Source organism: Nanorana parkeri, unplaced genomic scaffold (assembly GCF_000935625.1).
Source record: "Nanorana parkeri isolate BGI_ZX_2015 unplaced genomic scaffold, ASM93562v1 scaffold80, whole genome shotgun sequence".
Classification (NCBI taxonomy): domain Eukaryota; kingdom Metazoa; phylum Chordata; class Amphibia; order Anura; family Dicroglossidae; genus Nanorana; species Nanorana parkeri.
This window is the reverse complement of record NW_017306348.1, coordinates 2,107,385-2,179,473: the sequence shown is the minus strand read 5'-3', so window position 1 is coordinate 2,179,473 and position 72,089 is coordinate 2,107,385. Positions and strand designations below refer to the sequence as shown.

At 43.5% G+C, this 72,089-nt stretch overlaps 2 protein-coding genes across 7 annotated transcripts in view; both read right to left on the bottom strand.

Annotated features, from left to right (window-relative positions):
* Positions 1 to 11,120, bottom strand: part of ACTN4 (actinin alpha 4) — a 71,073-nt gene extending 59,953 nt beyond the window's left edge. For 4 of the 6 annotated variants that reach the window (XM_018576928.1, XM_018576929.1, XM_018576931.1 and 1 more), the window contains exon 1: positions 10,808 to 11,119. In XM_018576928.1, the coding sequence (XP_018432430.1) occupies positions 10,808 to 10,936 (129 nt within the window). In that variant the 5' untranslated portion in view covers positions 10,937 to 11,119. Of the gene's footprint in view, positions 1 to 10,807 lie in introns of all 6 variants that reach the window. The other 2 variants (XM_018576933.1, XM_018576932.1) reach the window with 1 other exon arrangement.
* Positions 11,121 to 21,528: 10,408 nt separating this feature from the next.
* On the bottom strand, positions 21,529 to 58,305 carry LOC108804964 (calpain-9-like). Its single transcript, XM_018576900.1, has 21 exons — positions 58,243 to 58,305; positions 56,006 to 56,215; positions 55,862 to 55,931; positions 53,955 to 54,073; positions 52,967 to 53,124; positions 51,634 to 51,805; positions 50,650 to 50,721; positions 49,505 to 49,590; positions 49,352 to 49,423; positions 48,061 to 48,224; positions 45,760 to 45,902; positions 44,673 to 44,878; positions 43,906 to 43,942; positions 42,896 to 42,958; positions 41,479 to 41,539; positions 38,626 to 38,684; positions 37,362 to 37,430; positions 34,264 to 34,342; positions 30,993 to 31,109; positions 29,650 to 29,708; positions 21,529 to 21,584 (listed from the first exon to the last, which is right to left on the bottom strand). The coding sequence occupies exons 2-21, from the start codon at positions 56,171 to 56,173 to the stop codon at positions 21,558 to 21,560; spliced, it is 2,001 nt and encodes a 666-aa protein (XP_018432402.1). The 5' UTR covers positions 56,174 to 56,215; positions 58,243 to 58,305; the 3' UTR covers positions 21,529 to 21,557.
* Between the last annotated feature and the right edge of the window lie 13,784 nt (positions 58,306 to 72,089).

The following is a 72,089-nucleotide window of genomic DNA, read 5'->3' as shown; positions in this document are numbered from 1 at the left end:
TCCCCTCGCTTTGGAGGGATCTCCTCTTACTTCCTGCTGTGTCCCAGGTGCAGGAAATTAAAATGCCCCTGACTGGAGTCACACACATACAAAGCAACCTGATAGGGGCTTTAACCATTCCCTACTCTAGTCAAAACTAAGCACCTTGAAGGAAATATATTCCAGGGGAAAAACAGGGGGCTGCCACTGTGGCTCTGAAAAAGCTAGATCCCTGGCTCTAATGGTGACACTTTGGTTTCTGTATTTTCTGAGGCATGCAGATTGGAAGTTCCAATTTATTATTATGATACAGGATTTATAGAGCACCAACAGTTAGCACTTTACAATACAAGGAAGACATTACAGTTAAACAATTGAAGACAAGATGGCTAGGAGGGCCCTGCCCGTGAGAGCTTACAATCTAAAAGTGCCGAGTTCACCTATTGCTTGTTGGGGGTTTGCCATTCCACCAGTATTAAAGCCAGAGAGGACGGGTTACTAACATTTTCAAAAGGGAAGTCCGCATTGATATTCTACATAGAGCTCTCATAACAGGTTACATTTAAGGCAGTTTCTTGCGTCTTCTAGGAATATCTGTAAAGATCTCTGTACTCGATTTCCTAGGCCTTTCCACCTGCTGCCAGCAACCTAAGCTGGTCCCACTTCTCTCTTGCTGGACTAGAGAACACCTCCCCGTCTCCTCATCTCTGTAACATTGGAGGGAGGTGTCTTGCTGTGATTGGGATTTCAGTGCAAGAAAGGAGTAGAGCCTTGGTTCTCATATGGTGGGATAGTGACCTTGTGTTCAGTAGGTCGCCGCGTGACTTCCCCTTTTCTAGGCGAGAGACTTCTCAGCCTCCCCCTAGTGCAACACTGTCGGTTCTTGCGCCAAGCAGCCATTCAAAATATTCTGGTGGGGTGGCTGGGTATATGGCTGCGAGGGAGCACCATCTATATGTACATTGCTTACAGCTTTAGCATATGGCCAATAGAGGTGCCTGGACCAAAGTGACGTCACATTCTGGCTCCCGGCACCTCTAAAGGGCGCGCAAGGGAGCTGTACAAGCAATGCACATGTAGAAGGAGCTCCGTCACAGCACAGCAGTCCACACCGGACCCCAGGCTGAGGATCCACTTCAGTTCTTGTAAGGTAGGGAGACTGGATGGATCTTAAAAAAAATTGTGTGTGAGACTGAGTGTGTGGGAATGTGTCTGTGGTTGTGTGTTTTTGTCAGTGTTTTTGAAGGTCCGTTCACACTAGTACAGTGTTATAATTGAACAGTCCAGTGCGATTTAACGCACTGTACCATACAATCGCACCTACTATACGTTCTGGTGTGGGAGGTGCATTGCGCTGCCATTCAATTGAATGGCACCCCAAACGTACCTCCCACCCACAGTTCAATCGCCCGCACTGGAACACGTGGTAACGCAATGCCATGCATTCCATTGAAGTGCGACTTAAATGACCAAGGACAAATGTTGGTCCTGAGGTTACACAGGTTGAGAACCACTGGCATAGGTAGCCATGAGCCCAATCAATGGGTATTTTACTGTTCTTGCACTTTTTTAAAGCTGAAGCTTTATCTGCTTAGTTTGCCCCTCCCCCCCGATGTACATGCTAGATTCTTAAAATCGTTTTTTTCATTATATACCTATTTTTAAACCCAGTTGGGTCTCTGTGTTTCCCTATGCAATGCAGGCAGATTATTGCTGGTGGGAGGGGCCGGCAGGAATTATGCCAGTGTTGAATTGCCTTGAGGAGTGAATGTCAGTCTGAAGGACTTGGCATTCCAATGCAGGCTGTAGGTAATGCCCACATGACATGACATGACCATAAGTCCTCATGATTGAAAGACCTGAAAACCAATGTATGAAAAATGCAGGCAAGAGACAGTTGAGCTGTGGAGGAAAGAGCTAAATAATGCTGGACACCTTCACCCAGGAAATGAAGTGGGCTTTATTGGACTGCAGCTTCTAATGCACATTGTGAGAAGCTCATAGTGTGCAGTGAAATCAGAGTAGGCCATTTCAATACAGGAAAGGAGCCGGAACAACTGTGCAAGACTGAAGATGAGGCCGGAGTTCAATTGAATCATTTCGTTTTGCCCAGACATACTCTTTAAATTAGTTGAAGACAACAGTCTTAACTTTAAATGGAGAACAAATCCCTATACAATAAACATCTAGTATGATGTCTGAAATATTTGGGATTTATCCCTTATGTTCTAATTACCAACGGGCGGTCAACCCTTATATGTACAATAAATAACGTGTACAGAACAGAATTGTACCTTGCATTAAGCTTTAAAATCCCCCCTCAAGGTGACCATGCCAGAAATGATAAAAGCAATAACATATACCAATGCTACATCCTAACAGAACTGAAGTCAGTATAAATATGGGTTAGTTTGTAGGAAGCCACAAAGTAACAAATCACGCCTCATTGATTTCTGATAGGATCAGACAAGATGCCCATTAAGAATTCCTAGACAGTAGGTCATGTGACCCATTTCACACAGACAACGGCCTGTATTTTGACAAAGCCCCACGTGGTACCCTGGGAGGAAGTCTCCCCCCTAAAGCAGCAAATGCCCCGAGCTATTTCATGGATAGGCTGGCTGAGCAGGAGTTAAACCATTTCTGCTTGCACAACTTGGCAAATATACACTCATTAACCTTTTCCCGCCTGACTAGGCCTTGCTGAAACCACGTTAATGATTAAAAGGGCTGGAAGGTTAAAAGTACAAGCCCAAGTTTATACTTACTAAAAAAAAAAAAAAATAATGATCTGGTTTAATTTTACCCAAAACGTGGGTTCAATTTATTATAACAACGCCATATCGGGCAAACCTTCCTCTCTACAAATGGCGATCAGTAACTTAGCACATGTTCCCGAAAGTGAAGTGTAAATGTTCGGCTGACACCAGTGCTGCGATTTCTTCTTGAAATTCGTACATTTTTCTAAAACACGGTCCTGAAAATAGGTTGTGAACACTACACAACTTACCGCTGACCTCTCCTGAAAATGTTAGTTACCCGACTATTATCCTGACACTTGAGAGTCTCTGACCTGGAACAAGCTTACAGATAAGGAATCCTTTCCTCTGACTTGATATTTGTTCTGGGTCAAGGACTGGGAAAATACTAAAGTCAGTCGATGATAAAAAGATTAAGGCTTGTAATTGCATATTGTCTCTATAAATCTCATGACCACCAACACAAGTGATGATTTCCATACTGCCTATGGTATGCCCATACAAAGCTGCCTACCCACACCTTGGTCAATTCTATTACCTACCTTCTCCTGGATTCGGAGAGCTCAAAACCACTGTGGCTGCAAATTCTGACTTTGGCTTCAGCATGGAGCCCCCAACTCATAATTCAAAGTGTCTATCAGTCATGTAGGTGCAATCACAGCATTGTGGGAGGTGGGCAAAGGGCATCCATACCTTTTGCATACAATGAAAAGTAATGGGTGGGCATTTATTTTCTTGTTACACAGTTGTATCAGCTCATTAAAGCGGACCTTTACCTCCTGTGACTAAAATTCCCATGGGCACGCAGCTCTGCATGCAGATATGAAATCTTACATTCATCAGTTAAATATTTTCATTTTACTTACAATTTCTTGTTTTCTACTTCCTGGTTCTCTTTGGCAAAAGTGATGTAATGTGCCCAAGCTTTGCATCCTGAGAAGGTTACATCAGCAGAGCATTGCTGGGAAATCTCATCTGTAATCTCACGAGATCTCAGGGAAAGGCATTTTCCTCCCCTGAGATAATGTGCATGGTCACATGTACTAGAGTTCCAGGAAGTAAAAGGAGATAGATTCATCTGCCCTTAGTAAAAATGTCAACTGTGAGAAGAATGTAAAGGAAGAGAAAAACAAAAAGGTATGCAAAGAATACAAAGCCGGCAATTTTCTACAAGTACGTGTTTGTAGATTGTCATTACTAAGCATTCCTTAAGGTGTCTTTGTTGTTAATTTGAAGATATGGGTAAGTATGTATAACTACGAGTAGTAATGAAGTTCAGTGTGGTCAGGACCCATCTATACAGCCCCATATTGGGGCTCATTTGGCATACTGGAACGTGTAGCTGTCAAACGCATTGGTTAAAGTTTGCACAAGCTCTCTCTACATATAATAACATTGGTCCTTTTTACAAGGAGCACAAAGCGGCTGTTAGGTTTTTTCTCTTTTTTTTTTTTTTTTACCACATTGCTCAGAACTACAGTCCCAAACAAGCGTGCACGTTGCAGGCCCATGTGGACATGAGCCTTGAATCTGATACAGCAGGTCTGGTCAGCATTTGAACACAGCGTACCCTTATCTGTGGTTATTGTCTGCCACAAAAAGGCAACTGTGCTGCACTTGGAGAGTCCCCATAAAGAGGCCTTTCACATCGGAGGGAGCCTGTGCCCAGCCAGGGGGATTTAAAGCACAAACATGAAAGATTTCCAGGCTCTCAGTTAATAGGTCACTGGTTTTCGCTTACAACTGGCAAACCAGGTTTGGACACATTAAACTGTTCACTGCTAAGAAGAAAGCAGATACAGAAGAAAAGGGACACAATTGTGTGCATTACACAGCGAGTTCACAGACTTTAAACCGCAGAATTCAGAGTCTAAAAGACGTTATTCACAAGAATCTGAAAGAAGGAAAAAGGCAGAATACACAGCGGTGGGTGTATTTATTCAGCTGAAGAAAAAAAAGGATCACCACATATTTTTTTCCCCCTGTCCTAACAAGAGGACAATTGTCACCTGTACAAACGATGGCTCCTACACACTAGCCAAACCAAGATGGCTTTTTTTAGTTCAGTGGTCTTGTGTACACATCACATGTGGGTTAGGCTGGAGCCTCAGATGATGTCAACCTTGTGTCTATGGAGAAACTGTAAAGAAGGAGTTAAAAGTCTTATGAAGAACTCATTTAGATGTCACAAGAAGCTTCAGCCTTTTGACTACCCACAGACACAAGATGTAATCTTTCCCCATTCCTGATTTGTGACCATTACAAAGTCACACATCATCTGCAGGCGGGTGAAGTCACATCGAAGGCATTCTCTACACCTAGATGAATTACCTTAATATCTGGTACTGCTGATCTTGTTATGCAAATGTACAGAGAGAGAGTCATTGAGGCCTTAGATGAACTTAGGTTGTGCCCGTGCAAGGCAAAGCAACAGGTTAATCTTAAAAGGCAGAGTTTAACTTTCAGGACACAATCACATAGACCTGAACCTCCCCCTTTACCTGAATCAAGGGGTCATTATCCCTGCAGGCTGCTGTTGATTTTTGAAAATGGCGCAGCTGTGCGTGGCTCCGCCCACACAGCCGCATCATGCATTCATAAATCCTTTGACAGGATCTGTGAATGGAGAGACTATAAGCCCCACAGCAGAAGGACTTGTGGTACTCAAGGGAATACAAGTGCAGGGATGTCACCGTACTTGTAGTCCATTCCTTCTTCCTTCCTCCCATGTTATTGAATGTCCGTACTGAGGCAGAGACGGGAGGGAAAATCTGCAGGAGCCAGAGCATCGCGCCCGCAGTCCTCTGATCACGGTTGCAATGCTTTACTGGTTCCTATGCAAACATAAATAAAATGCACATTTTTTATTTTATGAAGAAGTGCACATTTATTATCATTTTAAAAAGATGGATTTAGTTTTTAATGACCTGCCTATGATATATATATATATATATATATACACTCCTTTCCTTTGATACCCCGCTGCTCTGCTCACTGCCAGGAGCATAGAGAAGTACCTGGTACTTTCAAGTATGAGGATTCATGTGACAGAGCCACTGGTTTGTGACTAGCCCAATGCTATCACAGAGGGATAGAAAGAGTCCTTAAACCGACGTAAGCTCCAGCTGGAACTTACAAGACGCATCTTCCAGCATTGAACATAGTGGAAAGAGAGAGAAGGAAAGGCAAGTATTACATACTGCAGGGGATAGCTTTATGCTTTGCCCAGCATAGAGAAAGTTCACTTTACAACACAAACTGTCACATAAAACACTCGGTGACCTAGCAAACTGGCCAAATGTGGCAAGTGCCGACTTATGTCTATGGCAAGCATTGACAGTAAAACCATTATAAAAAATGGCTGGCAAAAAACTTTCCTGTACAAAATGCCAGATTCGTAGTTGGTATGCCGACTTCAATACTTGAGTCACTCACCTAGGACAAGTCCGAGTATCAGGATGATGAGTCAAGTTGGCCTTCAATGTATGCGACAAAGACAAAATCCGGGGAAATAAAATCTCAAACCTTGCAGTGGGGCTATCCCAGGACTACAAAGGTGAAGTGCTTGTTACCCTAGAGAGCTAAAATAACAGATATACTCACCCGAACCGCAATCCTGGCTGGCTGCTAGACCGGCCCCTTCAGCCTGTCTCCTTCTCCACTCCAGCGATGGAAAGCTCTTGGCATCCTCACGTCCTATACACTGCATTGGAGGTGATGACTACTTGGACCTTAGACCTCTGGAACCAAGGAGGAGCGAGGCTGAATGGACCGGTCTAGGAGCCAGCCGGGATTGTAATTTGGCTATGTGTCTCTATTAGGGTATAGCTCCCTATGCAAAACAAGCACCTAACTAATGTAGTACGGGGGCTGTAGAGCTCTTCTTTAATGCAGGGCTGGACAAATCTTAGAAGAAGTCAATCCCCCTTAAAAAAACAATTTGCCATTTCTGGCCATTCTAAATTAGACTGAAGTCTATGGAGCGAACACACACAAACAGTGTTGGCAAAGATCTCCATAGCAACAAACATGACGCTTGGTAGAGCCAAGCAGTCACATCTGTGCAGCCGAGCCCAAGGGCGGACAAATCACACATGCACGTCCAACCACCATTCTCAGAGGCCTATAGGCACCCTTAAGCAGAGCACAACAAGGCATGGGAAATCTAACAGCCATCTGCAGCCAAGGACCAACGCGACCAAGCAGCATTTATCACCAGCTTGGCTGACATTTAGATACAGCACACACATGGAGGAAAGGAGTGATCACAGCTCAATCACAGAAGATTGCAAGCATGCTGAACATTTATTCAGGTGAGGACTCATACAAGCAACTCATGCAGTCACTGACCGTCACAAGGTTTGCCAATCTCTGGCCATAAAAGGCTATCCTTACATACAAACAGGATATAACGGATCCCAGAACAGAAAAGGCTCCGGTGTATTCATATTTTAAGGCCTTGTTCACACTGAAAGCGCGTGCATTCCAGAGCGGTAGCTGCTGTGAAACGCCCCCCATTTTTTGCATTTGCAGTGGAATGCAACGCTGGCAAAGTTTTGCCACGCGTTCGATCGCACTGCGGACGGGGGGGAGAGGGGGCGTGGAAGCGGTGCCATTGAATACAATGCATCGCCACGCCCCCTCCCACGGGGGGAAGTTTCACAGCGATCGCGTTGTGTTCCAGCAGCTACCGCTCTGGAACGCACGCGCTTTCAGTGTGAACAAGCCCTAAGTGACATCATCAACCTAGCTTTTGGGATGTGTGAAGTACTGACAGGCATAACAAGGAGCAAAATCCATTCCCTGTATACAAACAAAATGTATTATGCTTTATGTAGTTTCCCCCCCCAAAAATGCAGTGTAAATCATTGGCCAGAAAAGATGAAGTAGAACTCTAGTGACAACAATCACTTTTCGGGTGTTGGGCAACATGTGCCACCAAAGAAGGCTCAACAGTTCTATAGAAACACTAGTTTTCATGCGCACACTGGCTGCCAGGTATTGTCCACAATTTAAAGTGACACTAAACTCAGGAGCTAAATCTTAAAAATTAATTCATGTACCTAAAGTATTATTTAAAAAAAAATGTATCTTATTTGTGTATCACTCGGCTGTAGATCCTCAAATCATCTCTGAATTCATGCTGACACTGTCCTTCCTTCTGGAGGGGGGTTACCTTTGTTCCCCATGGTCCCTGTGTGTGTTGTAAAGTAGCCACCGCTCCAAGCTCACTCCCATGATGGACTACAATCTCAGTACAAATTAGTCGACTAAACATGAGATTGTAGTCCATCACAGGAGTGAGCTTGGAGCGGTGGCTACTTTACAACACACACAGGGACCATGGGGAATAAAAGTAGCCCCCCTCCAGAAGGAAGGACAGTGTCAGCACCAATTCAGAGGTGATTTGAGGATCTCCAGCCAAGTGAAACACTAATAAGGTCCAGTAGTGTTAATAGGTACTTGAATGCATTTTTAAGATTTAACTGCTGAGATTAGTGTCACTTTAAATATGATGGAGTCCTGCAGCGGGCCACTTCAATTTACACAGACACTACTCCCTTTTGGGTCATTAACGCCCTGCCAGTTGTAAAAATAACAAACCTCTAAGCAGCCCATCCCAGATTGCAAAGTAATGAGAAGGCTGCTCAAAGGCCATTCAAAAAAGGGCACGATTGTAATAGTGTACACTCATCTTTACAGGCCAGTGCAATGACTGACAGCTTGGCAACACAGACCAACTCCCACCCTGGGATTAAATGCCACCCCTGACAGCCCTGCTAAACACGTAACTTGAATTTTATATGCGTGACTCTTCAATCATATCTCCCTGATCTCCTGCCACACCCTCCCCTACTCTATGACACCCTCAGAAGAGTCACCTAGCATTTGCATCCAGCTTAACATCAATACACCCCCCCTAGCATGTCCCGATCTCTTCAAGGCCACAATAAGCATTTTACAGGTGCATAGATAAGTGAAGCTCGTAGAATCTCCTCCACACACACTCCAAAGACAAGGCGGGGGCATGATCTGGCATGCAGTCACACCACCAGCAGGGCATAAGGGAATAATAATACCAGCACGATAATCTTGTTGTGTTGCACGATACAGAAAATACTTCTTGAGTGTTGAGAAACGGACACATTCCGAAAAAAAACAACAAGATTGTGCAATGAATTACAGGTGCCTCACCTTGTCCATGGGTGGCTGTGCAATGCGGAGCACACCCAGCTCATGCCCCATGAATAGGTATTTGCTGTTATTTAAAATGGGCAAAACAAACTAATACAGCAAAGGTAATATGGAAATGTAAGGCTTTCCAAGGTGTCAGTGGTGCCTGTGACATTTGTACATAAAATGTATTCATTTGTATTTATTGATCTCAATCGTGTGCCCATAGCGCTTCTCTCGTGTGCCCATAGCGCTTCTCTCGTGTGCCCATAGCGCTTCTCTCGCGTGCCCATAGCGCTTCAATAAATAATGATTTCCAGATCTTTCTTCATAATTAGAATTAATTTCTCAGTACATTCTACATGTGATACAACCCGGCTACTGGTAGCATTTGCATGTCATGCCATGTTTGTCCAACGTCAAATAAAGACGGGACGATAAGGTGGACCTATGGTGGCTTATTCTTCTATACAACCAGGCTGCCAACACCCACCGACTTTATGTTATAACCTGGAAACGATTCTATGTGTCAGGTGGCCACATGGCTACATTGGCAGTATCAAGTATTAGCTACTTATACACAAAAGTTACAAAGTCATCAGAATCGCTTAAAGATTTTGCTACTGAACTCATGTAACAAGAAAACCCCAAACACTCGCCCTGCCCAGTATTGTATCGCAATACCACGCTGATGGCTTGTTTAGAATGGCCGCTTTGCTCTGGCTTCTTTTATATTAAGAAGCAATGCTGGAGTACAGAAGTGAGAAGCATTGGGGATGATGTCAGATGGGAGATTCTCCCGCTAGAGGCAGATCACCAGTGGCAGGATCCCTACTGCTCGTCTGTCCCTATGGAATCGCTCCCTCTGTAGACAGGTGTAGCGAGAGGTCTCTGATCACAAGTGCAAGCAATGGGAGCGACAAAACCCTGGCTCAGCTACAGAGGGAGCGATGTCATAGGGGCAAACAGGCACCTCTTAGAGATCCTGCCACTGGCAATTTTGACAAATCGCCAACGACATAGTTGCCTGTCTGATATCAGCCTTAAATATAACCTGTCTTGCAGCACTGGGGTCTTCAGTTTAAATCCCCATCTGACATCAGCCTGAAGTATAACCTGTCTTGCAGCACTGGGGTCTTCAGTTTGAATCCCCATCTGACATCAGCCTGAAGTATAACCTGTCTTGCAGCACTGGGGTCTTCAGTTTGAATCCCCATCTGACATCAGCCTTAAATATATCCTGTCTTGCAGCACTGGGGTCCTCGGTTTATACCTCACCAGGACCCTGTCTGCATGTTCTGCCCGTGCTTGCATGGCTTTCCTTCCACACCCCAAAGAAGAAAATGGCCCTGGTATGAGTACATGGGGACCGTAGATTGTAAGCTTTTGGGGGCAGGGTCTGATGTGAGCAAGCATTATGAGAATTAATAAATGTAGGGCAAATAAATGGGGTTTCCACCGGTGAGGAAGTGGTGAATTTCCAGGGACAGGCTTCATGGGTAGGGAGTGTCCCTGGAAATGTGAACAGCGATTCATTCTGCAGGAGTCAGGCTGCAAGCTGTCAGGAGGGGAGGACACTGCACAGGGAGGAAAGTTCAGGCAGATTGGTGGGACATGGACTCGTACTGGGGAGGGGGGGTCGTTGTATAGGAAAGGTGAATGTGGCAGCTATGGGTAGTAAGCTGTGATCCTGATATACACATAACTAGTGAAGCGGACAGAGAAGCTGATTCCCAGCAACTGCAGCCAAAGTCCACAGACTGAGATGTGCCCCCCAACAACCAATCAGGTTTCAGAATTCAAATGAAGCCAGGTGTGAGGTTGCCCTAGACAACGGCTCCAGTTCCCATTAACCAGCCCGCACAGTCCGGGTCCGTGTGACAGGGGGTGCTCACCTTGCGCTGCTGCTTCTCCCAGGCCGGGTCGAGTAGCAGGTCCCGGTCCCAGTCGTCCTCCTGCGCCATGTACTTCCCCTCCGGAGTCATAACGTAGCGCGTACCGCCGCTCATGTGATAGTCCACCATGGCGGCCCGGAGAGTTTAGCTATCGGGGGAGTTGCAGGCGGATAGTAACAGCAGGGGGTTCTGTCTCTCCCGTGTGGAAGCAGCGGGTTCCTCTCCTCTCCTGGGATCGGCGCCGAGTGCGCATGCGCGCTTCACGTCCTCCGCCACCACAGCGTCTACTCGCTCACCTCAACCGCGCCAGCCAATAGGGAGCCACTAGGCAGCCAGGGGCCCCACCCCAGCTAGGGAGCTGTCCAATAGGAGAGAGGAAGGCAGTTTGCCGCTCCTAAACTGCCTTTGCTCCATCGGTCTTGAGCGGCAATTCACAGAATCCGAGGGGCGGAGCGGGAGACGCCCTCTGATGTCACTGTCACACCCGTGTCATCCGCCCTGAGAGCAGGCTGTTCCCGCCCTTTACTCTTGGCTGCTAGGTGTACCGGTGCACTGCACCGCCGACTCCAGAAGACACCCCCCAAATACTTTTCCATTCCAATGGGACCCCAGAGCAGTATTTCTGTCACCCCAACAGAGACCCAAGCACAGTGCTTCCAACTCCCCACGAAACTCCAGAACAGTGCTCCCAAAACATTGCCACTTTCCCACCATAAGACACCAGAACATCGGTCAGATGTTCCCCACTATCCACCCTCCATTGCACCAAGTACCCAGAACAGCCAACAGGACAGCGCTCTTGTACCCCCTCTGAGACCCTAAAACAGAGCAGTCTGACACCCCAAAACAGAGCTCCCATCCCCCACACCGAGACCTCAAAACTGAATCTCTTTCCTCCAACCAAGGCCTCGGAACAGCACCCCCATACAGACGTCAGACGTCGCAACATCATCATATCCTCCTCACTTCAGAGCAGTGCTCTTATCTCCACCACCAAGACCCTAAAACAGAGCCTCCTATACCTCCACTAATACCTCCACAGAACAGCACCCCCCTTCCCAGAGACATCCCAAAACAGCATTCCTACCCTCCAACCACCACTGCTAATACCCCAAAACAGAGCCTACTATGCCCCCACTGAGATCCCAGAACAGCATCCGGTCCCCCCTTCCCAGAGTCATCCCAAAACAGCATTCCTACCCCCCAACCTTCACCGCTAAGACCCCAAAACAGAGCATCCTATACCCCCACTGAGATCCCCAAAACAGCATTCCTACCGAACCCCACCATCACCACCGCTAAGACCCCAAAACAGCCTTCTATACCCCCACTGAGATCCCAGAACAGCATTCCCCCACCACCAGCACTAAGACCCAAAAACAGAGCCTCCTATACCTCCACTGAGATCCCAGAACAGCATTCCTATCACCACCGCTAATGTCCCAAAACAGAGACCCTATGCCCCCACCATGAAACCCAGAGCAGTGCTTTTATCCCATTGAAACCTCAGAAATATGCCCCTGTTACCCCTACTGAGATCCCAAATCAGGATCCCTATCCCTCCATCACTTCCAAGAACCCATAACAGAGTTATATCTCCCCAATGAGATCTCAAAAAGGACTCCGTTCCCCCAACCCGAGACCTCCGACCAGTGCTCCTATCCCATCAAGACCTCCGACCAGTGCTCCTGTCCCATCAAGATCTCAGACCAGTGCTCCTGTCCCATCAAGACCTCAGACCAGTGCTCCTGTCCCATTCAGTGCTCCTATCCCATCAAGACCTCCGACCAGTGCTCCTGTCCCATCAAGATCTCAGACCAGTGCTCCTGTCCCATCAAGACCTCCGACCAGTGCTCCTGTCCCATCAAGACCTCCGACCAGTGCTCCTGTCCCATCAAGATCTCAGACCAGTGCTCCTGTCCCATCAAGATCTCAGAGCAGTGCTCCTGTCCCATCAAGATCTCAGACCAGTGCTCCTGTCCAATCAAGATCTCAGACCAGTGCTTCTATCCCATCAAGATCTCAGGCCAGTGCTTCTATCCCATCAAGATCTCAGGCCAGTGCTTCTATCCCATCAAGATCTCAGACCAGTGCTTCTATCCCATCAAGATCTCAGGCCAGTGCTTCTATCCCATCAAGATCTCAGACCAGTGCTTCTATCCCATCAAGATCTCAGGCCAGTGCTTCTATCCCATCAAAATCTAGATATAAATCATAAAGATCATCAAAAATAAATTGATTGGTGTGTTTGTCATGTGTTTCACTTGCTGGTGAAGCTTTACATCGCGCTTCCAATCACTAAGGTGTGAAAGGGACCTTATTCTACTTCACTGAGTGTACAGGATACTGCTGCACTGACACCAAGAACCTAAAATACTGAATACATTCTTATTCCTTTGTTACCTCAAAATACCATTCTTCATACTATTCCATTCCACGAAGACCCCAGAATATCACTCCTGTTACTATCCTCCTTCGCCGAGACCCCAGAGCACCATTCTTAATAACATTCCACTCCTCGAAGACCCCAGAATATCACTCGTGTTACTATCCTCCTTCGCCGAGACCCCAGAGCACCATTCTTAATAACATTCCATTCCACGAAGACCCCAGAATATCACTTCTGTTACTATCCTCCTTTGCCGAGACCCCAGAGCACCATTCTTAATAACATTCCACTCCTCGAAGACCCCAGAATATCACTCGTGTTACTATCCTCCTTCGCCGAGACCCCAGAGCACCATTCTTAATAACATTCCATTGCTCGAAGACCCCAGAATATCACTCCTGTTACTATCCACCTTCTCTGAGACTCCAGAATACCTTTCTTTAAGGAGAACTAATAAGATTTCTTTATGCTTCCCTGAGATCCAATAATATCACTACCATATTTTCCGCTTCACTATGATCCCACAATATCACTTCTGTTACTCTTCTACGCTACTGAGACTCCGGGATATTGCTCTATAACATCATGGGAAGCCCAGAGAGATGTCATATGACACTTTTCCTCCTGTATGGCTTTACCAGGGTTGCCAGTTGTGAACAGACTATAAAAGTTGTGACTAAGGGCTTGTTCACACAGGGCGTTGCCATACAGTTCCCTGCATTTTCAAATGCAACAATAGACAAAGAGAAGATATGTTGTTTTTAACAGAACCTCTTTATACCAAAGCGTTGTGTGGCCTGTATGCTGCATGTTGGTTTAACCTGCATTTTGCCATTTAGCTAAGTTGAATGTAACCCCTAAAGCCCAGTCCCCCTCAACTGGTCTCTAGTCCCCCTTTTGTGCTGGATACAGGGCTAAATGACATTGGGCATCATTCAGACTGGTAGAGAACTGGCACTAGATAGCAACTCACACATTTCTAGTGTAAACCCAACTCACTATGTGTTTGTTGGTTTACGTCAAGTAGATGACAGCACTTTGCATGGACGTCAATGCTAAGCCTGTTGAAGGGACCCTGCGCAGCCCCAAAAGCGCCTGTTTATATGACAAGGAACTTCAAATAAATGAAAATTTTGCTATCCTAAAATGATTTTGGTGTGCTGGTGACATTTCTACATATTCCTGATTTATGCGGCGCCACCCTCGGGGGCACCCGCTGTGGGAATTTCAGCCTGTGAATCAAGAATCATCCGAAATCCACACAGTGTAGGGCCAGCGCAACCATTTTACTCCAGAGGAATCTTTGAAATAATTTTCAGGTTTCGGGGAACCCCTACTAGAGCGAAGGCAGTCAGTGGGACAAATGTCCCTTGCGTTGGTGACCGGTGAAAAGAATGCCCCTTTCCAGTGGTGATCAGAATGCCACCCTTACAGACAGCTAGGAAGATCATTGGTATCCTGCAGCTTGCTCTGCCAAGTGGTGTTGACCCTGGGACTATGCAAGCACCATCAAATGAAAGGTCAATCAGCCACAACTCAAGGAACCCCTAACAACCTCTAGAGCCGTGGTTCTCAACTGGTGGGCCGTGACCCAAAGGTGGGTTGCGACTCCATGTTCAGTGGGTTGCAGCATGCCTTACATTGCACTAGGTGAGCGCAGCACTGTCAGTTCTTGTGCCTGGCGCCGAGTGTCAGCTTGCGGTGGGGTTGGCTTGGGTATGACTGCAAGGGAGCTCCATCCACAGGTACATGTCTTACAGCTCCCTCATGTGACCTGGGTGATATCACATTCTGGCTTCCACCATCTCTACAGGAAGTGCAAGGGAGCTGTACAAGCAATGAAAGTATGGATGGAGCTTCGTCACAGCACAACAGCCCACACTGAACCCCTACATTTTTTTTGGAGTGTGTATATGTGTGAGAATGTCTGTGTGTGAGATTGTGTCTGTTGTTGTGTGTGTCTGTCAGTGTTTTAATCGCAAACTACCACGCAATCACACCTACTGTTCATTTTGGTGTGGGAGGTGCATTGCGTTGCCATTATTTTGAATGGCACCCCAAACACACCTCCCACCCAGAATTTGATCGCTTCCACTGGAATATGCGGTACCGCAATGCCGTTCGTTCCAGTGTGGTGCGACTTGGGTCGCGACTTAATGACCAAGGTCAAATGTGGGTCCTGTGGTTATACACTGCTCTAGAGGAACCCTACAATGGCTGGGTTAGACCCTCTTTTTCCCCCCAATTCCTGTCATTTCACTAGGTCAGAAAGGGTAGATCTCTCAAACATGAACACAAACAGCAAAGATCAACTTTCCCTGCTTGATCCAAAAAGGGTCTATTGACCTTTCTCGGATCGAGACCTTTGCTTGAGGTCTATTTTAAAGGAATAACAATGTCATTGAGGATTGATGACACGCAGAAATGATATGATGTCCATACACTATAAACTGCATTTGGTAGATCTGATTACTCTCAGGTACCCCGGTTTGCCATGGGGCTTCCAAACTTAAACGTAAAAGTGCACCTGATCCTGAGCACAGGGATAGGTGACACTCCACACTGCAGACTCCTCCATCACCAGCTTATGAAGAGGCAATAAAATAGTAAATACACAAGGTTTTAGAACATGTCTGACTTTAATTTGAGTGACCTTAGTCGGATCTGTAGATAGCAGTCTATAGGGTATACCAGAGAGCCACTGAATCGTGTTGAACATTCCTGTTTTTTCCTGTGTCACAGTTTCACAATGCTCTGCAAAACATGATCCTTGGACTTACGGAGCCTCCAGACAAGGAATGTTTATTCATTCAGGTCTTTTATGACCAGTCTGGGGAATATTTGTAGTTATGTCTATAAGCATTACCCAACCAAGGTAGAAGTGTCCTGGCAATGCATTCAAGCATGCCAGACATACCAACATATGAAAGTTAAAATGGCTTTTTGTTAGTTTACTTGGCAAAGGGACCTTAGAGCTTCAAAAGTGTGCTGTAAAATAGTCTTCAAGTAAGCTATTAATAGATATACAACGTTGAGCATATTCAGTAGCACGGAATTTTTATGCCATGCATTTTCTGGATTTCAAAAGCACCATCTAGTGTCCACTTAGGGGTACTGCAGCATATCTGTTAAAATGTATTGTAAGAACTAAGGTTATACTCGATTTACCTGCAGTATGTAGACACAGATATATTGGCTTGGGCTCTATGGCAGCATTTTAAGGTTTTTGGGGGACACATTAATAATAACATATTACTTTTTACTTTGCTTTTTGAAATATTAGGTGGAGCATGCCAACATATAATCTAATCAAAAATCTGCTGCAATAGATCAGAAATTGTCCAGTTAATCATTACCAATCACATTCTATACACTAATCCATATGTAAATACATATACATTCCAGGCCAGAGTCCTTTGGCTATCCTAGTTGTGTACCTGTTTATGGGCAGCACTTTATATCACAAAGCAAAAAAAAAAAATTATAGTATATAAAATGCGATTGATCCTTTTTTTCATATTACATCCATGATAAAATATCATCGTCCATAAAGATTCATACCCAGGGTTCAAACAGCTTTGTGCTTGTATGGGTTCTGGACAATGGAATTCCAATCCCTGAGGATACCGCAACAGATCTTTTATCAAAATATTGTAGAACTGATAGCAATCAATTAGAACATAGTATATGCCAGACCAAGATCTGACTGTCAGAGAACAATGAAAACCAGACAAGCAAAAGGTGCTAGTTAAAATATTTATTAAGAACAGTGTACACAGGAACAAGCAGAATCATAAACCGGAACAAGCCAAAGTCAGGAGCCGGAGTGGGTAGTCGTCCAAGCCAGGTCAGGAACACGGAGATCAGCGTTGTCAGGAACAAGCCAGGAGCAGAAGCCACAAAATCAGCGTTGTCAGGAGCCAGAGGAGAATGTCAGCCAGGATCGGGTCATACACAGAATCAGGATACTCAGCAGCAGGAACGCACTAGCAGGAAGACCACGCAAGGGCAAGGTCAGACTGGACTGAGTGGTTTATATATAGTGAGTGGGGTGACATCATCACTCAGAGACAGGAAACTCACATCTGACTCTCTCAGATGATGCTCAGAGTCTGCTCAGGCAAAGAAGGAAACACAGGCGAGTAAAATGGCAGCCAAGCCAGAATGTGGCAAACCACTAAAGTCAGGGTGGAACCCTGACACTGACTCATGTAAAGAAATTCTAATTGTTTGAGATTGTATATTGAAATTCAGTCCTTTGCCCTGTTTAATGGATAACATTATAAGGATATAAGGTTATAAGGATATAAACATTATAAGGTATATAGTAGGGATGCACCAATACTGATACTAGTATCGATATCGGTGCCGATACCGAGTATTTGGGCGAGTACTCGTACTCGCCCAAATACTCAGATGCCTAGCCCGATACTTCCTGTATCAGGAAGCCGGGCAGCGCGTCATTACGCGCTGCCCTGTTTCCTGATTGGCCGGGAAACGGCTCCATGCTCTCTCGTCACTTGTGATGAGAGAGCATGGAGCCGACTTCCCGGCCAATCTGGATCTGGCTTCCTGATTGGTAGGGAAGCTAGCCAATCAGGAAGCCGGGCGCCGTGTAATGACGCAGAGCCCGGCATTCTGATTGGCCTGGAAGCCGGCTTCATGCTTCCTCGTCATCTCATGACGAGGGAGCATGGAGCCAGCCTCCCAGTCAATCAGAAAGCAGGGAGCCGCGTCATTAAACGGCGCCCGGCTTCCATGATTGGCTAGCACGATGGCTCCGCTGCTGGGTACTGGAGGAAGGCCGCTCCTGGCTGGAGAGGCCCTGGGGGTGACAGGCTGGACATGCCGAGGTGAGAGGGGAGAGAGATCCACACTGCAGACACATGCTGGATCTTATTATTATTATGGGGAGTCGTATGGGCCGCCTTACTTTTTAATCGGGAAGCCGCGTGGCGAGTCATTACACGCTGCCCGGCTTCCCGGCTAATCAGGAAGCCAGGTGGCAAGTCATTACACTCCACCTGGCTTCCTGGATCCTGGACACTCAGGGACATCAGAAGAGGGAACCACGGCCTCCTGGGCCAATAAGGAACGATGGCAATGACCGTCACCCTCTCTTGCTCCACTCTCTGGAGCACTGACATCATCGGAAACGGGGGAAAAACATACCATGGGTGCGATAGGACGTCCTGGGCCTCCGTTCTCGCGTCGAACCTTCTCGATAAGAACCTATTGACCTGACAATTTTTGTAAGAGGCCATTAGGTCCACTTGTGGCCTGCCATACTTCCGAGCTAGACAGTCGAAGATCCGTTTAGAAAGAGACCACTCGGTAGGGTCCACGTGATTCCTGCTAAGATAGTCTGGACGGTTTTCTTGTTAATCGGGAAGCCGTGTGGCGAGTCATTACACGCTGCCCGGCTTCCCGGCTAATCAGGAAGTCATGTGGCAAGTCATTACATGCCACCTGGCTTCCTGAATGGGACTTTGGGAACTCGGTAATTGGTATCGGCGAGTACCGGGAAAAAAGTATCGGTACTCGTTAGGGATGCACCGATACCACTTTTTTAAGCCCGAGTACGAGTACCGATACTTTTGCTCAAGTACTCGCCGATACCAATTACCGATACTTTCTCTTAAAGGGACAGGTCACATTTTTTCTAAAGCAATACAAACTAATGCTTTAAGGTCACTTTCTTAATATTATGATTCATGAGATGACGAGGGAGCATGACGCCGGCTTCGCGGCCAATCAGAATGCCGGGCGCTGCGTCATTACACAGCGCCCGGCTTCTGGATTTGCTAGCTTCCTGGCCAATCAAGAAACCGGGCAGCGTATAATGACACGCTGTCCAGCTTCCTGATACAGGAAGTACTCGTGCTAGGTATCGGAGCATTTGGGCGAGTACGAGTACTCACCCAAATACTTGGTATCTGCACCGATACCGATACTAGTATCGGTATCGGTGCATCCCTAGTACTCGTACTCGGTACCAAAATACCGGTATCGGTGCATCCCCAGTATATAGTGTAATAATAATTATTATGCTATATACTACTTACAGTTTTAGATACTCAGGTAATTTCACTTTATGCATGATTATTATTATTAATAAACTGTATGCCATTGTTTGCAGTTTTACATACTCAGCTCATATCATTTTATGTTACCTTATTTCTTAGCCCTGATGAAGGGGGATTCATGAACCCCCGAAATGCATTGGATTTCATTTTATGTGTCTTAATAAATAAAAGTCTTGCTGGACTTGTTGAAACTGTGTGGGTCTCTTATGCTCCCAATTTTCTACAGGTCATTCAAGGGGTTCTTTGAGATTCCCTGGTTAACAGAGAGCTGCCTCTAAAAGGCTATCTTTTTTTTTCACATCCACTCTAGTGTCTAGAGTTCCACAAAAACTTACCTGTTTACTGAATAAGCATTTCAAAAAGTTTGGTTGAATTTTTTTTATACACTTAAAGGAAACCTGTACTGAAGGACGTCACTGATCTCTCCTGTTGCATGCCAATCTGATGACATCAATAATATGTAAGTCACTGAGTGTAAAAGTATGTAGAAAGGAATTCTAGGGCCTGGCTCTGAGTTCAGCTACCACATGCCTGTCAGTGACATGTCAAAGCTAGAGACACACAGGAAATGAGCAAATGTCATAAGAAGTTTTGCAATGACAACCCGCTTATTGCTCTCAGTAACCTCCTTTGATGATTTTTTCCTTTAAAATGTTCAATCAACTGCATTTCTGTTTTCCTTAAAGTGACATTAAACCCTCAGATTTTTTAACATAAAACAATACTGTAATGTGTGCCTTACTGTAATCCATGGTTGTTTCCCTTCTCTTTGCTGCTCTTCCTTTTAAATCTGTATATCTTCTCATGCTGGGCAGAACTTCTGTTTTGCAGCAGACTTGAACCCCCGAAATGCATTGGATTTCATTTTATGTGTCTTAATAAATAAAAGTCTTGCTGGACTTGTTGAAACTGTGTGGGTCTCTTATGCTCCCAATTTTCTACAGGTCATTCAAGGGGTTCTTTGAGATTCCCTGGTTAACAGAGAGCTGCCTCTAAAAGGCTATCTTTTTTTTTCACATCCACTCTAGTGTCTAGAGTTCCACAAAAACTTACCTGTTTACTGAATAAGCATTTCAAAAAGTTTGGTTGAATTTTTTTTATACACTTAAAGGAAACCTGTACTGAAGGACGTCACTGATCTCTCCTGTTGCATGCCAATCTGATGACATCAATAATATGTAAGTCACTGAGTGTAAAAGTATGTAGAAAGGAATTCTAGGGCCTGGCTCTGAGTTCAGCTACCACATGCCTGTCAGTGACATGTCAAAGCTAGAGACACACAGGAAATGAGCAAATGTCATAAGAAGTTTTGCAATGACAACCCGCTTATTGCTCTCAGTAACCTCCTTTGATGATTTTTTCCTTTAAAATGTTCAATCAACTGCATTTCTGTTTTCCTTAAAGTGACATTAAACCCTCAGATTTTTTAACATAAAACAATACTGTAATGTGTGCCTTACTGTAATCCATGGTTGTTTCCCTTCTCTTTGCTGCTCTTCCTTTTAAATCTGTATATCTTCTCATGCTGGGCAGAACTTCTGTTTTGCAGCAGACTGCCTTGTCTCTGGAATGGATGCATGGTGTCTGTGTGCAGGTTCACAACCTGAGCCAGCACTACAGTAAGAGGCCCTCAGCTGCAAAGGGAAGTTCTGCCCCAGCATGAGAAGAGATACAGATTTAAAAGGAAGAGCAGCAAAGAGAAGGGAAACAACCATGGATTACAGTAAGGCACACATTACAGTATTGGTTTATGTTGAACAATCTGAGGGTTTAATGTCACTTTAAGGGTCCCTCCACACTTTCTCCAGTGCGTTACCATGCGCGGGTTAAAATTTTTGTAGCACAGCCCTCCACGGTTCTCTACATATATACTGTACCTGTATGTCTGTACTGAGATGAGGAATTGCTTCAGTCTTGCTTTTTTATTATGATCATATTTATGACATTGTTGGCTTATTAGAGTCCACAGATAACAATACATTACACACAAAGTAACAAGATGGTTGTGAAATAGAGTTTTTGAGGTAGGATGTTTTATCCCATCTTGACAGAATGCCCTTTCAGGAAAACAATTCTGTGGGGTAATACCGCTGGGCAGATGCAGCCCATTTTCCATGCAATGCTCTCTTGATGGCAGATGTTGAAATGCTGTTTCAGACATTTTTCGGTCCTTCTTTCCATCTTCTACACAGTAAACCAAAATTCCCATATTCTTGTATGTGTCTAATTCATGCTGCACACAGTCAACGTGGTCCTAGTTCTCTAGGAGATTGTTTCAGCTGTACACAGCCAGTAGTAGCCACTGCAGATAAAACAGATTATATTGTCTTTTGCTTGTATAAAGGTATGTTAAACGGCATGTAAAATGAAGTTTTTTTTAGTTATGAGTAGAGCGCAGAAGGGTTAGACCCTTTGTCACCCCTCTATTTGCCCTGGTGACCATTGTCACCGGGACATGAAATGATAGGAAATCCAAACTTTTTGAATTGTCTAGAACAGGGGTAGCCAAACTCCGGCCCTCCAGCTGTGGTGAAACTACAAATCCCATGATGCATCTCTCTCCGGGAGTCATGGCTGTGAGAATCTTGCAATGCCTTATGGGATGTGTAGTTCCACCACAGCTGGAGGGCCTGGAGTTTGGCTACCCCTGGTATAGAACAAAAGGTGAAGGAAAATCCTCAAAGAGAGACACCTTTTCCTGTGCAAACTATATAAGATGGGAGTTCACATTGGAGAAATTTATTTTCATATTTTGTGATTGGAGGCATTCTGTGAAGGAGGGGCGGGGATGTGACATCATCTCTCCTCCTCCAATCAAAGAGTGCCTTGTATTCTTTAGAGATAAATAAATTTTGTGACTGGGCAGGGACAGGTGATGCGACCAGAGGGCCGTAAAGTTCGAGTTGCACCCTTCACCCCCGCAGCACCTGGAAGCTCAGCATTATGTGCAGAACACAGCATGCTGCAAAATAAGATTTTTATACTTAGCAGCAGCCCTCCACGCATGATCATTTACACACTCAGTACATTGTGTAAATTATCTTGTTTTCCCAGCGTGCATGCTTCTGCCAGTAAACACGAAAATGTTTGCATTTTTGAATTTGTGTTCATGCGTAATTTTACTCCTACTTCCCAGTATATCAGTTGAACTAAACCAGTTAAAAGCCCACTGAACCTTCAGGCCAGGTTCACACCATTTTCCTGATCAGATCTGTAACGTGGTGCATTGCATTTAGACACATTTTTGACACGTTCCAGTGCGTTTTTTTAGCTTAAAATGGCCTTTCAGGTGCAGTCCAGTGTGTTCCAGTGCCCACCGGAATGGACTGCACTGGTGTGAACAGAGCCTAGAAATGCATGGAATGCATTTCAGGTGCAGACAAAAACTGTTCTGGTTTTGACATGATCTGGACATGGTGTGAACAAGCCCTCAGTTCAAGTCATTTAAATAAATTTCAGGTGCATCAAAACAAATGGTATGCAAAGTCTTAATGTTTGTTTCCTTTAGAAAGCAGCCACGGCCTCAGTAGAAAAGCATGTCCCCTGCCAGCACTCTGCAATGAGGGACCCTTGCTATAGTTTTGACATACCCCCTGCTGAGTTTTTGGCTTAAAATGGTCTTACAGGTGCGTTCCATGCGTTTTTAATGCATTTATATGTTTTCCAGTGCCTTCCAGACCAGACAAAATGAGACATGCAGTATTTTCCTGGTCTGGTCTGGAACGGACTGCGCTGGTGGGTACAGAGGCCAGGAAAAGCATAGGGATACATTGGGATGCATTTTGGGTCCGGAAACAGTCTGATCTGGTCTGGAGGTGACCTAAATGTGGTGTGAATGGGCCCTCAAAGCTAAAACGCTCCAGTTAAAAGGAAGCGTGAGATTTGCTTATTGGAGAGCTCTAACTCTGGCTTAGCACTGGGTATGTCAGACCTATACAGACTGTTTCCAAATACCATTTGCACTCCTACAGTATTATCTGTGGTGCTCAAGGTGACCGCACGTGACCGATGGCGCCGTGCATACACTAGCAGTAATCACAGGAGTTTAACGAGCACACACTTTAGAATATCAAATGCCAATATTCCATTGATATATTTATTTTGTGAAAATGTCACATCATGTCATCGTCGTGCTAACGTTTCGGGACCCCGCAGGGACCCATCATCAGAGCGACACAGTGACAGAATACATTGGTGAACACACAACTGTATACACATCAGTCTGGGTGCAAAAAAGAACAAAAGATGACGCCATAGTGACGTAATTCCCGCCAAAATGCAAAAAATGCAAATTGCGAAGCAGAATAAAACTAAATTTGTCAGAAGAATTGCAAAATAAAAATCATACCTAAACCATACAGCTACTCATGCTGTATGTATGTGGAGAGTATCCTGCAGTAATCGCTTGTTATGTTGAGCAAGCCGCGTCCCCGGTTGCCATGACAACAGTCGTAGCGTGGAGAGCAAGGGAGTCTGTGCGATCCCCGCCGGGATTGCAATGCAGACTGCGCACGCACTGGAGACTATAGATCTGCCCCCGGCGTCCTGCGGTTGCTAAGTAGCGGTCGGAGCTGCGAGACTGTCAACCGTAGCCGCTCGTGTTAATATGACGTGAAGCAAGGGGCAGGCTGGACGCAGAGGAAAACCAGATTTAGTTGAAGAAACATACAGTATATGAATAGGAAGATATGAGAGCAAAAAGTGTATTGGTGGGGAGGGGAGCAGAATACAGTGCAGCCTAGCTCTGTGAAGGTTCTCATTCATCCAGGTCATGGTATATATGTAAAAACTAAGTCAAGGCAACTGGACTTGCTGTATTTTTCTTGAAGACGTTTCACTGGTCATCCAACCAGCTTTCTCAATTCAGAATGACTTGTACAAAAAATTATCTGGGAATAAATATGGTGAATGTAGCTCCAATCCATATAATCTGTTAGTCACAACCAGGTGTTGATCGCATTTGCGTCTAATGCAGCCTACATTATGGATGAACTCATAGTAACACCTAATGAGGGATCAAGTAATTGTAAACCATCCATGTAACATTAATGACGGATAGGCTATCAAACAGGAAATGTCATATCAGGCCATGAGAAAGCAGGTGAAAGATATGGTACTATTGAGACCTCTGGCATGCCTCATCTCCAAAGTGTGTATCAAGAATATTTCCCTGCGCAACAATATATTTACACATCAGTCTGGGTGCAAAAAAGAACAAAAGATGACGCCATAGTGACGTAATTCCCGCCAAAATGCAAAAAATGCAAATTGCGAAGCAGAATAAAACTAAATTTGTCAGAAGAATTGCAAAATAAAAATCATACCTAAACCATACAGCTACTCATGCTGTATGTATGTGGAGAGTATCCTGCAGTAATCGCTTGTTATGTTGAGCAAGCCGCGTCCCCGGTTGCCATGACAACAGTCGTAGCGTGGAGAGCAAGGGAGTCTGTGCGATCCCCGCCGGGATTGCAATGCAGACTGCGCACGCACTGGAGACTATAGATCTGCCCCCGGCGTCCTGCGGTTGCTAAGTAGCGGTCGGAGCTGCGAGACTGTCAACCGTAGCCGCTCGTGTTAATATGACGTGAAGCAAGGGGCAGGCTGGACGCAGAGGAAAACCAGATTTAGTTGAAGAAACATACAGTATATGAATAGGAAGATATGAGAGCAAAAAGTGTATTGGTGGGGAGGGGAGCAGAATACAGTGCAGCCTAGCTCTGTGAAGGTTCTCATTCATCCAGGTCATGGTATATATGTAAAAACTAAGTCAAGGCAACTGGACTTGCTGTATTTTTCTTGAAGACGTTTCACTGGTCATCCAACCAGCTTTCTCAATTCAGAATGACTTGTACAAAAAATTATCTGGGAATAAATATGGTGAATGTAGCTCCAATCCATATAATCTGTTAGTCACAACCAGGTGTTGATCGCATTTGCGTCTAATGCAGCCTACATTATGGATGAACTCATAGTAACACCTAATGAGGGATCAAGTAATTGTAAACCATCCATGTAACATTAATGACGGATAGGCTATCAAACAGGAAATGTCATATCAGGCCATGAGAAAGCAGGTGAAAGATATGGTACTATTGAGACCTCTGGCATGCCTCATCTCCAAAGTGTGTATCAAGAATATTTCCCTGCGCAACAATATATGATTGTGATTGCCACTCCGGGGAGGTTTGGGTACTTGTTCTATTACCATCGCCCGTAGTTCGTGTACCTGGTGATTATATTTGGCGCAGTGGATGGCGACTGGCTGATCGGGGTCCATCTCCCCCCCATCTTTATGCTGCTCTATGGCCAACTCAATGACGCTTCTGTGTTTTTGATATCTCTTTTTGAAAGCATTGATCGTCTTTCCAACATATACAAGCGAACAGGGACATTTTCAAGATGTATACGCAGTGGTCAGTGTTGCGATTGTAATACCCGGGGATCATGTATTTCTGGCCCATATGGGGATGTGTAAAAGAATCTCTGACTATAATGGAGTTGTAAACATTGCAATTGAAACATTTGAAACACCCCTTCCTGGACGAAAAAGCTAAAAGCAGGGGTCGTGTATTTGTCAGTGGGGTCTGCTTTGACCAAACGGTCTCTAATAGATTTGTTTTTCGAGTAACTGACCCATGGTGTCTGTTTTACAACAGGTGTGAGTGCCTTATCGGCCTGAAGGAGGCGGTTGTTTTGGCCCAATATTTTCCTGATGTCACGTGTTTCAGGGTTGTATGTAGTGATGAATGTGTTTTTTTCGGTTTCATTAGTAGTTGACTTTGGTGTATGTAGTCTATTTCTTGCGCAGTCCAATGTGCATTGTAGAACATCCTCCAGGTATCCCCTTTCAAGAAATTTACAATACATGGCCCGTAGCTGGGTTATACAGTCATCACTGTCTGAGCAAATACGCATGACTCTTAGGAATTGTGATATTGGGAGTGTATCCTTTAGCCTTCCAGGGTGTGTACTATGGTAACTGAGAATGTGTCACGGTCGGTGGGTTTACTGTAGAGAGGAGTGGTCAGACAGTCATTCTTGGCTGTTATTCATATGTCAAGGAAAGAAATCAAAGTGTGTGACATCTCGGGGTTAAATTCTATCCCAATTGCAATAGAGTTCAAAAACAGTACAAAAGCATTTGCAGCATCATGCATGCCCGTCCATACCACAAAGATGTCGTCGATATAGCAAACCCACATTTTTACACATTTAAGGTGATCAGATGGAAAGATATGTTACGCCTCCATCAAGCCCACAAACAGGTTTGCATAGGGGGGGGGGGCAGCAGAGCTTCCCATGGCAGTGCCTTTTGTCTGCAAGTAAAAACATTTTTCAAAGCAAAAATAGTTGTTATACAATATTAGACGCAAGCATTCCACCAGAAAATCAGTGGGTGGTTCAACCACAGTCCTTTTGTGATGAAAGTGTCCTACTGCTCTTAGCCCCATTCCTGTGGGGATACATGTGTATAAGGACGAAATGTCCATTGTAAGGAGCATCCAGTCCTTTGGAAAATCTTCAATTTTTTTGTAGTTTTTCCAGAAAATCACCAGTGTCTCTCACATATGATGGTAGTGACTTAACCAGAGGTTGTAGGGCAAAATTAATGATTCTGATGAAGTGGTATGCCCCTGAAATGCGTCAATCCTAGCTGACTGTGGACGGTGATGTGACCGGAGACCAGAGGCAGCCGTGGTACAGTCGGGGCAAAACTATCCTGGTTAACCTAGTTGACCTAGTTGATTCTTTACCTCCTCTATCACCAAGAGCAAATAATTAAGGGACTGATGTGTATATATAGTTGTGTGTTCACCAATGTATTCTGTCACTGTATTGCTCTGATGATGGGTCCCTGCGAGGTCCCGAAACGTTAGCATGATGATGACCAAATGATGTGAAATTTTCACAAAATAAATATATCAATGGAATATTGGTATTTGAAATTCTAAAGTGTGTGCTGGGGAAATTCCTGTGATTAGACCTATACAGAGAACATACAGAGAGACTGCTGCTTCCACATCTATGATGGATCCAGGGATAATAATCTTTTTCTAACCGCATGTAATCGTATTACATGCCTAATGCCGCTTACAGATGCGGCCACTGTCATCATTAGCTTGAACAGGTGACAGTGGCCGATTCTAAAAGGCCGCAAAAATGTATAGGTTTCTGATACAGGAATCCCAAACCCATATTCACACTTAGGGGTCTATTCACAAAGCTGCCGAAGGATCTGGCCGTAGCTTCGGCCGATCCTTCGGCTGGCTTCGGCCCCAGGACCCCTTCGGTTCAGGAGAACCGAGGGGGTGCTGTACGGGCTATTCACAATAGCCCGTACAGCTCCCGATCACGGCCGAGCAGCTCAGTCGAGCGCTGAGCCGTGCTGAAAGACGAAGCTGGCCGAGCGGCCGGCCATTGGCCGGCCGACAGCCTGCTTCTGACAGCTGGGCGGAGCCAGCCGTGATCTTACGGCTGGCTCCGGCCACTTTCAGAGAGATCAGCGTCCCTGGTTGCTAACCAGGGACACTGATCTCCAAACATCTAACTCTCCCTGGCGCCCCGGGAGTCTCCTGCTCCCGGCCGCCAAGGAGAAAAACCCCGCTGTGTCTTTTTTCTTTATTCTGACACGAGCATGTCAGAATAGAGAAAAAAAAAAAGAAAAAATCCCATTCAAAAGCATTGGGACATTACTATTGGCTATTTCAATTTCAATAGCCAATAGTAAACTAGCATTGTACCCGCCCTCTTTTTCAGTTCCCCATCAGGTCCATCAGCAGAGGGCGGGTACAATGCTAGTTTACTATTGGCTATTGCAAATTGAAATAGCCAATAGTAAACTCCCAATGCTTTTGAATGGGAATTCGTCTTTTTTTTTTTTTGTCTTTTGACATGCTCGTGTCAGAATAAAGGAAAAAAAAGACACAGCGGGTTTCTCTTCTTGGCGGCCGGGAGCGGGGGGCTCCCAGAGCGCCCGGGGGATTTTTTTTATTTTTATTTTTTTACAGCAGCAGAGCCGCCGGACAATAGGAAACTATTGGGCGGAGCTAGCTGTCACTGCTAGCTCTGCACAATCGTTTTCTATTAACTTTTTTCTACTTTTTTCACTCTTTTTCTGTTCTGCTCGGTGCCTCTGAGGGACCGAGCAGAACAGCCGAGCCAAATGCCGCTCGGCGGCATTCGGCTATTCTTTCACTGCTGTTCGGGATCTTTCAGAATAGCCCGAACAGCAGTGTGAAGCCTGCCGGAGGTTCGGCTCAGCCGATCCAGATGTTGGATCGGCTGAGTCGAACTCCTTCTGCACTTCAGGTCAGCCGAACATGCTAAGCATGTTCGGCTGATCCGAAGCCACACGAAGCAAGCCGATGTACGGCTGAAATCAGCCGTACCAGCCTGAAGTGAATAGCCGAACAGTGTTCGGCTCACTTCACTTCTGATCGGTCATTCACTCGGCTGCCCTCGGCAGCTTTGTGAATAGACCCCATAGTGTGAATGAACCCTAAGACTTGTTAAAGGAGAATTATGGGGAGAGTGAAATACACTCATGCCTATAATTATAGCCAACGTGTGACACTGCAACTGTCACACTTCGGCTCTATTGATTGAAAACTGAGCGACCACATACCGCTGATCACTCACTTCCCGACCATCTACCCCCCGCATGGATCCCCCCCCCTCTCTGATCCTCCAGCACTGATTGGAACGACAGACAGGAGAGGGGGCGGGCATAGCCAGCTGTCAATCAAACAGTGGGATGGATCCGGACAATATTGTCGGGATCCGTTCCAGCTGCAGCACGGCTCTGCGCTGTCAGCATATAGTGGGCAATAGCCTCCTGAATTTTGGGTCGCAGGAGGACATTGGTATTTGTCCTCCTGTGACCCTAAAGAAAACCAGTTTAAGCCTTAGTTCTCTTTTATTTCCCTCATGTTGTTTTACATTGTGTTAGCCCAATGGGCACAGGAAATATGTGCATGTTTTACAGAGTTCTGCCCACTTCTTTTTGTTTTACACATTAAAACATGTTAAGGTGAGAATGTCAAACATGCTGCAGATTAAAAAAAAAGAAAACTTCTTCCATATACAGTACATGTGCCTAAGGTATAATATGGAAATGTCAGATATGTTACATGCTTGTGTTGTCAAATTCTCCATAATAACAATGCCAGTTTGCTTCAGCTAGATCACATACCTGCTGTCTTATGGTAGGGAGTGCAATAAGTATCCTATGTGAGTGAATGTTGTAAGGCAGGGAATGCTTTATATGTTGATATAGATTGATTGGAGACAACATGTGCAAAGTGCCCAGAAGGCTGCACAATATGTCTAGTGGTATTAAGAATTATGTTCAACTGCATACCTACCTGACGGTAGCTTAGAGTTACTGTGCCAGAGCCTGCGGGATCTGCAGCCTGGAACTTCTCTGTGGAATATACATAACATTGGTAAAGATTTGCACAACTTTCATGAAATACATGCAGTAATACCACTGTGTGTTCAAAGGGTCTGTCCACCCAATATTGAGTTCTCATATTTTACCACATACTGGAGAATTAAACCATCTGACAATTTCTCAGAAATACTGTTGGTCTGACATCTGCACTTGAGGTCCTCAGTCTGCATGTCCGCTGTGGCCCTTAAGATAGAGTGCTGCTCTCCATAATTGATTTTGTTGTTCTTTTTTTGTATTATGAGATTGCAACAGAAGGAGCTGGCACATGCAAAGGGTGGTAGATAAAGTGTATGTAAGGCCAAAACATTTTGCTTTAGTTTTGATTAGAGCAAGGAAAGGTTAAAACCTGTCAGTTACATTTTTTTTTGTAGTCATTGTCCCATTGGGGAGATTTATCATCCCTTCCTGTCCTGAAAAACACAACAGGAAGTGAGAGTAAATCTCTACAAATTGAGGGGAATTTCCCTCTTAGACAGTTGTCAGTAAAACAGTTGTCTCCTTTGCAAGACAACTATAACATCTTGAATTTTTCAAAATGTTCTCTCTTCGTGGCAAGGGCAAAAATGAGGGTAAAGCTTGCTAAACGCTTGTCCTGTTGACTCAAAATGTGATCAGTGTGTTGACCAGTCTGGGGATTTTTCGAATAAACTTTTGTTGAAGAAGCCAGCCTGAAAACCTGGCCAAACAGTGGCTGCAGTCCATGACTCTTCCCACGTGGATGGGATTCAATCCCATCCACGCTGTTAGCTATTAGGGGGAGATAGTTTTTTTCCTGAAAGAATTAGGCTGAATAGGAAAATATTCAGAGGCTGATTTATAACTATCACTCAGCTTATAGTTGGGTGAATGGCATTCGCATGGCACTACTGCCAGTAGATGGTGCTGAGGAGCATAGGAAGCTCCTATGCTCCTCTCACCATTTAGCGGCAGCAGTGCCGTGCAACCATAGAGTTATAAATCACCCCCATAGTGTATGGCCAGGCTAAATCTCCATATTAGGGACAAAAACAGCAATATAAAAATGACAGTGGCACCATAACTCTTCCCTTCTCTACCCAAAACTAATTAAACAGGAACAGAGTTGGAAAATATATACCAAAAAGATCTTGCTGTTGGAATATCCCAGACATATAAGAAGCCGGGGCAGGCTCAGTCCATCAGCTTAAAACCATAACCTGACAATTACTTTTAGGTAGACAATCCATTTAGGCTACAGTTCTGTTTTAGTCTTGTGACCAAGCTTCTGAGACTCACCGGTCAGACTTTGAAATTTTAAGAGACAGCAGATGAAATGATGATAGCTGAGAAAGCCAGCTTGGTCCCCGTATCTTAACTGGACAAGTCTTACCAAGAAATCATCTACTGGGAGGCCTGCATGATAAAAGAAAAGAAAAAAAAACTACATTTACTGCATGCTGTTACTTTATCCTTTCATAGATATTAAAGTGACACTAAACTCAGGAGTTACAACTTTAAAATGTATTCAAGCTCCTGTGACACGCTACAATCTCATGTTTAGTTTACTAATTTGTATTGAGACTGTAGTCCATCACAGGAGCGAGCTTGGAGCGGTGGATACTTTACAACACACTGAGGGACCATAGGGAACAAAAGTAGCCCCCCTCCAGAAGGAAGGACAGTGTCAGCACCAATTCAGAGATGATTTGAGGATCTACAGCCGAGTGATACACAAATAAGATACATTTTTGTTAATAGTTAAGGTTATGGATGCACCGATACTGATGCTAGTACTCGGACTCGCTCAAATACTCTGATACAGGAACTTCCAGTCAGAGGGAAATTTCCTGACTGGCAGTGCCGCGAGGTAACATAGACCCGCCTCCCGGCTTCCTGATTGGCCGGGAAGCCACCGCAATGCTGTTTGGCCGGCTCGATGATGATTGGCTGGGATGCTGGCTTCCCGGCCCAATCAGCACTAAGTCGGCCAAACAGCATGGAGGTGGCTTGCCGGCCAGTTAGCATCGAGCCGGCCAAACAGCATGAAGCCGGCTTCACGGGCAATCAAGAAGCCGGGCGGCATGTCATTACCTGCCACCCGGCTTTTTAAATGCCTGGGAAGCTGGATCCATGCTAACGGAAGTACCAGTATCGGTAATAGGTATCGGTGAGTACCAAAATATAAATATCGGTACTCATACTCGATACTGAAAAAACGTTATCGGTGCATCCCTACTTGAATGCATTTTTAACTCGGAAGTTTAATGTCACTTTAAATAATGTTCTTTGTTCTATAAATCGTTAAACACTGAGGCATACTTATATATAAAACAGAGAACAAAAACTGATTCCTTCCTAACTTAAAGAAAGAAAAAAAATATGTGTATATTACAAGTGAAATATGATATATTGTAGAGGACTATTTTTGACTTTTGGATGTGTATTATGTAAGTCTGCACTCTCCCATAATAAGCATATTCTCTGACTCATGCTGTATGCTAATATATCTTCGAAGTCAAATTACTGAGGCTGGCACTGATGAGTGGGTAGGATGCAATACCGCAATCAGTTTAAAAAAAGCAGCATATTTTTGAATAGACATATTTATATACCGACGGATGCTTTTAAAAGATCGGCTTGTCAGCTGTCTCCCGTTACCAGGGATGTAGCTGGCTATACACGGCTCAAATCGAGATTTCCCGCTCACTCAGCTGAAATTGAATCTCACTCTGTTCAATGAAAGATTATTAAGGGCTTGTTCACACCTGCAACTGCGCTCAACCACACGGTTGCTGGTGTGCGTTTGCCCGGACAGTGCAGATGTGCTCGATCAAGCCGCATCACACCACTTTTTCACTTCTTTGTTTTTTTTTGTTAGAACTTTGTTGAAATGTCACAAGTGACATTTCATTAAGTTTTATGCGCTCACCGTGGTGCGATGCAGTTGTACCGCGTCTAGCTGCGGTGCATTAAAAAAAAGTACCGCAGCTGTATTTTTTTTAAAAAGCACACCATCGGAACGCAGTGGTATGAACGGTTACTTCCCCTGACAAGTTGCCTTGTCTTGCATTCAGGCTGTGCTGGAAAAAAATGTCCAGCACAGCTTGGTGTGAATTAGCCCTGAAAAATCGACCTTTGTCCTAAAATTATTGGCCGAACGGTGATGGCCAAGGATATTCTGACTGTCAGAGTACAATAACCCAGTGGGAGTGGGGATTCCCCCGCTAAACAGCAAGACTGAACGAGAAACAAACTTCGCTCAGCGGCATTCGGCTATTCACTCACTGCTGTTCGGCATTTTTAAGAATAGGCCGAACAGCAGTGAGTAGCCTGCCGGAGGTTCGGCTCAGCCGATCCAGCATGCTGATAGGCAGCTCAAGCAGATCACCTTGATTTGTTTTTCTATGCCATAGAGCAGGGGAAGGCAACCTCTGCATTCCAGCTATGGTGAAACAACAAATCCCATCATACCTCTGCCTCTGGGAGTCATACCCGTGGCTGTCAGAGTCTTGCAATGCCTCATGGGACTTGTAGTTCTACAACAGCTGGTGTGCCATGATTGCTTAACCCTGTCATGGAATGTGGCAGCAACAATCATTGGAGCAAATAACTAATGGATCACTGGGGTGTGCATTCTTTAAATAAGGTCTCCAGTTTCTTTTGCTTCATAAAAATTGCTGTCTTTTTGTATTGTTTACAAATAAGCTGAAATTCCACTTTAACAAAAGTTTACAAATACCATCGTTCTTCCAGAATGGACTCTGATTTTGGGATAGCAATATTAGTAAACCCATCAAAAAAGCATTGCCATCAATGTAAACATGTATATTGATAGCTGTCAGCAAATGATTATGTAGACATGTGCACCAGCAAATCATTTGTTTAGTTTAGTTTCATTTTGATTTGGATTTCGCATTATTTCGTTTTTCGGATTCGGGTCCGAAATTAAATTAGTTTCGGAATTCGGATTCGGATGAAATTCGTTAGTGGTAGTCCGGTCGAAATTTCTTTTTTGGGCAAAATTTCGTTCCAGCAAAATGACATTAGGGAAAAAAAATGTTGTTTTTGTTTTTTTTTAGTTTGCAGAAGATGAAAAAAAAGCGTGAGGTTCCCCCCAATTCATACCAGACCCTTTAGGTCTAGTAGGAATGTTAGGAGGCACCCCATGTTTGGGGGGGAACTCCACGCACTTTTTTTTCTGTTTCAACTTGGGGCGGGGTCCCTCCTAACATTCCTAGCAGACCTAAAGAGTCTGGTATGAATTGGGGGGGGAACCTCATGCTTTTTTTTTTTTATCTTCTGCAAACTAAAAACATTTTTTTAATTAAAAACAATTTTTTTTCCTAATGTCATTTTGCTGCAAAATTTCGACCGGACTACCGCTAACGAATTTTGGGAAATCGGGAATTCGGATTCGTTTGCATTCGTTTTAGCTGTAATTGGGAATTCGGATACATCCGAATCTCCGAATTTCCGAAATTTTGTCCAAATTTCGTTTCAGAATCGCACATGTCTATTATCTAGGACAGAAAAGTCACCAATGACGTTGTACATACAAATGTCTTACCTGCTGCCTTTAGAGCCGGGACAAGTTGATCGATGGAAATTCTGTCATCCTTGTCCTTCTGTGCATTGCAGAATATTTGCTGTAGATAAGATGATTGCTATTACAGTATATCCTATGCAGTGTACGCAGGGCCAGATTTCTGCATAGCCAACACAGGCCATGGTATAAAGTGATAGGAATGAGGCAGCCTAAGGCTGTTGTCTCAGGTGGCAGCTGTTTGGGTCACGTGAGGGAGGGGGGTAGCAGGCAGAGCGACATCGCCACTCTGCTGCACAATGTATGCCCCCTTTCTGGGGCCAGAGCCCAGGGTGCTAAGAGCCAGGCAAACTGGGACACTCTGGCCGGTGTCCTGCTCAGCTCCTGGCAACGAGTGATGTCATTGGTTGCCCGGAGCTGAGCGAAACGCACCATTCCTCTCCAGGTTAGCCCACATCACCGGCACACCTACACCCCCCCTCCTAGTGCCACTGCCTCAAAAAAAAGTCAACAAAAATAGACTACCGTATATACTCGAGTATAAGCCGTCCCGAATATAAGCCGAGGTACCTAATTTTACCAAAAAAACTGGGAAAAAGTATTGACCCGAATATAAGCCGAGGTACCTAATTTTACCAAAAAAACTGGGAAAAAGTATTGACCCGAATATAAGCCGAGGTACCTAATTTTACCAAAAAAACTGGGAAAAAGTATTGACCCGAATATAAGCCGAGGTACCTAATTTTACCAAAAAAACTGGGAAAAAGTATTGACCCGAATATAAGCCGAGGTACCTAATTTTACCAAAAAAACTGGGAAAAAGTATTGACCCGAATATAAGCCGAGGTACCTAATTTTACCAAAAAAACTGGGAAAAAGTATTGACCCGAATATAAGCCGAGGTACCTAATTTTACCAAAAAAACTGGGAAAAAGTATTGACCCGAATATAAGCCGAGGTACCTAATTTTACCAAAAAAACTGGGAAAAAGTATTGACCCGAATATAAGCCGAGGGTGGGAAATGAGGCAGCTACTGGTAGATAGATACCAATAAAATTACATTAATATTTATTTAAAAGAAAAATAACCTAGCTCTGTAAGTGGAAAAGGGGGTGCAGGGCTACATATCATGTACTACGGATCATTTAACCCATTCATGTTAGCAGAGGATCATTGTAAATGTATTGTTGCAGGCACTCTATATGTACATGTCATATATAATACATATAGAGTGCACTGAACAATAGATTTACAATTATCCTCTGCTAATATGAATGGGTTAAATGATCCGTAGTACATGATATGTAGCCCTGCACCCCCTTTTCCACTTACAGAGCTAGGTTATTTTTCTTTTAAATAAATATTAATGTAATTTTATTGGTATCTATCTACCAGTAGCTGCCTCATTTCCCACCCTCGGCTTATATTCGGGACGGCTTATACTCGAGTATATACGGTATTTAAAGCTGAACTCCAGGAATTATTATTTTTGGAAACTTACATTGGTCCAGCTTGGCTAGATCTAGATATCTGGGGGACTGCTGCGGACGCTGAAAAATCACTGTAGTATTCTGCACTACATACAGTGATAGTGCAGAATACTATCCTCCAGCGGCTTCCCCACCCTATACTGAACACAGGGAGTCACTTGCTCAGCACCGCCGCCATTCAGAGGACGTCTTGTATTGTTTCCAATAAATACAAGACATACTCTGATTGGGCACGGTGATGATGGTGATGTCATCTGCCCCTCTTCTCCACCTCTTCCAGTCAGAGAATGCTTTCTATTCATTTAAAAAATATAAGGTGCCCCCTGAATGGCGGTGGTACCAAACAAACAACACACTGAGTTCTGTGTACAGAGGGGGAGCCAGTGCAGCCACAGCCAAAAGATCACGGCTATCACTGTATATAGTGTGGACTACCACAGCGATTGTCAGCATCCCCAGCGGCCCTCCCAATATCAGATATGGATACTTACATGGAGCCAAGCTGGACTCCCGGGGTTCCGCTTTAACTAACCAAAGAATTATACTTCACTAAACCTTTCATTCAGCCTCTAAATTATTAAATGTGTTAATCCTGAAAAACCAATATAAAGGAAAAGTATGTGCACACATACTTTGTGTGATAATTTGTCCCTTCTCTTTCTTCTCAGAAAGTTGGGAAGTATGCAGTAGGGTTGCTGATTGTCAGCAATATATTTTTGTATCATGAGTGAATGGACTCCTTTTAGGTGCTCATAGACATTGGAGGGAGGTCTGCTATGCATGCTGTGTGACTGGCGCAGTGACCGAGCAAAGACTTTTACTCAGTGACACAGAGTCTGCACTTTTAACAGGCTCGGTGTCACTGAGCTGATCTCCTGTGAGTAGTAGCACGCGCAGGAAGCACTACTGCTGCCCAAGGCAACCATCATTGCCCTCATTAGGACAATGGCTGCTCCGGGCAGTATGGTCCTGGTTGTCAGCCCACAATAGGGTTTAAGAGCCGATTGCATTTCTGGCAGATGGACAGTTACTGTATTTTTCTGTACTTAAAGGAGAATTATGAGGTGAGTGCTTTTCACTCAGCCTCATAATCTGAGCCGACCTGTGACAATGAAACTGTCACAGGTCGGCTCAGCAGATCGGGAAGTGGGCGAACACATACCAGCGCTCGCTCACTTCTTGATCCTCTCACTGCAGAGAGCCGTGACAGGGGAGTGACTGGATTCTCCCCTGTCCGATCCTCCAGCGCTGACTGGCGGAACAGACGGGGGAGGGGCGGGTACAGCTGGCTCTGCCTCTAAATAGGCAGAGCCAGCTGTCACTCATGCAGCTGGGCGGATCCAGACATAATTGTCGGGATCCGTTTCTGCTGCGGCGTCTCAGTATACCGCGAGCTGCAGCTATACTAAGCTTTGGGTAACGGGAGGACGCTTGTTTGTGTCCTCCCTTTACCCTTCGGAGAACTATGGGGAAAAGCCCTAACCCCATAGTTTTACTTTAAGGGAAAAAAATACAAGGAACATTGTATTGCGGAGATTTACTGCATATGTAGTTTTGCTTATTTTGCATTGACATATGCTTTATGAAACACAAAAGGAAACTTCTATCAAATCAAGAAGGGAAGTACAAACCATTCCAGCTATGATTTTCTTCCAGAGTGTGTAAAACTGCTCCCAGTCCAGGGAACCCACAGCTGATATCTGTCTTGAGTCAAATACTCACAACAACACAAACATAAAACTATGAGGAGAGGCAAAGGAAACAACACAGGAAGGTACAATGTGTCCATGTAGTCCCTGAACATATGTTTGTTATATATAGCAGGAGATTAGGAAATTCTTCTTCCGTAGCTGGAAACAGCAGTTGAAGAATTTAAAGTGCAACTTCAACTTTGGAAAAAAACACAATAAAGTATCATTTGCTGAAATTCTCTGTATACCCTATCCTTACATATTTGACATGTCAATACTTAGGAAGGTAAATGGTTTTCTTTAGTTTGTATGTACTGTAGGTAGGTAGGATCAAAACTAATGTTGAACTCCAGGATATCCAAATATTGTCTAAATACAAGAGTTATGTGTATTATTACTTGAATCTTGGTGAGCTTTGTGTGTATGTTCCAGATCTGTGCAGTGATCCAGTGCGAGACTTTGCCTTTGTGAAGGAGCTGAGCTTAGCCTGGCAGCAGGGATTCCTCCATCCACACTGTTTAGCACGGACTTGGAGAACCCTAGGAATCCATGGGCTGAATGGGAGAAATTCATAGAGTGTATGGCCAGCCTAAGGAAACTCTCTATGTACTATGGTTACTTTCACCCTCTGACCCATAATTCGCTGCCAAGTCTTACAGTGATGTAAGGGTTAGAGAATGGAACCACAGTGGGGGACACAAGCATCTGATACTCCTGGAAGTGTCAAATGCTGAAGAGACCAACATAGGCTGCCACACTGGAACAAAGGAAAGCTAGGAGACACAAGCTACCAAAGAGGTGACTATGCCTCTTCTCTTGCAGAGACCTTTCATCATATTTTGTGTCCATCATATTTCTTTTTTTTTTTTTTTACACAAAAGGGCTTCTTTAAAATATGTCTAAAGCTAAAGTTTTGGAAAGAGTGGAGGAAGGATTAGAACTTCTATCAGGTTTTTATTGCTGTCTGTATCTACATGAGGAAAAATTGTTTTTACGGGGATTGGTGGTCACTAGGACACAATGAGAAGGAATTCTTCCTTCGGGAACACAGAGAAGAGAACTGATTGGGGTTTTAAACCTTCCTCAATCTACTCAAAACTAAAAAGAACATTTTGTGGATGGATTAAATGAAAAAAATAAAAGATGTTGAGAAAAAACACAAGCAGAAAACAAACATTTGTTAAAAGAGACTGGAGTAGGATACATCCTGAGAGGCTAGCAAGCATCGGCAGGTCTCTGGAGGGAAACTTGGCACAAGAGGAACTGTAGAGATATAATACATTGTTACCATTCAAGTGTCCTTCATATATGACAAAGTGTACTCTGCAGACACATCTGCATCACTGTATTAGAATACAGACACACACATATAAAACCTTACTGGCTGTAAATGCCTATTGTTTGGTATTTCTCAGAGGAAGGAATTATATTTTAGGAGGGCAGCTTTATACAAGGTGAAATCTTGCAGAGATCTAGTTTTTCGCCACAGTCGTTCAAGAGCGCGACTATGTCTTTTTAGATGCCTGGTTTCTTTTGTTTGCCACGGTTGTAATGGACGTGGTCTAAGTCTGCGTGCAGTGAGGGGAGCCAAATTGTCTAGGGAGGATGAAAGTGAGCTGCTACATTACCTAATTGGTACGTATCAAAGTATCTAAAGCCAAATGTTTTTTTTTTTAATTTGAAAAGTATATTGAAGTATTTAAATCAGGGGTAGCAAACCTCCGGCCCTCCAGCTGTGGTGGAACTACAAATCACATGAGGCATTGCAAGATTCTCACAGCCACAGACATGACTCCCAAAGAGAGATGCATCATGGGATTTGTAGTTTCACCACAGCTGGAGGACCGCAGGTTTGCTACTCCTGATTTAAATCCTTGTCAGTTAAGAGGGAGATTGTCCCCCTTCCTGTGCTATAGACTCAATAGGAAGTCAGAGTAAATCTCTTCAATGTCCCTGGAGTGTCTCCATTGGAAGATTTCCCCTCAATTTCCCTTTCCCTGGGATTACCCTCACTTTTACTTCCAGTGACAGTGGTCACCAGGACAAATAGAGAGAGTGAATCTGCCTCTGCATCTTTTTAAAGTTTTAAGTGATCCTGTGCACAGACCACATACACCTAATGTACTTACATATTGTAGACAAGCAATAACGGAAGTTCAAAACAAGCCTCACAATTGCATAAAAAAGCAGCTGGAGAGAACAGTGATTGCCTGTGTTAAAGCTCTTTTTCTGCTATGTAAATAAATGAATGTCCATAGTCTGGTCACAGGGGCACTTTAAACTGATTTGTGCAAACAGAAAGTCACATTAATTTAAAATGTCACACTAGAAGGGCAGACACTACATGTAAAGTCTCTGCTGTTGCATCAGGACCATCATCATAGTATGCTTGTTTGTGTGGATGGCAAGGGAATCAAACAATCTCTTTGTACTTGGGAACTCTACATCTTTGGTCTGCCAATGTACAGACTTATCCCCAAGAAATAATATTTACTAAAAATGGGATGGGATATATTTGAATAACAGATCATTAGATCCTTAAATCATTTCTGAATCCTTGATGACACTGTCCTTCCTTCTAGAGGGTGGCTACATTTGTTCCCCATGGTCCCTGTGTGTGTTGTAAAGTAGCCACCGCTCCAAGCTCACTCCCGTGATAGACTACAATATCAATACAAATTAGTAAAGGAAACATGAGATTGAAGTCCATCACGGGAGCGAGCTTGGAGTGGTGAGTACTTTACAACACACAGGGACCATGGGGAACAAAAGTAGCCACCCTTCAGAAGGAAGGAAAGTGTTATCATGGATTCAGAGATAATATAAGGATCTACAGCCGAGTCAGTAATGAGGGAAAGATCAGCTGCAGGGGGACTGTCTGCGTGTAATGGTAATGGGGTTTTGAGTCTGATAATATTAAATATAACATTCTCTTGTCCCCCAGTTCAGAGCACATGCAGGCCTTCATTTAGTCATTTGCAGGTCACTTCACATTCCACAGAACAGAGATCTGTTTATCTGGCCTGTGATCTTTATTGCCCAGCACTAGTGAAAGTCCCAAATCACCTCTAACCTAGCTGTCCCTAATTAAAGGCATGTCACCAGGCACTCATCTATTACCAGTGGACAAGTTGATAAACACCAGCAGGTCTGGTAGAGGTAATGACCCAGGTGACCACGCATTCACCCGAAAGTCATAAACCTGAGTACAATATCAGCTCCATTTCATCATTTGGAATTGGACAGTGATAGTCTAAATGAAAGGCACATCGTTCCTGCTCTCCCTCCCCAGACATTCCCTAGGGGCCGGCTCCGTGATACCCGCTAGAGGGTTAACAAAAAGATGCTGCCAAGGCAGCTAGGGAGGCAAATGTTTGTGGGTAAAGGGTTAACTACGGAGTTAACCAACCCTGGTGATGGTGGTTCTCAGTCTGCTGGCCTGAGATTGTGTCCCGCGAGCTGGGAAATCTCTGTGCAGGGTGGGGCTGAGAGTGGTATCGCCACGTCCTTGTGATGCCACGCTCGGTTCAGAACTGTGTATAGTCACGTGTGATTGACGTACAGCGGGTCGGTTCAGAACTGTGTATAGTCACGTGTGATTGACGTACAGCGGGTTTGGGCACAGCACTTGCTGGGCACGGTCTGTGTTTCCGTTAAAAAACACATGGTGGCAGCGAACGTTTGGTGGGTAAAGGGTTAACTGCAGAGTTAACCAACCCTGGTGAGCCTTTAACAAACATGACTGCTCAATATATTTATTACAACCAACATAGCTAAACAATACGCAGGCAGGGCTGAACTGCACAGAGGTAAATCAGAAAGTTGTTTTCTAACTAGAATAGTTGATCACCTAAGTACATTGTACATTGCGGTTTGTGTGACGATTCACCTTTGGTTTTTGGCATTTAATCTTTACAAAAACAATGATCTGCTTTTGTGCAAACCCTGTACTTCATCATTTAGAGTTGTAGTAGCACGTTTGGAATTCCACAATGATGGGTGTTGTTTTGACTGTTGTTATGACTGCGTTGGTGTTTTGGTGCTCCAAGTTACTTACCAAACTCACTCAGCAGAGATGCCAAGAGTCTGTGAAGCTGTACAGGGTTGATTCTGCAATCCTGTGATTGAGCAAGACAAGAGGATGATTTAAATCAGTTTTGTTTCTTGATCTGCTATTTTCCACACTTTATTATTTTTCTGATCCGGGTTTATTTACAAGATTGTGAAAGGCTAAGACCACCAAAATCAAAATTTGGAGTCTGTTTTTAATTAAACGATAATTCACTATCTTATTGGCAACAATCCCTGTATGAATATGAATGGGTTTTGCCTCCTGCAGCACCCCTGTAAACAATAGCAGGCTCAACTTGGTGTCTGTCAAATTAATCTTACCATTAAAATATCACAGTTCTTTGGAAGACCCATTGTATTTTTAATTTCTCTTCAATCACAATTTTGTCAGTAGGTCGCCTCCCTATAATTACAGCCCAAGCTTTGTTTTACTTCATGAAGGGAGCAAAGACAATCAGTTTCCTTCATTCATGGAAATTTCCTTCACAGCACATCTGCTGCTCATTCAAAAACCTTGTTTCCGCAGTAAGTTCTGACGTATGCCTGCAGCATAATATTTAGTCTTTATTTCTGCTTTTTACTAAAGAATATACACGTGAAGAACAAAGGTTTTGTATTCTGCAGTCTTTATAAAATATCAGGAAATCTCTATACGCTCCCCTGTTCCACACCCCTACTGCCCCTCTACTCCCTGCTGCCCCAAGGCCGGGCCTTGGTTGGCCTTGTAGGAAATCCGGCCCTGCCTGAGGGTCCTAAATGGCCAAGTACTATCAGATGTATTATCACATTTGCTCTCACTATGAGTCGTTGAGTGTAGGTTCTAGAGGCCTACCCCTGAAGTCTACATGGCTACCCTGGTCATTGCCCCCCAGACTTGTAGGTCCCCCTTCCTGGAATCCTTACCTACTAATCACGGAGTATGCTTTGGCTTATCCAGAGGATCTTCCCTGCTACAGCTAGGTAAGTCTGGGGCTACCTTGAGTAATACACCTTGGTGGGTGACCCATTTACACTCTATGCACTTTTTTTGCCTTGGTTCACCAGAGCACTTTTTTGTTTTTGCTTTTAAAACACACACAACACACAACAGAGGGCAGATAGGCTTGTTTATGGCCTCCTCCAGTTTCCATTTTGTTTAAAGAAGATACAGAATAGACGAGCGATAGAGAAAAGATACCAGACTGACAATAGGCTTATTCTGATGCAATAAATATACACATAAACACATACTACAATAGGGTACTCAGCTTTGTGCAAACTACCCTTTATGTTTTAATAGGAGGCCAAATTCATATACCAAGACACTTATCCCACATGTTGCACAATGGAGGGGGTATGGAGGACATGACTTGTGCTCCAGATAGTAAAACACTTGGTCTAGATGATCTTATGTGATTACTTACCTGGTTTGCAAACTTAAGGAACCTGCTCTGAATCTCAGCTTCAGTTGGACACATAGACAGAGTCTGTAACAGACAAGAACAGTAAGTCTTAAAGATAATCTTTACACTAAAATGTATCCCCTTTCATGTGGTCATTGGTTTATTCTTATCCGGGTCTCCCTTCATGGGATGCTTACCTACTTAAGGTAGGCTTTATTTATAAGGTGTAATGGGGTGGTGTTGAACAGAAATAATATGTTTCTAAATAGATGTTTGGTCATTTTGTTTTCACTACAGGGTAAATTACAAAATAATGTAAGGTACTTTCTAGACTGTCACTGCACATTTATATTGGAGCACTGAATGAAGAGCATCCAAGCTTGAACTTCCAGATTGAGACACGCATCATGGAAGTATACTGGGGTGAATTTATCTAAACTGGAGCAGACAGAATCTGGAGCAATTGTGCATGGCAACCAATCAGCTTCTCTCTTCTGTTTGTTCAGTTAAGATTTGAAAATGAAAGAGAGAAGCGGATTGGTTGCCATGCACAGCTGCTGCAGATTTCCTCTGCTCCAGTTTTGATAAATTCCCTTCATTGTATTTCTACTACTGCTATATCAACAACAGTCCACAGCAGAGTTTTACAACCTGTTGTCCTGTCTAAGGACAAATGCTTTTAACCAAATAGCTTAAAGCTGTTTCATCCATGGAGGACATAGCAGTTTATTTGGTTTGGGAAAATGATGTCAGTCGGTTTTCATAAGACACTATCAATGGGATGGGGGTTGAATTTAATGTACAGAAGTTTTTGTGACTGTTTGCTCTATACCTGTTCTGGAACCACAAAGCCCTACATGCTAGTTAGTAAATTTGCTCTTTATCCTGGGAAATGATATCTGATACAGAACATTTGGAGGTAAAGTGATACCCTTTATTACAGTGTGGTTGGCAAGATACAATATTCTCCTAATTTTATATATTGAAAATGTATACACTCTACACACGTCATAAAAACCTATTGCACTTACCAAAATTTCTTTGCCCTCCTTGCTGGTTTCCAATGCCCTATAAAAGTTTAAAAACAAAGTAAATTTACAGTAAATCTTCACAAGTTATTTTAAATCATGCATCTTGATCAATAAAATACTGGATTTGAAATGTTCTACTTCTCAACTTCGGGATACTTTTAGAATATATGTTCTGTTTCAGTCCTGCCAAAACACCCGCACTGTTCTTTTTGTCTGGTTTTGCTCCTATCGCTGTATACAGCTTTTTAAGGTATAGTGTAGTGTAGTGTAGTTTCAGGGCGGTCTGGGTGTTACTGTGGGCCATAACAGTGGAGTGACCCCCTTTCTAAAAATGCACTATACTTTCCATTTAAAGCAGGGTGATGGAAGGGAGGTGACATAGGAAGCTGAAGAGTTTACAGTCTCCAAATGCCCTTGATGGGGACTTTTTCCCATACTTTTTGGGTGGTCTCCATGACAGTAAGAGAAAATCTTTCCAATACACCATAGCATGCTATTTCAAATATAGTGGAAAAGGTGAGAGTTTTTGCCTGTTTTTTTACTATTCACATTCCAGTTAGTGGGATCCCCCTCACCTTCTGTGTCAGTGGTCTTCAAAGAAAAAGCAAGGAGAAACTGGGACATGGGCATCAATTAAGAAATGACAGGTTTTGGTTAGGGAGCCATCATCTTTAGTTTTCAAGATGTTGAAGAGGTGGTTGTATAAATCTACAGGTAAAGTACCTTTAGACAAATGTTTGTGAACTAACTGGCATTGTCATAGTTACCTAGAAGGGTTTCCCTTTTCAGTCAGGAGTCTGACTAAAAACTCTCCCTCGTTGCACTCTTCCAGAGATGGGATGATGATATAACGTCCTGGAGGCAGGCTGGTGCAGATGACCACTTCTCTGTGATTAATACATGGCCCAGCACTGAGAAGCGGCTCCAAGGAACGTAACTTGTCTTGAAAAAGATATGCATGTGCGTCATCCCCCTGATGAAACAAAGAATGACTCTAAAGTCTCATGGGGACTCCACAAGGTATAGAAAAAACTACTTCTGTTTAAATTTGTCCATGAACTGGTCCAAATTTTTTTTCTATGGTTTAGTTTAGTCTATAAAAAATATTTTTAATTTTTATATTATGCTCCCACAGCTTATATTTCTCAAGGGCAACTATGATGATATACCTAAAAAAAAGTCCTCAGCTTGGGTCTAAGAGTTTTTAATCTGGCCATTTACAATTTATAAATGTATTTTATATTACAAAGAGTGACTAAGGCCATTTGAGACCACATTGGTTGGTTATGTAAGGGGTTGTGTAGATGAGCAAATGCAACATAGAATTACCAATAACCAGGACAGGAAGTGATGGGAAACCTCCCCATGAGGAAAAAAAAAAGACAGAAAAAAAACATCTTCAACAACTCAGGCCCTTCATATTGCCTCTTATTATCACCCTGATGGGCCCTTTCACCCTTCTGGGCACCAGTTGTATAACAGCCCCCCATTAGGACAGACACATTTCTCTGTGCTGAATTTACTACAAGTTCCTCCAAATGTTATTATATAAATTACTTCATATACATATGTACAGGAGATTAGCCATGAAAATGGAGACAGAATTGGCAGTTTCCAATTCAGAAAACATAAACATAACTGGTATTATAGAAAACACCATCACTTTTCCTTTCCTCTCTAGTTTTCAAAACACCACCCCTAGCCAAGTCAGGTTCGTTTAGCCAACTTTAAGAGAGTTTTGCATTTTATATACTGCATACTGTTTCATAGTTTGTATATAATGCATTTTATATGTTTGTCATCATAGGAAAATTTAATGTGTGTTTGTCTTATGTATTATGCAGCATAAGTTACCTGAAATATATGACAAGCTACACGCTGTGTGATTCTTCTTAACCTTTGGTGTTTCTGCATGACGGATACAATAAAGCTGCACAAAGTGTTATTATCATTTCCTGAGAGTGTCAGTGAAAACTGTGGGTTCATCCAATAATAATCTGTAAGGTAAAGAAGAACAAAGATCAAAAAAAAAAAGAACAAAGATCAGAATTGTCTGCACTATGGTATTTTCTCTCGCTCTCTATGGATGTGAAAGCTGGATAATGAGGAAGCAAGAAAGGAAAATATTGATGCCTTTGAACTTTGGTGGTGGCAAAGAATTCCAAGAATATAATGGAGAGCAAGAAAAACAAACAGATAGATCCTTTAACAAATCAAGCCCAACTTTGCATTAGAAACTCTAATGAGTACACTGAAGCTATCCTATTTTAGACTCACTGGAAAAGACAATAATGCTTGGAAAAGCTGAGGTAAAAAGAAGAGGACGGCCAGCAATAAGATACAGTAAAAGAAGGCATGAGCATGCCCAGGGCCGGATTTACTCTCTCTGCTGCCCCAAGGCCAGGTTCTCAATGCGCCCCCCCTACCCGCCAAAACTCCCCCCCATGGAGAATGGCAGACCTGCAGACTGCATACAAGTGATGTTGGCGACATCGCCGGCTTCCCTGCTGTACATTTAGTTCTGCTTGCCCAAAAAAGAGGTGAATGTAAAAAACAACTACCCGCCCGACACCCGGAGCATTTACTAATTAATTTATGAATTAATGGTAGGAAGGATTTAAGTGTGCAGATAGGGACCAGGTTGTAATTTCCCTTCCATTCCCTTCCTTAGGCTGGTACAAATATCTGTAGGGAAAACCTTTCAACTTGGATGTGCATATTTTTGTCAATTCCCTAGAACTCAGTCACCTACATTCCAAAGTTATACAAGGGAGCTCCAAGGCTATTAGGTCTAAGGAATAAGTCAGCAAAAATGAGGATGATTTGTAATGTATGGGAACCCACAGCAAGCAATCAGGTAGCCTCTTTGCGACCTTTCACCAGATGGCAACGATCACAGCAGTAAATTTGATATGTTGCACTTCTGCAATGCTCTTGGTAAAGGAAGCCTATACTGAAAGAGGTATACAAAGTTAATCATTGCTGACCTCTTTCTGAAAATGCTAACTGCCTAGCTGTCTCTGGCTTCAGTATATGTTCTAAGCAAGTATGAAAGAGCACGGACACCAAAAGATTAATACAACCAGGCAACTATAAGAAGGAAAAGTCAGCAATGGCTGGCGCTTTAATTTGTAACTTTTAAAAAGTTTGGGGTATGAGTCCTAAAAGGTATGTAGATTGCTGCCATGTTACACTTGAGGGTCAGAAAGACAAAAATAATAATTTAAAGTGAACCTATACTTTGGCCACACTGTCAAAGTTACAGGTTAATTTTACTGTATGGAGCATAAGGTACATGTACCACCATGGGCTGCCAGCCCAATTAGGATTCTTATGTTTCAGCTTGCTCAGCTACGTACCTGGCAACACGCAGGGCCTGTGATTGGCCACTCAGACACAAAGCGCTGTATTGTATGGAGGTAGGGTGAGTGTCATGTGTTCTTTCACATTCAGAAGTAACGGTATTTCCCAGGTGGGCTGGTGGCATAATAGAGCAAATTAAGAATACATACCCTATGCCCAGGGCTGGATTTACTCTCCCTGCCGCCCCAAGGCCAGGTTCTGCGATGCGCCCCTCCCATCACTGGAGAATGGCAGGGCGGCGGGGTTAATGTCAATTTTTTTACTGTTTCTTTATTTTTTTTAAACTTTTTTATCACTTTTTATTTAATTATTTCTTCTTATCTTTTTTTATTATTTAATTATTTTTGTATCAATTTAATTTTTTTTAGATTTTTTTATCTTATTTACTTTTTTATCTTATTATTGTTTATTTTTTATAATTATTATAATGTGGCTGGGGGGAGGGGAGGAGGCTGCACACTGTTTACATGTGATCTCGACGACATCGCCGAGTTCACATGTAAACGAAAAATCGGCTGCCTAACTCTACATTTAGTCCTGCTTGTGAAAAGCAGGACTGAATGTAGAGAGGGCAACTTCCTCACAAGGACACCGCTGCCGCCCCTCTGCACCCTGCCGCCCCGAGGCCGAGCCTCGGTGGCCTTGTGGGGAATCAGGGCCTGCCTATGCCCCATGCAGTACAGGTAACCTGTTACTTTTTCAAGCAGAGCCAAATTACATGTTTATCTCTCCCACATCAAAAGACAGAAGCAAGAAAGCTGTGAGACACACAGTAGGGTACCGATCAATTACCAGAGGTAGGGCCGCCACCCGCTGACAGTCCTTTCACCCAGCGCCCTTCATACATCACATAATCCCAAGGTTTCGCAGCACCCCCAATTTCCAAGAGGCTCTGGGGTCCCAAGTGACAGATCTCCAGAAACTGGAAATTCTCTTTGAAATCCTCAACTGCAATCCTGCATTTAAAGACATTATATTAGAGCTGGGTATAGTAGTACAGTACTCTGGTCATTTCTCAATGATGTCATTTCACCTTTCACCCATTACTCCAGAAAATTATTACACAGCATGAGTTTATGATTTACAGAATGAAATCACAGAATAAAAGTGGATAAATATATACTGTATACACAGCATATCTACTGGGGGGAATTTATCAAAACTGGAGCAGACAATATCTGGAGGAGATTTGCACTGCAACCAATCAGCTTCTCTATATATATATATATTCACTTTCAGTGATCAGAAGGCTGCACAGTCTGGCTCCTCCATGCAGTGCTGGTAATGCTAGCTTTGCTTGCATTTATTGGTCTGACTATGCCATCCTTAGCACAACATGTACAGTATATGTTAGGAGCAAGCAGTGCTGCCCACCTGGACAGAGATATGGACTAAGTCAATTTTTTAAATCATTGATGCACACTGATAAGATAATTTCCAGAATTTGCACTATAGGACCAAAGGTTTGTGGACATGTGACCATCACACCTACTATATGGCCAAAAATATGTGGACACCCCTCCAAATGAATGAGTTCAGGTGCATCCAGTGAAGGGCACTGTTAATGCTAAAGCATGCAAAGACATTTTAGACAACTGCATTCTTCCAACCTTGTGGCAGCAGTTTGGGGGGAAGGCCCTTTTCTGTTCCAGGATAACTGTGCCCCTGTGCACAAGGTACACTCTGGAGAGACAGGGTTTGAAAAGTTTGGTGTGGAGGAATTTCAGTGGCCTTTATAGAGCCTTGACTTAAACTTTATTAAAGATTTTGTTGTTTATTAAAGGATGAACTAGAACGGCGATTGCAAGTCCGATCCTCTCATCCAACTTCCCTATCTGATCTCACAAATTCTCTTTCGGCTGAAATTGCCACAGACACGCTTCAAAATTCTGCAAAATGAATGCCCATGTTTATGGAATGCAATATTCAACAAGCTCATATAGATCAGGTATCCACAAAGTTTTGGCCATATAGAATTTTTTACTTCTGCAAATGAGGCCCAATTGTAGGAACAAATATATCATGAAGAGTTCATTGTCTACAACTTAGACATGTGAGATGACATTTAAATTGACATTTGTACCAGAATTCTCCATCCTCCAAAATTACATTCTCTGTCAGGTCGGGTTTGATCACAGTATGCCATTCTGGCCCCCTGAGAAAGGAAAACACAGAATGATCTATTTACCAGTTCTGACAGCTCCATCTTCAAATGACAAAGACATAAACCTCTTACCCATCTCTCCAGGGCCCCGTCCACTCAGTGTGTCCCCAGGGGTTCCTGACCCGGAGCAGAGATACTGGCCCCTGTATAGTCTGAACCTGCAAGAAAGGTTCTAAATGAGCTAAATGAATAAACAGCCACAGAGAATGCAGCTGGCAGAGTCCTCCTGTGACGCCACTGGTTGTCAGGAGCTGGGGGGACACCGGCCAGAGTGGAGACGTGTATTGCCCTTACACATCTTCCCTCCCACCTCTTAGTAATGTGGGATGCTCTGGTCGGAAAGGGTGCAGCTGGCACACTGCAAACTTTGTGCAGCAGAACGGCCGTGCCTCATTAAAGGGATGGCCCTGCCTACACCCCTACAACCACATCTGCCCCCCCCCCACCCCCCCCCATCTCTGCAGCCCTGTCATAGCTCATTTTCTCTAGCCATACAACTGCCCCCCTCCCCCCACCCCCGCAGCCAAGCAACCCTTTCATCAGTAGACTAGAGACAGGGCCTGCCATCTTGATGCTTCTACCAGGGGCCACTGACATTGCAACCAGGGGCAGTGATTGGCTGCTACTGATGCTGGGTAGGACTGTTGGAGCAGCAAGAAGGCCAAGTGGCTATGAGAGAATGGAAAAACGGCAAACAAATACTCTAATATAGCATTTAAAAAGTACAAAATGACCACAGTAAGTAGGAAATGGGTGGAATCCATGTGCCCCTGTACACATAAACACCAGCAGGTAGAACTCTACCATGAATTTGTTAAATTCCTTGTAGTGTTTGTAACTGACTAGGCTAACAAGGAGAATGCCAGCAAGTAGTAAAATCTCTCAGTAGCAAGAGAGTCAAATTATCCATGTAGCCCTGGCATACGGATATCATCCAACACATGTGAGGCCCAGGCACTAAATTAAAAGAACATAAAGCTATGCCAAAAACCTTGTTCATATCAGCAGAGGAGGAGGTGGAAAGTGAATGGCAGATGCTACCAGTGGCTAGTATCTAAAAGGGAACGCCAGCAATTCAGGCAAATGTATTAATCCAGTTCATTAATTTTCCCCCGAACTGGAACTAGCCTGAGGGATTGAGGCCCTTGAACAGATCTGAGATCATCTCCCGATCTGGGTTTTAGGTCTAGCAGTAGTTTTAATGATTCCATACTCACTTCTTTGGTTCCGGTCACAGAGTACATGTGATGGCTGAGAATTCCCATCAAATTAGATGTTTCAATTTCTCCCTGCAGAACCAAGAGGTTTAGAACAGTGACTTAGCTTCCCACTGACCCAGTTTTTAAAAACAAATGCCCCTGTCCCTCTTTTAGCTCTGATACCTGTATAAATATATGTACTATATCACTATTAAAATTGTTTACGTTGCAAAGGGTTTTATGCCCAACCTTAAAAATTGTACATGGAGAAATTGGGCACCAGTGAGTTAATTTGATTTGTATTTTTTTGGTTTTGACCATTGTAGCAGTCTGTTAATGAACCAAACTTTTGCCCATAAAATCGTGGTATGTATGACCAGAGATGGGTCTATTGTGTATATAAATTCGTACTTAAAAATTTCAGAAAACTGGGAGGTTTTTCATGGTCAACATCATGCACCATTTTTTAATAAGATCAGTCACATTATCAGAGGATTGCAGAAAGATTTGGCAAAGAAGACATTGAATTAGAATGTATCACATTTTTCCATATATGTTATTAATGTATGCATCATGCTTGAGGCTAATTTTTTTTATTTTTTTATTTGCAATAATGAAATATTAAATATTGTACAGGGGCATCTCATATTGCACACGTGCTAGGAGTAGGGGCAAGTGCGAGTCTGCTGCTACAGGGTTATGTACTTAGTTTTCCATTACACTGTAAAAACAGATCTAAATAACAGAATATTACTTCATACAAACAAACATCTGAATGCCTTACCCCTCTTTGGTATGCAGGAGCACTCAATAAGTGCAGAACTAGTGTTGGGCTTTCTTATTAGAAAATCCAGAATGTTTTGCAGACATGGTAGCGTGAAAGCATCCTACAATTTGACTAAGTCGAAGTAACGACATGCTTAAACAACTAAGTAAAAGGGGTTCCTGAGCAGGTAGGCTGTGTTTAGTGTGTGCATTTCAAAGCTTTCAAGGACATGCTACCTGGGTGTTTCCACAGCAGATGAGAGCTCTTCTCTGAAGAATATTGTCCAGGAGTCTCCACAATTCTGGAGCTGGGCAGTTGGTATTACTGCTCTGTACCACACCACCAGTCAAGTCTTCCAGAGCTTCTCCAGCGAAGCCCATCTGCAGAGCAGAGTACCCGCCTTTGAGCCTGAAATTAATCCCTGCATTAATTTTCAATGATAATAAGGTGGGGAAAATACATTATGGGAGCAATTTATAAAGGAGCACTATCAACTTTTTCACAAGTTTTTAAAAAGGAAAAGATTAACTCTAATATTCTTAACTATTTATGAATAGTTTTAGGCACTTTTGATACTATTTTTGCTACATGTTATGGTAAAACATGGCCCTATTTATATAGGGTAGCCCCACTGCAAGGGTTAGGAATATTATTCCTGGAGTTTTTCTTTAATGAACTTTGCCAGAAGTTTGATTGTAGTTGCACATGTCGCATGTACCTGGTACATTGTTACTGACAGCAAAATGTGTGCATGGCTGTGTGCTTTCCCTAGCAGTTCTCCCTCCTTAGGTCACTGCCTATGATGGCTATGCAAAAATCTGACCCTGGTTGCAAATGGGTATTGGCAATTTATAAAGTTTTTTTTCACAGAGTTTTCACAACTGTGTAATCCATTTTTTTTTTTACAGGAAGCCGAAATTGGAAATTCATTAAAAAAAAAACTATTTTGTAAAGCCCAATTATGGTAATACAGCCGGGCTGTGTATACAGTAATGAGTGTGCCCCTTTTTAACTTTTTTTTTTCTGCTAAGTGCTGTAGCAAGGGTTAAAAACTGTTCTGGCAGCACTAGAGAAGGACTGTCGCTCTCACAGCTCTATAACAATCTCCACTGAACACTGCTCTAATCAACAGAGCTGCCCAGGAAGGGAGAATGATGTTGATTCGAGCAGTGTTCAGGAGGGTATATTGGATTGCAGGAGATCCGCGGCAGCTCCTTGTGTGGAAGAGCAGCAGCCTAACCCTCCTAGTGCTGCCAGCAAACAAGAGACCATCAACACAGACCCTAACTAAACTAAACCCTGTAGGATAATAAGTAATGGTATATTATTTCCAGTACCAAGAACCTACTATGCCTGGAGGTAGTCATGTTGTATGAACCAGCTTCTCAGCTATCAATTTCTTAGAGAACGGTGCATGCGGGGTGTATGCATTCTTCAGAGCGTTGGTTTCAGAAGAACCGATGGTTACCTTGCTGAAGCAGGAATAATTACAATGCAAAATGAGGTGACTTCGTTATTAAAGGTTTACAAGACCCAGCAGCAGGAGTATGTACTTTCAGTAATACTCACTTGGCATAAGCTTTCTCAAGCAGCGAACTCCAGAACTCGTTCTTGTCCTTGGAATTCACAAAAAGTAAATTGTAGTGATCTCTTCCATTCTGCAGGGTCTGCACTGTTGGCAGCAGATCGTCCACCACTACCTCCACCCATTTCCCATACTGCCAGAACTAGAAGAGACATATCAAGATTTTCCAATTACTCTTCCTTTTCTGTATGTTGGATATTGTGGCGGTGTAATATAGTGGACATCATGTGTGAATGATCAGTGGTATCCTTTTATTCAGCTTCATAATGTTCTTCAAGTTCTCTCCTACTGAACTACTACAGAACCCCCACCCCTATAGTAGGAGGAAATGAATGAGAAGAGCTAGTCCAGCAGGGGAGAACTCAGACAGGGATGACAACACTTCTTGGGATTTCAGGGCAGCAGAGGCAGTGTTGCCATCTCAAATAGGAGGTTAGGAGCATTTCTGGCAAAATTATCCGGTATTTTTCTATACTTGCAGTGTTTTTAACACATTGGACTGTATGTATTGCAGAGATGTGCTAAATACCTTTTTATTTATTTTGCCCAAACATACACGTTACTTATCTGCTTTGGCCGAAGCAGTTGATTTTGTGCTTGCTTTAAGTCTGGGTACCAGGTAGTTGTGGTGCCAAATCCAGGTCAGAGTGCCCTTATACTTTTGGCCTTCCTATATAATTTCTTTGAGCATTATTATTATTAATTTGCCACCATATATATATATATATATTTTTTAAACATTTTTAAGAAGAGGGTTTTTAATATAAACAGAGGGTACCGTTTTGCATAATACTGTATTCTCATGTGTCAGGGAAAGATTCAGACTCAGATGAGGACCTTCTAGTGGAGCGTTCCACCACCTAGTGATCCACAACATACTGAACATTTTCCATGTTTACAGGGCTATCAAAAAGTAATACTGATAATCAAGAATGATTAATGGTGTAAACCATTTATAGATTGCTACTTCACCTGGAATCTAAACTTGCCATTATACCCATCCCCAAAGTCTTGTTCCGTGGGCATGACCTGTTCCAGGAGCTGAGGGTACAGTGACAGACAGGCGACGGCTGAAAGGAACCAGCAATTACCTGCAAGAAGGTGCATAAAAAGACATTCAGCCGAACTGTAATAACCACATGCAGTACAGTATAATCCGGGGCGTAACTAAACTAGAAATAGCAAAATTTTGTATGGGGCCCTATGATTTCTAGTTACGCCCCTTGCAGAGCCAACCTGAGATCCCAAATAGCCCACCTGAGAGTGACCCGCTAAGTTGATTTAATTTTCTGATAAGTATTATTAAAATAATATAATAATAGCAACGGCCGTATTATAGATTTTAAGACTCCCTTCTGTGTGTGCACCTGTGGTTCCGCCGCACTGACTCTGAGAGAAGGTGGATTATTATCCTTGTATCTTGGAAATGGATTTGCAATTGATCCCCAAGTTGTAAGTAAGTAGAGGGAAAAATAGACCCTATGAGTGTGCTACATCAAATATAAATGTAAATAATAGAATTTCGTGTGTATATAGATGCTTTAATAAAAAATGGATTGTATATTTATAATTAGATTCTTGCTTCAATTTCCCTGAAGAAGCGCATGAGCGAAACGCGTTTGAAACTTATGAATCACTGAATCATTACTAATGGAAAAAATACAATAAGATAAGATGGATAACATATATGGAAAATTGTAATCATGTGTACCGTATTTGCCGGCATATAAGACGACTCGGCGTATAAGACGACTCGGCGTATAAGACGACCCCCTACTTTTTGTGTTAAAATATAGGTTTTTTAGTACCATAAGTGGTAACCCCGAGCCACACTCGGGATTACAGTCTCTTATCTTGTCCACGATCCCCGCAGTGTCCTCCATCTTCCGGGTTAATACAAAGCCTGCCGTGATTGGCTCAGCGCTGAGCCAATCACAGCAGGCTTTGCATTCATTAATACAGGCATTGTAATTATTAATACAAAGCCTGCCGTGATTGGCTCAGCGCGGTATACTGTATGTAGCCAAAGCTACATACAGTATACCCGGTGTATAAGACGACCCCTGATCTTCGGGCAGTGTTTTTGGGTCTAAAAATCCGTCTTATACGCCGGCATATACGGTATTATGTACAAATCTGTTAATCAGGCAAGAACTGAGGAAATAATTATGCATTTATGATTTTAATGTAATCTATGGATTATGAAATTTGATAATACATTTGCATGAAATTACAATGACAGTCTGACGCCTCTTAAACCCCCAGTACTACCTTTTGTGTTTTTTTTGGCATACTATGATTAATAGGGGTGAGGTCTCAGACCACATGGAGACGAAGGAGCTGGGTAGTAAATATTAAATATAGAAGTTATGAAGCTTTAAAGCTGAACTCCAGCCAAACAACTAAAATACATAGGTTTCAAGCATAAAAGTTAACTTGTACTTCTGTCTATTCCATCCTGATATTTACACAGCCCTAGCACACACACACAGTCACAGTCAGGTGGATTACAGCTCAGGAATACAGCTGTGTCTTCTCTTCATTGCCTAGCCTTCTGACTGGACAGTGAACAAGCAGTAGCCTACTGAAAGGGTTATCCCTCTCCCCTGCAGCACTCTAAGGTCCCATGAGTCATCATGTCCTATACACAGTGTATACAGACGCCGAGGGACAAACCATCGCTGCAGACAGGCAGAGGGACCTCCGTGGTTCGGGTGAGTATAACTTTTCTATTTTAGCACCCAGACAAAAATGAGTACTTAACCCTTGCAGTGCGGGGGGTAGGCCTACTGTAAGGGTTAACAACAGTTTTGCCCAGAGCTCTGCTGTAAATCTTAACACGTATCATTCTAGGTAGTCAAACCATGGCACAGACTTACTCAGGTTCCCCTGGCAAATATCCATTCTGGTGGCTCCATCCACAATGAAGCGTGGACAGTCACAGATTTCCTAGAGGAGACACACAATGATGAACTCCAGTAGCGGATGGCTATTTCACAGAGAATAGATTTCTATAAACATACCTCAGGCCTCTTCCACTTTATTCCTTCCACTTGCAGAGCCTCATCCTGAGGGAAAGTGGAGTCCACAAATAAAAGTTGTTGGGATACAAGTGGAGTGGCTCTCGATAAGGAGGAATCATTATCAGGGTGAGTAGACTTGATTCTCTTAGAAGGAAGAGGTTCCATCATCCACCATCATCAAACATAAGGGCTTCTTCCTTGTATGCAGACTTCCTGAAATAAGAAGGTCAGAGAAGTCATGTTTAGGGTTTTTTACCCATAAATCTAACCTATCATCTGTTTTTGCTGGTTGCCTGTCTGTGTCTGATGAAAGATTCAGATCATGAATACTGTAAATGAGTATTAGAAAAGTATCAGAGTTCCTTATCTCTGTATACTGTATGTGCCAGGTCAGCAACTCAGAAAGCACTAAAGCTAACGTTTCAGCATGACAAGCATTCAGCAATGGCAGCCTCCATGAGTCTCACATGACAGAGTCCCTTTAAAGAAGAACTCCGGGTAGAAATTTTATTAACCCTTGCAGTGGGGCTACCCCCTCCCTGCAAGGGTTAACTGCTCCTTTTTTGCCTAAGGTAAAAAAAATATTTATACTCACGTAAACCTCTGAGCCCCTAGGGCCCCTGGTCGCTGGAGCATCTCTGCTCCTCTTCTGCAGCCGTCTAGGAATCCTCAAGTCATCCCATCCAATACAGTGTATTGGACGTGAGGGCGACGAGGGTAATACCATCGATGCAGCGGAGGCAGAGACAGACTAGATGGAGCGCTGCCGGCTACAAGGATCGGGTGAGTGTAACATTTTTTTTTTTTGCCCTAGACAAAAATGAGCAGTTAACCCTTGCAGTGCGGGGGTAGCCCCACTACAAAGTTTGATAACATTTCTGCCCAGAGTTCTTCTTTAAAGTATATTCAAACCTGGTCACTAAAAATCTCATACAAGCTTTAACTTTTTCACATCATTTCAAGTGCCATTTATAGTATTTTTAAATCTGCAGCTTTTAATAAAGTCATAGGTTGTGCTCCTGCTATGAGGAACTTTGTTCAGGCACATCCTGTTATAGGGTGACAACAATGTTTCTGTCTCCCAATTGTGCTCCTGCATTGTCACCCTGTCAGGTGGGTTTCTGATAGAGACTAGTAATGAGCAGGGGTGTTCTATCGAGAGCCCCAAATCATTGAAATCTCCAACTACCTCACTTCCGGTGCTCAGAAAGACTGGAGCTCTGTACAGTTGCGGTGCGCATGCGCACATAGCGTTTTCAGAATACTTGTCGAGTTTGCCACCTGCTGAATATTGTTACAATGCAGCTGTACAGAGCTCCGTCAGTCTTTGTGTTTTGCAGTCCAACGCCGTCTGGTCGAAATAGCAATGGCATTCCCCAGCTCCCCGCAGCAACACATCACAAAGGGGCGAGGAATCCCTCTGCTGCAACTGATTGGCCCGACGGGGGCACTAAGCCCTGCACATCCTTTAATGGAGACTACAAGTACCTGTTTGAACACAAAACCACCATTAGGTTAGGGTTTACATCTTACACTTAAGTTGCCCATACACAAGCCAATTTTGTCTGGTTCTTGATGAACAAAACTCCCTCTGTGGGTAGCCCCTCCCACCCGACATCATTCGATCTGAAAATCGAAGGAGCCAGGCATAATATTCTGCACCTGGTAACTAACAGTTGGCTGCAGTAACTAACGGTTACTGCAGCCAATCAGCCATTTTTAATGCAGTCTGTCAGCAGCAAGAGACTGCTGTCTGAATACAATAGCCTCAGCGGGAGATTTGGAAGAATCTGTTCCATTTTCTCCTTTCAGCCCACAGGGAAATCATTCATTTCCTTGTTTTGTATAAACTACTTTGCTGTTGGCAAGCAAAGCTTTACCCGAGTTCCGTAATCTATAGAAATTGTCATTTTATCTTGTACTTTGTGATATCTCATCATTATCTGTAGCAAATGGGTGATGTCGTTATTTTTGGAATGCAAGCTGGAACATGGCAAAACCCGGCTAGCATGAGCACACACCTTTCTTCCATCCAAGCATTACAAATCTGCCCCTCTGGCCCTCGTCAGTGCGGTCAGATCACATTCTCTCATTTCAAAAAGAAACCAAAAAGAAGGTGTTAGCAGTGTGCAGCGTGTGATAGTTTCTGCGGTACACGTAGAGGGAGCCAGGCACATAGACAGGGCTCATATTGTATGCTGTACAATGGCAGACACTCCCCCAATACACCCCTTTACCTGAGGAGCCAAGACACCTTTGAGAATGATCACTCTTCATCAGACACATTCAGACATGCTATGCTGTTCCGGGGAGAAATACAGAACTGGAACAACCAGAAACCTGCAAAGACTCCTGGGATACTTTGTTCTCTAGGGAGAGGCTTCTTATGCAAACTTTTATGCAGCTGTGACGGTGGTGGTGCGAGTCCCAGCAAGCTCATCCATCGTGGTCTAATGCTGAATTTCCCACAGCAATGTTTCTGGTGTCTTAGTGACACCCATAGGTGGGTATAGAACCCCACACGGCTATAATGCCAGAATCAAGTTAGTATCTGTCCTCTTCAAATGTCTGCTGAAACACATGCAAGCCCATGCAATCCATCTCATGGTGCTGCCTTTCTGTCATGTCTGTAGAATAGCTCCCCACTGTCCTACGTTTGGATCCAAATCCCCCTGTCCCTCTTTCCTCCTCGGTTGTCCCTCTTTTTGGTCTGATGTGCAGATTTCTATGGAAATGTTCTATTTAACTACCAAAAGTGTTTTTCTGCACTAAAATCCTCATCTTATCTCTTAATTATCTTGTTCGCTATTTCGAAAAGCCAAAATACATTGTGCTGGAAGGTGTCCCTCTTTCTTATCTCAGAAAGTGGGGAGCTATACAAGAGCTTCAAACTGTCCCACATTTGTAACCGTGTCCCTCAGTATAAACCTCTATTCTGATGTATAGACCTCTATTAAAAAATACTAATCAAAGAGACCCTGTCATTAACTTAAAAAATTGCAGGTAAAAGCACGATAAATCAAGTATATTAAATGCTTACTTGCAGCGATTTTCCTTTCCATAAATGATTTTTTATTCACTTGCAATGTGCCTTTGAGTGCTAAACAATGTGACTACACCAGGAAGCAGAGCCCCTCCCTCCCTGCACGCCATAGACTTCTCTTCTGGGAGTGTCTAATTACTGTCTGTGCTGGTGAAGCTCCTCAGCTCTGTTGATCCTTACCTTCTGCCTTTAGGCAAGATGGCCATTTGTGCATAACTTCTTCATGAATTAAGTAACGGGAACACTGGAGAGCCCCATGCAAGGAACTGCGGTGCGCCTCGTGGATCGCTTGGGCTGGCAGAGAAACAGTTTGCCTCATGGAACATGGTGAATAAAAGGGTTATTGCATTACACCACTACATGCTCACACCGTTACAGTAATAAGATACATGCCCACATCGTTACAGTACTAAGATACATGCCCACGCCGTTACATTACTAAGATACATGCCCACACCTTTACAGTACTAAGATGCATTCCCACACCTTTACATTACTAAGATACATGCCCACACCTTTACATTACTAAGATACATGCCCACACCTTTACATTACTAAGATACATGCCCACACCCTTACAGTACTAAGATACATGCCCACACCTTTACAGTACTAAGATATATGCCCACGCCGTTACAGTAATAAGATACATGCCCACACCATTATATTACTAAGATACATGCCCACACCTTTACATTACTAATATACATGCCCACGCCGTTACAGTACTAAGATACATGAAATTAATGGTAAAAGCCGCGCTGTATTAATGAAACCGCAAAAGTGTCAGATATAGTAGATACTGACCTTGAAGTAATGTGATACAATCTGTAAAAAATGAATGAAGAAACGCATGTATATAACATGCACCTTAGTGTAAATGTAATTGCTACAAAATATCCATAATGAAAAATCAAGTGCACTAAATATTAACTGTGAAACAATGTGATGCAATGTGCAAAGAATAACAACTAGAAAATACGATATATCTGACCCCACAGATTTCAGCTGCTGCGTAACTTGATTAGAGTAGTGGCGCGAGGTTTCACATTATTCACTTATGTACTAAAGGTGCCCATACACTCTACAACCCTCGCAAGACTTTTGTCTTGCGAGGGTTGTAAAGTACTTTAAAAAACGTACGATCTGCCCATCTTGGACAGGCAGATCGTACTTGCGATCATCGCAAGCCCGCCCCCCCGAGGGGCGGGCTTCCGATGACTGCAATGCTGAACGGGCAGTGTGCGCGTGCGCACAACGGTTCGTTCGGCAGTGATCTCTCGATCATGTTAAAAACCATGCCCACGCCTTTACAGTACTAAGATACATGCCCACGCCATTACAGTACTAAGATACATGCCCACGCCTTTACAGTACTAAGATACATGCCCACACCTTTACAGTACTAAGATACATGCCCACGCCATTAGAGTACTAAGATACATGCCCACGCCTTTACAATACTAAGATTCATGCTCACACCTCTACAGTACTAAGATACATGCCCACATCTTTACAGTGATAAAATACATGCCCACGCCATTACAGTACTAAGATACATGCCCACGCCTTTACAATACTAAGACACATGCCCACGCCTTTAAAGTACTAAGATACATGCCCACACCTTTAAAGTACTAAGATACATGCCATAAGGTAAGTGTGCCATAATGTGCAAGTATGCTGTGCATTATGGCAAAAAATTCACCCAGCCTGCAGGGGTTTACCGTTACTTGTTGTAAAGCTTTTGTTCTTAAATGTCAGCAAAACTTCCATCAGATGTAATACATTGTTCTAATTGATTTTTAAACTGTGTGAAAACACCCATCAGATGCTGCTCAGTGACTAAATGGATTACATTTTTAATCCTGTCCACGCAAAGTTCAAGGTCTTGGTGCATGAATGTCAGTAATTAAAGCCTAACTCTAGTTACAAACAAATATTTAATATTTGATATTCAGCATGGAATAAAATTAATAAGTAGCTATTGCAGCAACACTCACATCCTCTCCAGTGCTGTCTCCTACAGACGCATTGCTGTGCGATCCATTGGTGGTTCACAGGTTGAATAAAACTCAGAATCATTCAGCCTACTTCCTGTGAGCCAGGGTTGTCAAAGACACACCACTTGAAGGCGCGTCATCAAGCTGCCCTGGCAGAAGAAAGCTGTTATATTGGGGTGCCACCCTGCCGACCTGGGGAGGAAGAAGGACCAAAAACCTGGAAAAACAGCTATGCATACGGATGTTTTTTCAATAACAGTGCAAGCAGAGCAGAAAATGCAGGTATGGGGGAAAGATGAAAGTGGGCTTTAAAGTGATGTTGTAATAAATTTCATTAGTTTCTATCTCAATTTAAAGAAGAATGGGAATACTTACCGTTCCTGCCGCGTATGCCACAGAATGCCACCCTGATCTTAAGAAATCGTCCCCATAAGTCCACCAGCAAACTGACACTTCCAGGAGTGTTGACCTTCTGGTTGGCGGCGTTCTGTCGCTCTTCTTTTACCGGGAGAGCATGCCTGACAAGGCAAGGTCATTTTAATCTTTTAAATGGAGTTTATTAAAAGTTTGTAACATTTATATATCTGAAGTCGTTAAAGTTTAAACCTGCACAAGGACTTTTGGGACAGTATAAAATAAATTACCCAACATGGACCTATTAATCTTGCTATCAGTGATGTGGACCTTTTTGCGTGCATATTATAAATTCTCACTCTGCAAGCTAGAATAAATAATATACAAATGCCCTCTACTGTCAAGTCCTGAAAACTAAATGGCAAAAGTTACAGATGAAGGTGTAACTGGGCTTTCAAAGAGGATGGATCTGTGAGCATGCCTACCAAGTTACAGGCATGTTCACAGGGTGCTTGCTGAGAGAAGGGATCAGTAAGACTGAATTTTCCCAGACAGGCCTGGATACGCACTCCTTGTATGTCTTTTACAGTACTAAGATACATGCCCACGCCATTACAGTACTAAGATACATGCCCACGCCTTTACAGTACTAAGATACATGCCCACGCCTTTACAGTACTAAGATACATGCCCACACCTTTACAGTACTAAGATACATGCCCACGCCATTAGAGTACTAAGATACATGCCCACGCCTTTACAATACTAAGATTCATGCTCACACCTCTACAGTACTAAGATACATGCCCACATCTTTACAGTGATAAAATACATGCCCACGCCATTACAGTACTAAGATACATGCCCACGCCATTACAGTACTAAGATACATGCCCACGCCTTTACAATACTAAGACACATGCCCACGCCTTTAAAGTACTAAGATACATGCCCACACCTTTAAAGTACTAAGATACATGCCCACACCTTTAAAGTACTAAGATACATGCCATAAGGTAAGTGTGCCATAATGTGCAAGTATGCTGTGCATTATGGCAAAAAATTCACCCAGCCTGCAGGGGTTTACCGTTACTTGTTGTAAAGCTTTTGTTCTTAAATGTCAGCAAAACTTCCATCAGATGTAATACATTGTTCTAATTGATTTTTAAACTGTGTGAAAACACCCATCAGATGCTGCTCAGTGACTAAATGGATTACATTTTTAATCCTGTCCACGCAAAGTTCAAGGTCTTGGTGCATGAATGTCAGTAATTAAAGCCTAACTCTAGTTACAAACAAATATTTAATATTTGATATTCAGCATGGAATAAAATTAATAAGTAGCTATTGCAGCAACACTCACATCCTCTCCAGTGCTGTCTCCTACAGACGCATTGCTGTGCGATCCATTGGTGGTTCACAGGTTGAATAAAACTCAGAATCATTCAGCCTACTTCCTGTGAGCCAGGGTTGTCAAAGACACACCACTTGAAGGCGCGTCATCAAGCTGCCCTGGCAGAAGAAAGCTGTTATATTGGGGTGCCACCCTGCCGACCTGGGGAGGAAGAAGGACCAAAAACCTGGAAAAACAGCTATGCATACGGATGTTTTTTCAATAACAGTGCAAGCAGAGCAGAAAATGCAGGTATGGGGGAAAGATGAAAGTGGGCTTTAAAGTGATGTTGTAATAAATTTCATTAGTTTCTATCTCAATTTAAAGAAGAATGGGAATACTTACCGTTCCTGCCGCGTATGCCACAGAATGCCACCCTGATCTTAAGAAATCGTCCCCATAAGTCCACCAGCAAACTGACACTTCCAGGAGTGTTGACCTTCTGGTTGGCGGCGTTCTGTCGCTCTTCTTTTACCGGGAGAGCATGCCTGACAAGGCAAGGTCATTTTAATCTTTTAAATGGAGTTTATTAAAAGTTTGTAACATTTATATATCTGAAGTCGTTAAAGTTTAAACCTGCACAAGGACTTTTGGGACAGTATAAAATAAATTACCCAACATGGACCTATTAATCTTGCTATCAGTGATGTGGACCTTTTTGCGTGCATATTATAAATTCTCACTCTGCAAGCTAGAATAAATAATATACAAATGCCCTCTACTGTCAAGTCCTGAAAACTAAATGGCAAAAGTTACAGATGAAGGTGTAACTGGGCTTTCAAAGAGGATGGATCTGTGAGCATGCCTACCAAGTTACAGGCATGTTCACAGGGTGCTTGCTGAGAGAAGGGATCAGTAAGACTGAATTTTCCCAGACAGGCCTGGATACGCACTCCTTGTATGTCTACCCTCACACTATGCAGGTATTTATCCTGCGTGGTTATTTATTTTAAGGCCATAGCCGGGGGTTTGTGCGCTACTGGACATGTGCGGGTCCCAGTCTTCCGGGTTTTCAGAAAACATGCGCACGCAACGTAACGGACCTGCTAACTTGGCGCACAGGAAGTGACACGTCTCTCTCTGATTGATGGCTCTATTTAAACTGGCTTGCCCAATGGGTCAGTGCTGAACGTCTTTCAGCTTGTATTCCTCTGTTCCTATCAGTTTGATTACCTGTTGCCTTGACCCGGATTTCCTTGACTATGCTGATTGCTGCCTGCCCTTGACCTCTGCTTGTTTCCTGGATTTGCTTCCGTCTTCTCGCTTGGTACCGTGCTGACCATCTGGCTTTGACCCCTGGCTTGTTTGACTTCGCTCCAGTTCCTGCCTCAGACCATGCTAACTTCTCAGGTGAACATCAGCCCTGCTCATCTTCCCAGGGAACCAGTTGCTGAACTACTACCAGGCACAGTGTTTGAACGCCTTGGCACCCGTGCTTCTTTCTGTCTGCTCCTGTCAAGCGCTGACAGGTGCGCTTGTAGGGAAGCAGCCAGGAGGGAACCCACTGGCAGGTAGCAGCCTGGGAGATCCGAAAGCGAGGTACCAAGGGTTAATCCAAAGGAGTAGTCGTGCAAGATCCGAGGTCGAGGCAGGGAGCAAAGGGTCAGAGACAGTGGCCGGTCCAAGGTCGGTACACGTGTAGTCAGCAGGAAGTTCAGTAAACGGGTAGTAAGGCACATAGGAAGCTTCGTATGTCACACCATAAGGGGGAATAACTCAGCATTGAGCCAGGGCTCTGACCAGGTTTTTATAGCCAGGGAATCTAAGTCCGCCCCCTGGTCCCTGAGGCGACCGGGAGGCTTCCCTTCCCGAGGGCCAATGGCAGGCGAAAGGTGTGTGTGGGCTAGGAAACCTCCCCCAGCAAGGCCCACATCTGAAGCCTATGCTCGCGCACGCGCAGTAGCTGCCGGGGCGCCCGTGGGTCTGCCAGGCGGAAGGGAGGTTTGTACCCTATGCCGTACCCTTTGGTCTCGTGGGGAGGTGACGTCCCTGACTTCCTGACAGCTCCCACCCTGTCCCCACATCCAGGGGTGTGAGACAAGAGCTGCAAGGGAGGCCTCCTCAGCATAAATCCATCCTCTACCAGGTACGTGAGATTTAATCTCATGCTTGATGCATCAAGCATGAGAAGTAATAACTACACAATGTGAGAGGGCACACATGGAGTGCGTGTCCGGGTCTGTCTGGTCCTATAGACAAGAACCCTGACAAGGCCAATGCCTGAGGGAAATTTCAGTCTTTCTTAAGCAGACTGTGGGTCTAAACAGACGAAATAGCCAGAAAGCTGAATATTTTTGTGGCTCTAATATGCTAAATAACCTTTTGCTAGGCTAAGACCTTTGTGTTTGTGTATGTTTTGTGAAGAATCTGGGCAAACAGCCCTAAAACATACTGTTGGGTTGATTAGGCCCTCCGAAAAATCGGCTGCAGTCATTGCTCATGTATGCTGACAGTCGCAGATAACGGCTGTCATAATACAATAGACCCCAGGGGAGAGCCCCCATTCATGCTAAATATTGACCTTATTTTTTAACAAGGGGCTGAATGAGAACAAGTACACAGTGTATGGCCAGCTTTAGTCATCACTAACGTGAAGAAGAAGATAAACCTTACCATGTGGGAATCTTACAGGCAGACACTGAGCTGACACATTGGGGTTGATTTACTAAAGACCTACAGGCTGTTCACTTTTTAAGGGAATGTTTCCTTAGCTTAGTGATTGTGGTAAAGAATACCTAATCAAGTGCAAGGAAAATTAGCAGAGCTTGGAGCAGTGAGTACTTTACAACACACACAGGGATCATGTGAATCAAAAGTAGCCACCCTCCAGAAGGAAGGACAGTGTCAGCACCAATTCAGAGATGATTTGAGGATCTACAGCCGAGTGATACATAAATAAGATACATTTTTGTTAAGGTACCTGAATGATTTTTTAAGATTTAACTCCTTAGTTTAGTGTCACTTTAAGCTTTGTGGTCATTTTAGATAAAAGTATTTTTTTCTGAGTTTCGAACCATGTAAAACAAGACTATGGTACATCAAACTGAGGGCTAAGGCCTCATTCACACTGCCGCGCATTGTACCATATGCAACACATGCAAATAAATGGCTCCATTTGCATAGCCGCGTATGGGGCCGTATATTTGCGTAGCGTATATATGTGCAAAAACAGAATGGAACAGGGATGCGTCCGGGCAGCGTTTTGCTGCGTATTTACGCGCACATACGCGTGATTACGCGCATATACGCATATATACATTAAAAATTCCATTACGAGTGAAGCATTCTGGGATTGCATATAGTGCACGCATGTACGCACGTAATATACGCGTATATACGCAATATACAATTTTGCTCTTGCGTTGTGTGTGAATGAGGGCTAATAATGATGACTACTAATCCATAAGCAAAGAAATTAACCTTTCAGCATATAAGTTTTGCAGGAATTGAAGTGGTGTCATTGCCAGCTTTTGTATATAGAACTGGGATAGTTTGTGCTTCATTGTTGTCATTGGAATAAAAACGGGAGAGTTTGTGGTTCATGATATGTCAAATGCCATTGGAGTTGTTGGAAAAGTAAAGCATGATTGTAGTTATACACAGTATTTTGTATTCAATACATTTCAGCTGTTTTTATTTGCTGTATGATTAACAAAGGGCTCAGTATAATGCATTTAAGGAAATATTGCTTACATGTCGTGTCAAGATGCTGTTAATAAATGTTGTATTTTCTATGCATTCCCATTGACTTGTATAAAAGAATAAAATCATTGCAATGCTTTGCTCAGCAAAAGTAGGAATGAATATAAGGTTTCCTTGATAATACTAAAGCTTATAGCAACGCACCATATTGCAAACACCTACAGAGGGTGCTCTAAGACCAGATTAGGTTCTCAAGTCCTTCAGGTCTGTACATTAGTCTATCACATTAACTTTGATACATAAATGTTAAACACTCCCTGGTGATAAATCATGACAAAGTGTTTACCCATTGCTTCCTTTATGGTAGTGGGAGCTATCTTATATGAGATATAACTCATAAACCAGCCCTTCTTATGTCATTTACACATTTACAAGGTATAAACTTCTATACCACTCAGGTGTGAAGATTACACATACTGTGTAGGTCATTGTCATGGCAGTTTCCTACAGGAGAAATCGATAATTCCATCTTCTAGAGTTGGCAAAAAAGATATTTGTTGTCACAGTTTCATGCTCAGTAATTTAAGTATGCAGAACAGATGACTTGGCCATATGGAGTTGCCATATACCCAATACCCAATAGCAGTCTGGCTATTGCTTCTGGCTGCTTACATCATTGACCTGCTGGCTGCGGAAGGCAGCGGGCAGGTGAATGAGGGTGCGGGGGGGATGGTGGGGCTTGGGTTGTTGGGAGGAGAGTTATTATTAATGCTCAAGCAACCAGAAAATACATTTATATGGCACCTACCAACCCCCTTGGGTGCCGAATAACTGGGAGTTTACTGTATCCTTCATATTTAAAAAATGGAATTGTTTAGGATACACAGTACACATACCAAATGAAGGTCATTCAGTTTTGGTTTACATCTACTGTAAGTTTGCAGGTGTGTGCAAGATTTGACCAAATGAACTGAAAATTTGTCCTCACTCTAAGGTCTCGTTCACACCTAGGCGTATTGACTATGCGCGTCTGTCGCGCGACCAGCGCGCGTTTTTCTACCGCGATTCGCGGTAAAAAAGTTGCGCGACCGTCGCGCGTTTCCGAATGCTCTTGGCTGTATCCCAATGGAAACGCGCAACAAAACGGCCCAAAGTAGTACCTGTACCTTTTCAGGCGTGGGCCGTTTTGTAGCGCGTTAGGGACGGGCGGAAATACGCCAAGGTGGGAACGAGACCATTGAATACAATGGGATTTATATTTTTGAGCGTTTTGTAGAGCGTTCATCGAGCGTAGAACGCGCTACAAAACGTTCAGGTGTGAACGAGGGCTTAGCATTGCCCTGCTAAATGGCAGGTCAGATCCCACCATGCTGCCACCAATACATGACAATACCACTCTCAGCCTCACCCTGCACAAAGATTCTCCTACTAGTGGGACAACAATCTAAGGCCAGCAGACTGGGAGTGATTGTCACTGGGGTTTGATTGACTCTGCAGTTAACCCTTTACAAACATGAACAAAAGCTGCCACCACATGTTTTAATGTTCCCGGCAAGTGCTGTGACAATTCTAACCTTAAGCAATGCCTGTGATGCTCACTGTCCATCCATACAGGAAAATAACAGGTTTTGCAATATGTTGGCACTCTTCACAGAGACAAGGATTTTTAAAATTCTTATTTAGAGCATAGAGATAAGCTTAACAATTTTAAAGGACCTTCGTTTTTAATAAAGAAAAATGTGCAGAAAAATATACAAAAAAAGAGACAAATAGTACAACAAACCAAAAGCAGAATAAAAATTACTTAGCACAAGTACTTGGTTGTAGGGGTTCCAGCAGAGTCAAGTCAATGAAACATAAAGTGGATCTGAGATTGGCTCTGAAGTGACAAGTTCCTAAGCAGATGTTTTTACTTGATGGTAAAGGAGAGCTCCAGATACCTTGTGCAGCAGCTTTTTGTGGGACTTCTAGAGGGCATCACTGAGCCAGCTCCCACACAATCAGAAAGGCCCAGAGGTGTGAGACAGGAGGGCTGAAGCGCTGTATTATATTTTACCTGACTCTCCTATAATGTCAGTTTCTTAAATGCAGTCTACATGCTACCATCTGATAAACCATATGTTATGAAATTATTATACAGGATAGCGCCAACAGTTTGCGCAACGCTTTGCAATATAAGGAAGACATGAAAATTACAATACAATTCAAGACGAGATGGTAAGGAGGGCTTACAATCTAAAAGTATATTTTTATACATACCAGACATGACATACCTGTGTATGGCTCCTTCAGAATGGGTAATGTGTGTCTTTGGCCCTCTGTACCCCCTAAGACAGAGGTGTATGGTATGTATGCAACCACTGTTTCATGATACATCTGTATACTGTAGATATTTGTTATTAATATAGTGCCCCCAGGTTTTGAATTCTAGGTAAATCTTGGAAACTAGTTTTGTGAATAGGGTTATTTACAGGTCATCTGAGGGCAGACATCTATGATACTTGGATCTGTCAACTGATAAGGTATTAGTGTTCTGGATACTCAGTGCTTTATGATTTAGAGGTTGGCCATAAAACTATAAAACAGTCCTGGACATCTGTGGTGCTTTACCATTTACGGTGGAATTAAAGAACTATTGTAGATTCAGCCAAAAAAAAGATGTTTAGTCAGCAGGCTGGTTTAATCATGTCTAAAAGTAGCAAGTTTCAACAAACTGAAGGGACGACGGGGTCAATGAGACGGAATAGTGGAGGGCCCACATCTAAGTGCTCCCCCTATTTAAGATCAAGCTTTACCAGCAAAAGATAGTAGACTGACATATTTGATGAAGGAAATATTAGCAAGGTGTTGTGTGGAAGGACACAAGTTTGCTTGGCCCATGTGTCATGTTTTAAATAGGTCATTCCACAACCAAGGTGGTGGTTATGCTGTGTGTGAGAGGTCTTGGAACCAAGGGTACAGATCTCCTGTATAGCGAGTGAAGGCAAGTCACTTAGATGGAGTTGTCTGGAGGTTGTGGAGAGGACTGTAAGGCTGTGCCCGGTAATAACCAGTTAGGGTTATTTTTTATTATTATTATTATTATACAGGATTTATATAACGCCAACAGTTTGTGCAGCACTTTACAATATAAGGAGGACATTACAATTACAATACAAGACAAGGGTTTACATCTACTTTAAGCTTGGAGGCAAGCGTGTGCAAGGTTTGCCCAGGCTGATTGAAAACCTGTTTTCACTTTTAGCATTGTCCCACAGGATCAATACCCCAAAGACAGAATAGTGAAGCATCCATAACTAAGTGTTCTCCCCATTTAAAGTCAAGCTTTACCATCAACAGGAAATAGACTGACATACTTGATGAACTAAACATCGGCAAGGTGTTGTATGGAAGACACAAGTTTACTTGGCCCATGTGCCCAAGTATTAAATAGGTATTTCCAGAGCCAAGGTGGTGATTTTGCTGAGTGTGAGAGGTCTTGGAACCAAAAGTATGGTAAGGAAATCCTCTGTGTAGCGAAGCTAATTTGGACAGAGGTCACAGAGACCCATGAAGACAAATCACTAAGATGGAGTTGTCTTGAGGCTGTGGAGAGATATCTAAGGCGTTGCCCAATAATAACCTGAAGGATGCAAATGTTATATATACTTGCTGTATGTCTCAAGCTTTATGTATTTCTGCTGCTTAAAGTGAGCTGGCTTCAGGTAGAAGGGGGTAGTTACCCTATGGGCCCAACCAGACACACAGAGTGGACCTACACCAATGGTTATCACTTTTCAAATAATTTTCTTAGAAATGTAATATATGTTACCAGTCCATGTAAATCACTGTCATTCCAGCCCTACCAGTATACTGCAGGTAGATAATCTGATCAGCCTCATGGCTGTCTACCATACTCTTCATCATAATCCATGGTTAACTGCAAACACCGCAGGCCAGAAGCAGCTATCCCTTCACTCTGATTCAATGATTCTTAATTACGAGGACGGTCACATGAGTTGCACTTCCCTCCAGTCTCAGTCTTCTAGTATTGAGTACTGCATACAGACCTTCCAACACAACACTGTGCCTTAGATTGCTCATAAACTATTTCTAAATTATTTTTATTCTGGCCAATGCTAGCTCTAGTACACAAAGAGAAAACACAGCAGCCATGCCCCCTGGCCCAGTGTGGTCAGAAAAAATAGAGCATGAGGCATTTTTCTGACCGCACTGGACCAAAAGCAGGCATTGATGTGCCACGCGTTTGGGTGCGGGCGTTCTCACTGTGGCTGGGGGGCATGGCTGCGGTGCCATTAACTTCAATGCATCGCCACGCCCCCTCCCGCCCCTGATGCGATCTAGTGTGTTCCGGTACAGTAGAAAGGCATCATGGCACACTCACAAACCAGCATGTAAAACAACTTGTCTCACCACTAAGGACAATGACAGAGGTTTGGATACACGTCTTCTGCAAAGGATGTGTAAGCCGCACTGCCGCGCCAAGGCACCTCTTATAGTGCGGTCCTAACTCTAAACTATGAGAGTCTCCATCTTGGAGCACATGGGGGCAGAAGATATCAAATTGGGTGCAGGCCTGTCAGGAGGACACACTATTGTGATGTGAACTAGCCCTTAGTAAATTCCCTGTTTTGTGTGTTCATTGGATTCTACTTGAATAGCACCCTGTACGCAGCATGCAGAACTTTTTTCCATACAACCCACTGGTGTCAGCAGACTGTAGTATGCATGTTTTAGACCATTTGGCATTTATTGTGAGATATATATATAAATATATATATATATACAAATATATATATATATATACATATATACATAAACACTGTTGGAGAGGGAAGGCCAGAACTATGCCAATTCAGCCAATCAGGGTCTTATGAATTCATATGCTGACAGTGAGCATGCTGCCAGGAGGAGACAACAGAGTGAGCAGTGTGATGACCTCATAAGTGCGATGCCGCTCCTTCCTTGTCCTATAAGCAGCTTGGGGGTGTGTTTATGTTTGTTTTCTATGAAGTATGATTCACCGTGTTGTTAAATAGTTTTCCTGACTATTTGTTACACCTTATTATTGGTTAAACGTTAGACATTAAAGAGGGACATTATGAAGGCACTATGACCCAGTAGCACCGGCAGTCGGGTTGCACTTTGCCCCTGCCAATACTCTAGTTACAGTCAGGAACCTCATACAGACCTGGGAGTGACAGATTATTATACTTTACAGTACAATAATCATCATGAAGGATAACACAAATGATGAGACACTCACAGGTGGGGCTCAGAGTTTTTAGCTTAGGAACAAATGACTTATGACAAGCGCACTCTACTTTAGTGATGGTTTTACTTTAATTACAGGACACCCGCATGCTCTGCAATGACAGTGATGATCTCCTCAAATGGTAATGACAGTGTCTACTGCTCTGCATTTACTGGCAGTCTCTTTACAGTCCTCTAGCACTTATCTAAGATATGTCCATCTCTGTTCATGTAAGGCAGCCTGACAAGCTCAGGAGGAATAAGGTCATCCACTGACTGATTCAGGCAGGGGACTGCAGAATAACTGCCCACATTCTACTGCTTCAAAAGTCCACCATAAAGGGGATCTCCATGCCACCTCCCTGGTAGCGTTTTTCAACTAACTCCATATTAGCT

Excerpts from the sequence above, each read along its gene's own strand:
- LOC108804964 (XM_018576900.1), bottom strand. The coding sequence starts at position 56,173 with ATGATGGAACCTCTTCCTTCTAAGAGAATCAAGTCTACTCACCCTGAT. Across the intron at positions 53,125-53,954 it reads ATGGCAAGTTTAGATTCCAG|TTCTGGCAGTATGGGAAATG; the intron begins GTGAAGTAGCAA and ends TGTCTCTTCTAG. Across the intron at positions 48,225-49,351 it reads TTGGAGGATGGAGAATTCTG|GATTGCAGTTGAGGATTTCA; the intron begins GTACAAATGTCA and ends CTTTAAATGCAG.